At 32.9% G+C, this 72,089-nt stretch overlaps 2 protein-coding genes across 4 annotated transcripts in view; one reads left to right on the forward strand and one right to left on the reverse strand.

Moving 5' to 3' along the window:
• LOC108472353 (uncharacterized) overlaps positions 1-1,816 on the forward strand; it is a 5,516-nt gene extending 3,700 nt beyond the window's left edge. For both annotated transcript variants that reach the window (XM_053021882.1, XM_017773836.2), the window contains 2 exons: positions 1-1,292; positions 1,440-1,816. The exon at positions 1-1,292 is cut by the window's left edge. In XM_053021882.1, the coding sequence (XP_052877842.1) occupies positions 1-1,292; positions 1,440-1,495 (1,348 nt within the window). In that variant the 3' untranslated portion in view covers positions 1,496-1,816. The remainder of the gene's footprint in view (positions 1,293-1,439) is intronic.
• A 27,157-nt stretch (positions 1,817-28,973) lies between these two features.
• Positions 28,974-39,893, reverse strand: LOC108454223 (suppressor of RPS4-RLD 1). 2 transcript variants are annotated; one of them, XR_001866691.2, is made up of 25 exons: positions 39,553-39,788; positions 39,347-39,456; positions 37,540-38,387; positions 37,380-37,424; positions 37,160-37,261; positions 37,000-37,080; positions 36,109-36,175; positions 35,801-35,901; positions 35,606-35,713; positions 35,148-35,218; positions 34,967-35,023; positions 34,478-34,586; positions 34,293-34,373; positions 33,411-33,497; positions 32,887-33,093; positions 32,438-32,769; positions 31,804-31,890; positions 31,637-31,736; positions 30,913-31,004; positions 30,776-30,814; positions 30,566-30,659; positions 30,030-30,127; positions 29,640-29,951; positions 29,360-29,420; positions 28,974-29,253 (listed from the first exon to the last, which is right to left on the reverse strand). XR_001866691.2 is itself a non-coding variant. In XM_017752612.2 (24 exons), the coding sequence occupies exons 1-23, from the start codon at positions 39,672-39,674 to the stop codon at positions 29,663-29,665; spliced, it is 3,327 nt and encodes a 1,108-aa protein (XP_017608101.1). In that variant the 5' UTR covers positions 39,675-39,893; the 3' UTR covers positions 28,974-29,253; positions 29,640-29,662. The 2 variants fall into 2 exon arrangements, 1 of the variants encoding a protein (XP_017608101.1); XM_017752612.2 differs by lacking the exon at positions 29,360-29,420 and having other exon boundaries at positions 39,553-39,893.
• Between the last annotated feature and the right edge of the window lie 32,196 nt (positions 39,894-72,089).

Genomic DNA, 72,089 nt, shown 5'->3' on the forward strand with positions numbered 1-72,089 from the left:
CCATGAAAAAACCTTTGAAGCTGTTGTTGTACATGAAGTGGAGATCATAAGTCTGGCAATGGAAATAGTTAGCAATTGCCTTGAAGTAGTGTACAAAGAGTTTGTTGGAATAAAAGCTAGGAAGAGACCCAAATACCATTGTGATTTGCTTACAAGAGGAGTTGGAGAGTTGGAGTTGCAGTCAAGGAAAGCTGAGGAATGGGCCAGTCAGCTTCAGTGTTGGTCACTTTATCTGCTGAATTGCTTTGCAAGCAAAGAGAGAGGTCTCACCCTAATCTGCAACACTGAGTTTTTGAACAATTTGTGTGGAATGTGGGGTGGACTAGTCAACCTCACATCTCCTGCAGGGATCGGATTACTTAGAACTCTTTGTTCCTCAAAAACAGGAAGGAAAAATGTAGCAAATTCAAGACAAGTAATGGAGAGCCTTTGCAATGTTTCAAGATCTTCAGATGACTGGCAAAACATGGCCATTGATTGTCTCTTGTTGCTTCTCAAAGACCCAGAGACAAGATATGGTGTTATTGACATTGCAGCATCGTCTCTTGTTGATTTAGTTGAACTTAGAAGCCTTGGAGAAAGCAAAATGGTGGGGGAAACAATAAGTCAGACATTGTTGCAAGATTACTACAAAATCAAATTTGGGTTTTTGAAGCTGAAGAACCAGGAAGCTGAGAAAGCATTAGAAGAATTATGGGAATTGAGAGTTGAGAACATCAAAAGAGACAAACTAATGTCTGAACAAGACATGAAAGAGAGACAAGTACTTGTAGGGAAGTTGAAAAAACAAGGCAACCAAAAGTTTTGGACTGGTAAAATTGAGAAAGCTTGCAAGATTTATTCCAAGGCCTTGGAATTGTGTCCATTAAACTTTAGAAAAGAGAGAATCGTTCTTTACAGTAACAGAGCGCAGTGTTATCTGCTACTGAAAAACCCAGCAGCCGCCATTAGTGACACAACTAGAGCTTTGTGCTTATCAGGTACAGTGAGTCCCCACAGTAAAAGCTTGTGGAGAAGGTCACAAGCCTATGACATGAAAGGATTGGCCAAAGAGAGCTTGATGGACTGCTTAATGTTCATCAACAGCCGCATAAAATCAGAGCATACGAAACGTGTCAGGATCCCCTACTACGCAGCAAGGATGATCAACAAGCAGATGAGCGCCACGTGGCTATTTGCAAATGCCAAGTCAAAACTTTGCATCAAAAAGGAGAAAACTGTAGATGAATATGAATCCAAAGGAGAATACCAGCTGCAGGAAATGATGGATGCTAAAAACATGGGTTTCCCAGGTAAGCCTATGATATGAACCATCAAATAACATGCAATGGGAATTTATTTGATGTTACTATAAATCCTTTTGCTTGACTAAGAAATAAGAATGGATTGTTGATATATATGTTCTTTTTCCTTCCCAAATTCCACTTGTCTTTATTGAGATATGCCAACCATATTAGAAGACCCTAAAGCTGAAAAGAGATGGAAGAAAAGATAGAAAAAGCAGGCGGGAGAAGAAAAGACATAATCAATATCAATATCGAGGCTGGAGTAAGAGATAATCAAATGCAGTCGATCACACAGTAAGAGAGGGAAGGGATACAACATGATCAACATAAACTGACCACTCAGAACTCTAAGCAAAGCATTGATGGTAAGATTGTTAGAAAGGTTGCAACTGATATGCAGCCTAGCTATGGGGAAATTTGGGAGAGGAATGTGATTAGTAGGACGTGTGTAGCTTTCCAAACATTTTAGCTATTACACCAATTGTTTACAGGGTGTATGATTTAATTTTACTTGGAACTTCGAATAATAAGATTTGAGTCGATGTAAATTTATCAACCTATAGAAAAAACAGGTACATGTGAAAAACCCCAAATGGTTAACTTTGCCAATTGTAAAACTTGTATTCTTCTGAATTTATGTGGTTTACAGGCAGCTTTTACAACGGTAGAGAGGAAGCTACAACAAGAAAAACTTGAATTCTGTCCGTTTTTAGGTTTACAGCCATAGGATCCCTCTTTTTAGGAACAACATTTTCATAGGGGCCAGATATAAATCATCAGTAGATAATGCATTTTGAATTATGTTCTCTCTTTATCCATCCATATATTATATTATATTATCTTTCCTTGCCTACCTCCTTTTATGATAAGGATAAATACTATATAGACCCTCTCAATCATTAATTAAGTTTTATATAAATATTGTTATTTTTCTTATTTTTATCAAAACATTGTTGTTTTTAGATTATTTCTTATAATTTGTTTTTATTTCAACCTCCACATTTGTAAGTCTTGAGGCCTTAGATTTTTAATCCATATAAATCACATGCTTCTTCGATGTATGAAGAAGTACACTTTAAAGAAACTTCAACACCCATAAATTTCGAGGTCTATTGACATCAATAATGCTCCTCAACTACCCAAATCAATGTCTTCAATCTGGCTTTACCACCTATAAATATCACAGTCAGGCCAAACAATTTGATTCGATCATTATTGTCCGTAAGCTCAATCGTCCAATTTAATTCAAAGGGACTTTACATCATGGATGTCAAAAGTCCTCCATTTGCGACCCTGAATCTTAAACTTTCCTCCCTAACTAAGCCTTAACTTAGATTTTACCAATGATAAAATGACTTTATGAGACATAAAGATCACATAGCAACGTCTTGCATAAACATAGTGAAATTTTGTTATTTTTTAATTTTATTTAGATTGTAATAAAGTAAATATTAATTTTTCACAATTATAAATAGCTTGAAGATCTAGTTATGCAAGCTTGCAATAATCTAAGTTTTAATGGCTCAAACAATCGAATCGAAGATTACTTAAAGAGGGCTTGTTTGTGTACGATATCTTAAATTACTTACTTCAAAATAGTGCCGGAATTGCTTGCTGCCTTAATTAGAAGATAGAGGACGAAGACACATATTTTCCATTTCTCAAGCGACAAAGAAACAATAAAGCTAGAATATGTAGCTTTGATAATAAGCCTTTCAATCGACAAACAAGCAATAATGAAAGAATGTGCAATCAAGTTGTTACATTACTCTACAATTTCTTGGGTGCAATTCCTAAAGATGAGAAAGATTTCAATGGGTGTTAGCTAAAATTCACATGGTTCTAAAACTAATCGACTTGTGCCCACCTACTAATGCAAGTATCATTTAGATAAACTAGCATGCTAGGGCTTACATACTATGCATTATTGGAAGAATGCTACTACCAAACAAGTATGGCAATAAAGTGCATTACTTATATCTCAATTTATTGGCAAACTTCAATTTGGTCAAGAAATTTAGTTAGGGGTTGGTAGTTTCGACATTCCTTTGCAGAGTGCTCTATAGGGTGAGTTAGCGTTCCATCAACCAAACAAAAGATTGTTGTCTATTGCTACAAACATGGGTGTGTATACGATTGCTATGGTTAGTGACCATCTCTTCTAACACTTTTCCTCTTATTCTAAGGTAAAAATATAATCATACTTAACATATTATATCATATTGAATTATGAATTACGTGCTTTTAGTCAGTGTAGAGGTCATATTGAAATGATGAGATTAGCCTTTTTGTATCGAGAGACAAATATGAGCACGATGAACTATAAAAGGTGCATGCATTAGTTTATGCTTCCACATCGTCTAGTGGTCCAATACTCATAAAAAGCATATTAACCACGAGAATTGTTGGATAAATGTTCTTCAAGAGTATATTCACCATTGAGACAATCATGTTTAACTTGTTGTTGATGGTTAGTTTATTCAAAATAATAATATCTAGTCATTAGAGTTATATTGGAGTAGTTTAGGCTGAAGGACAATTGCATCTATACGAAAGGATAATACCATGTTAAAACTAGGAAATAACGCGTACCAATGAGCCATCAATGGGCACATCAACAAGTGTGTGCCCAATCTACTGAATGTCTTGAGCTTGATCCACCTGTTGAACATGCTGAATCGATTATATTTTTCACACTTGTCGAAATTGCATACGATTGCTTCCTTATATTAGTTTAGTGATGGATTCAAACTATCAAACTTTGCCCATTCCCCAATGAGGACATTATCGCTTGGTAAGAAAAGTATTGAGCTTGAGGTTACGTAACTATTTAAAGTTCCACTATCCTTATGACTAGCTTATGCAAATCTTATCTTTTCTAGCCATTACATTATTATCACCAATGGGCTTCTGTAGTAGTAAGTTTTATTTTATTTTTGTACTAGCTTCTAAAATGAGTAAAGATAGAGGTAAGGAGGAAGATTTGTCTAAGTGCCACAACGATGGAATCCAATCCTAACTAACAACCACTGGCTATGGAATGCATTCATCCCAATGCCACCAATGTTTGTATATATTTTTACATATTTATTTCTTTATTTAGAAAAAAACTTCATGTAATTATTTTTTATTATATTTTTGTGTTTTTTAATTAAATTCTATTTTATTTTATATGCATAATCAAATGTTAGAAAAATGTAACTAAAAATAAAAAATCTATATCAAATAATTTACTTATCAATATTACATTTCAATATCGATTAACTTACATATGTTATATCATTAGAAAAAAGTGACTAATAAGTTTGCAATGTTTTATTACGAACACATTTAAATTACATTACATTTTAAAAACAATAAATTAAGCTAATTGTGGAAGATTATCATCTCAATGGTGCCATATGGGCCTTTGAGCTAATTAAGCACCTTGAAATCTTAATGAAAGTGGTCATCTGCCCAAATGACTTACAAAGAAACGATAAATCCTTCAAAATAAGAACTCACAAGTTATCTGTCTCTGTCACCAAAAAACCCTAATTTGTTTCTCTAAACTCTAATAACTAATGATGATTGCTAAAGTATTCGCTTACATACACCTTATAAGTTCCCTTTCCATGCTTCCATGCTAAATTTTTATAAAATGTTTAACTTGGAATCTAGAGTGGCTTACAGAGAAACAACAAAGCCCTAGGTGGCTTTGGTTGGTTTGGGTAGCAAACATAAAGCACTTGCACTTAGATCATCCATGCCAATAGTATATTGGCTTATCTCAAACTGGGTTGCTTTCATTTTTCCCTACAACAAACATAACCATAAAAAATCTTACCCATATTATTCAAAAAATCACAACTAGGAAATTTTTATTGATCCCCACACTTGAACATAACCCTAAACGCCTAGGTCTTGCATTGAGTAAGTTCTAGTGTCACGAGACTAAAACTTTAGTCTGGCAAATTGAGCAACCTTAGACGATTTCTTAGGTTTAAATTTGCTTAAATCAGTCTTACTTTCAAAGAATGAGAATTTTCACAAAAATTCTTTAAAGCACCAAAATAAAGCAGAAGCAAACTCAAAATAAAAGAGCAACGAAAAACAGAAAAGCCACAAGAAAAATAGTGCACACGAAGTGTTTGAGTAAATGCTCTCAAGAGTATTCTATTACTTTAAATATTTACAACTGAATAATTGCAAATGAGGGGAAGGCCTCTATTTATAGTTGAGCTCCTCCAAATTCAATAACACAGATTGAGTTACATTGATGGTCAAGATTTGTACCTATCTACCAGATAAGAGTCCTAAAGGATTTAAAGCTTATACATTTTTATCCTTTAGGATTTACATTAATTACCCTGGTAACTCTAGTTTTACTAGAGTGTTTAATTAGGGCACCAAGGTTTCAAGTAGATAGACTTCTCCATATGTTCCATGAGTCGGGCCAATTTAAGCAAGTCAAATGAGCCCCATTTAATTAGTTGACCTTCATGGGATGTTCTGTGTGCAATAGTCACGAGCTTTGATCTGTGTCTCGTAACATTCACCCCTACCCATTCTTATGACACCCTCGTCACATCCTCAAGGAGACACTGGTTTGGCTCATCTCGGAATTATCTCAATGCCTCAAGTGATTCCCAACTAATCTCTCTGTCGGGTAGTTTCGCCTCTCGGAACATTTGCCTTGGCTTATATCTCCATCATCGCCTAACTTGAACTATTTCTTTCTTTTGTACATCTTGATCATAAGAGATCACCACTCTTACTTGCCCCCATTGTGACTTACCTTGATCGAGATCCTCTTGATCCGCACAAAAAGACTTGGGCACATTCACATTGAACACTAGGTTAACTTTGAGTCTTGCTGCTAACTATGGTTTGCAAGCCCCTCAGCTTACTCGTTTCAAAACTCTAAACGGGCCTCTGTGTCTTTGCCAAGCCAACAGTAAGTCAAAATGTAAAACATTTAAAAAAGTGTTTGAAATATACCTCGTTCGTTGCATTTACTTCCCTAACTGCTGAGTTTGCATTACTACTTTTCTCCCAAAGTCCAATGCAGAACCCACATTTCCTAGCTGGTAGCCCTACTTTTAATTAAATAAGTTTCATACCAGTATTCTGCCCCACTAGCTTTTTCAAGGGGGTCTTTATAGCACTCTGATCTACCAAGTCAATATTTCCACCACACGAAACATCCTTGGCTAGTTGGATTGCCGGTAATACCTTGGATCCACCTCTCAAGTCTCAACTCACCGCACAACGCATTGTTGTTGTAGAGCATCCAAGATGTATAAATAATTAGCAAAATGAACCAACAGAACATTAATCTTGTTAAGGAAATTCAAGCCAAACAAAAAATCATAATCATCTAAGTGAATTACCTCAAAGTCTTCTTTTCCTTTCCACTAACCGATTTGTAACTCAACTCCTGTGCTACTCCCATAGTTAAGACCTCATTGGAATTTACCGTCTTGATCTTTTTGGTTGATTTGTTATTTAAGAGACCAAGTTTACCCACGAGTTTCTTCAATATGAACAAGTCTGATGCCCTTATATCAAGAAGAACACTACTTCTTTGACCTACGATGCTAATGTCCACATACATCAACCCTTTTCTACTTGCGATCCCTCTTTGCTTTTGCAGAATTGATTATCATTGACGCAATTTTAAAGCCTCACTCTCTGGCTCCACTTCATCTTCTTTAGTGACTGTGGACATCTTATATCATTTTGGAAAGTCTTGTATCATATGTGGACCACAACATAAGAAGCACTTCACTGGCTTCTTCTCATTCACTCAATTCTCTGGGCTTTAATAGAACGCAACATTGAACCAAGCCTCATCGTTGCTTTGTTTGAATCATCGTCCCCTTCAATGTTAGAAAGCACAGATTTCTTTGGACAGTCTTTCACCATATGCGGATCATCACAAAGGAATCATTTTACTGGCCCCTTAGTTTATTGTTGGGTTTCCACTTCCTATTATGTGGTCTCCCATTATCGTCATTTTTACTGCTGCCACCGTTGTCATTTCCATTTTCCTTATGGTTTCTACCACCATTGCTCGTCTCTTTAGGCTTAGAAGACTTGAACTTGTATTTCCTCGGATCAAGCTCAATAAAGGATTTTGCCTCGACCATGGCTATAGTAAGCTTAGTGATACTTTGTAGACGCAACTCTTACTTTGCTTAAGGCTTCAACTCATCTTTAAACTAGTAGAAAGTTTCTTTCTCACTCAAGTTTGATATTTGAAGCATCAAATCACTAAAGTCTCAAATACACTCTTGAACAGTGCCTTGTTGCGTAAGCCGACACAACTTAGCCCAAGCCTTTTTCTTGGCATACTGTGAGTAAAACTAGTTTTACAACTTCTTTTGGAACTCCTCCCAAGGTTTAATAGTAGTCCCACCTCGTTTTTAATTTGTGGACTTACAGCGTCACCATAAGAGAGCGACATCAGTAAAATAAACTACTGTAGTGTCCTTAGTGCCATCATCCTCAACTCTTATTGTGTAAAAGTATTATTCTATCCCCTAGAGAAAATTGTCCACATCTCTTGTGAACCTTATCCCCTTAAAATCTTTTAGTTTGGGAATATCTATGTTACGTTGTTTAGGAGCTGAAGCTAGCATCCCATTATCCAGAGCAACTTTATAGATAGTGAGCTATCATTTCAGCTCTGCAACTTGTTTCTTCAAAACTACTATCATGGTTTCGAGAGCATCATTCTTCTCTGTCAACTTCTTGACTTGATCATCCATGGCAATATTAAAGGTCTCCCTCATCACATCCCTTTTGGAATTGGGAGCCTGTACAACATAGTCTCTGAACTACACTTGTTGGAAAAATCCTAGTTTGAAAACTATTTTCTTGAACAGTGAAAAATTAAAATTTTGAAAACCGACCCAGACTGTGATATTTATGACAATAAACCTTAATCGAATTTGTACCTGTGTTTTTAGTTTAGCAAACATTTGTTGTTCCTGACTTTCAACCAAATGATCTTTTATGATATTATCATACCATAAACTTCGAGTGTGGGCTCGAACCAATTGAACCGAAACATAGAACTAGAAAAAGTTTTCTCCTTTTAGGGTGAAAATGAAAATTCTCTCTTCTTAATAGAAACTAGTAGAATTGTTATTCCAGAAAAATATATGTAATAGTTGAGAATAAGTTCTCTTTTATTTTGACAGAATAACAATATCTCAAAGTTGTGTTAATAGTTGTATCGGTACCATCTATTTATAGGAAGAGAAGGTAAAACCCTTGTTGAGTTGTAGTGGCTTATTTCAAATAAAAAATCAATATCCCAATTAGAATAAGACTAGGGTGGACAGCACACTTTAATATTTCTACTAGGGTTGTCACCCTTTTAATGTCCATGAGGGGTTTTTGGGCCTCTCTTACATTAGGTCCAATTACAAGTACTTCTTGGACATTTTTATATTTCCCCAAATAAAATTTAATATTTATATATAAAACAATTTTCTCATCCCTATTTTACCTCCAACAAAATTTTGACGATTTTATGCTTGGTAAAATTTTAACGATTTTGCCCTTGGAAAAATTTTGAGAAAATATGTTTAATATTTCAGAACTCAACAAGTTCACCATAATTGAATGCTTTATTTTCATTTTCGGGCTTCAAAATAGTCTGAAAATATAAAATCATTCTTCCGATCATTTTTTAAGTAATCCATTAGGATTGCAAATGGATCATTTCCATTTTCATTTCTATTTCCATTTTTGGAAACATACATTCATTTCCAAATGATTTCATTTCTCTGTTTCAGAGAAAACCATAATCATTTCTAAATGTTTCTCATTTATTTTTTCCTATTCATTCCATTCATTTCTATTCAAACACGCAATTCATTTCTGGTTTCAACGAGTTACCAAAGGGACCGATTGGACATATATAGTTGAGGTTCAAATTATTTATAATTAAGTTCCAGATTTTCACCTATTAATTATAAACTCATTTATTCATGAAGTCATTCCACTATAGTAACGTAACTAAGCTTCCCTAATGACATACCATTACGAAAGCAATCACTTAATGCTCGTCCAATGATATTGTCATAAGTGTATAACCCTCATAGGATATCTTTGATCTCTTTGGAATAATATCCATTCTTCCAATATGATCCTATTTTATTTTATGGTAATCATTACATCTTCGTTCATGAAAATTCAATCACTATCAAATAATGATTAAGTCATCCATTATAAAGACGGATGACCCATGACCACGTTTACTTTTCATCAACCATGTAATACCAATGAGAGGATATATTTACTTATATTTTGGGCTATGGATTCCACTGTTGTGAATGACGCTGCATACCACATAAGTCGTACACTCAATGTAACGGCCTAATTTTCAGTGGTGTCGGAAATGGTGATTTGAGATCACTAAATTCGACAAATAAGATTGAACAAGATAGTAATTTAATATTTATGAGTCAAGTAAGAATTTAGAAGAATTTGTGAAATGGTGAAATTAGTGAATTAAAAGAATTTATTAGGTCAAACGGGTCAAAAATGAGGTATCGAGACCTCAAAGTTGAAAATCGAGCTATAAATATTTTTATAAATATTTATGGAGTGTCATTGAGTTAGTATTAAAGTTTAGTTAGAAAATTTTAACGTTTGGATGGCTAATTAATTGAAAAGGATTAAATTGAAAATAGCACAAAATTTGTTAAATTGTGAGTAAATAGCTTAAGTATTTAAAAGATGGATTTAAAGAGCAATTAGACCCAAAGGTTAATGGCTGGACGGTTTGGGTATGAAATAAGCAAGAAAACAATGTGAACAAGGGCAAAATTGGAAATAGATAAAAGTTAATAGTTAAATAATGATGTAATTGAAAAATCTAGACATTTTCTTCATAATTTCTCAGCCAAAACGCCATAGAAGGTCTGGAGAAAGCTGGTTTTCATATTTTTACATCATGTGAGTCTAATTCTTGCTTTTTCTTGATAATTTTTATGTTTTATGACTTTTACAATTAGGTCCACTTGTAGAATTCATTAGTTTTTGATTTTATGGGTGAAATTGGAAGTTACCCTGGATGGATAAGGGAATTTTATGATGAATTATTATGAAATTTAAGTTCTAATTTCATATTAAGGTGGTTTTATTAAGTGATTTTGATAGGAAATGATATTTAGGACCTAATTGTGAAAAAGTTATGAATTGAAGGTTGCTGTTGAAATTAAGAATATAAAAGGTTTTGAAATAGTTTATAATGATAAAATAAAGTGTTAATTGAGAAAAATTAGTTCAATTGATGGGTGAATTGAGTAGGGACTAAATTGTGAAAAGCTGTAAATTTTGGGGTAAAAGTGCAATTTCGAAATTTGAACAGCATAAATTGTGAAGTGAAATAGAAATCAAATAAATGCTAATGAGTAGAAATATTTTATATTATAGATCAAGAATCCAAAGAAGAACGAGGAAAAGAAAAAGTTGCGGAATAGTCCCAAAATTTCAATATCTTCTACAAATTAGCGGGTAAGTTCATATGGTTGAAATTAGATGTTTATTTGTGAATGATTGAAGTATATAATGTGTTATTATATACGAATTTGTTGTGGGATTGTGTAGATTTTGTTAATGAAAGAATAAATGTGGAAATGCAAATTAGGAAAAAGCAGGATTGAGTACGTTCAGTATCGTGACGTGTGATGAATTGATGGATAAGACCATGGTTGTTCCATGGAAAAGTGTGAAATGTAGGTATGGTATCATCCATACTGAGTTGTGAAATGTAGGTATGGTATTATCCATCTTGGTATGTGAAATGTAGGTATGGTATTATCAAATCCATCTTGAGTTAAGAAATGTAGGTATGGCATTTCCCATACCGAGTTAAAAAATGTAGGTATGGTATTTCAATGAGGAAAACCATACTGATTTGTGAATCGTGGCATTGAGCAACGACGTACTCAATTTCGTAAGCCGTTTCCTAATTTGATTATAAGAAATAAAGAGAAGTGATCCAAATGAAAGAGATTGAGTAGTTATTCTTGTTGAGCTCAACTATGTGAATTATTATAACAATGGTTGTGAATCGCAGAAACTTTAGTAAATGTTTTGGTATTGTTTGGAAATATTATGTTTGGTAAGCATTACTTTTAACCTATGAACTTACTAAGCTTCAATAAGCTTACTTGTGTGTGTTTAATATTTTTATGTAGATTGACTTGAAGTGAAGTGGGTAGATCGGATCAACACAACAAAGCACACTATCCAGATCAATTCGGTAGCTTTTGTTTTATGTTTGAAGATTTATATGGCATGTATAGAGTTTGAATGAATTGAAGTAAAGATGTTATAAACTAGTTAACAATATTTGTACTAAAATAGTTTTCGGTAAGTAGCAGTAGTTTGACTTTGAAAAATCACTAAAAATAGTAGAAATGGAATTAAATAATGAATAAATTATGGAATCGAATCTCGATGAGTCTATTTTCATATGAAAGAAGCAAAACAGGTATATGAGCTATATTTTATGAGATGTTTAAATTTTTGTGAAACAGGGCCAGAGCAATTTCTGGATCCCCTATTCTGACTTTGGAAATTCACCATAAATTTTACAAAGATAATTAGAAGTCATACTTTATATGTACAGATTCCTTATTGAGTCTAGTTTTATTAGAGACAAACGGCATAGTCATTGAAACTCTGTACAGAGAGATATCTGATTCGTAATACACAAAGGTCAGAGTAGTCAAACCCTGAAACAGGGGAGATTTTAAATAATAAACTGTACTAATTGGCTTGACCAAAATTCTAGAAAAAATTGGTAAGTAGATATATGAGTATAAATTCATAGAAAATTTACGGATTTGGATTTCGAGTTTTATAACTCGAGATATGAATTATTTAGCAACTATGACACAGTTGGACAGCTTGTCTGGAAAGTGTGATATAAATTGTTTGAATTTGTTTAAGTGCTCAAATAAGTTTAGTAATGCCTCGTGCTCGACTCCGGTGACGGTCTCGGGTAAAGGGGGCGTTACATTTATTGGTATCAGAGCTTCGGTTTAGCCGATTCTCGGAATATGTATGATGTGAAAAGTATCTAGAATTACATGCCATATAAATCTGTGATAGTGTGCTGTGTATGATCCGATCTAATCCTTGTTTTATTATAGATTATCTTCGATTTGAAAAGATGTCAGATAGACCAGAACAAACTGAGCAAGAAGAAGTTAATAGCAGAGTACAAACCTCTGAACAAGGAACAAGTAGTGAAGCTCCAATTTCATTGATGCGAGAACAAGAACTCAAAAATATGATTTATGGATTCATGAATCAGTGGTATAATGAGAATGTGCGAGAAAGAAATCAGACTCCACAACCTCCTCCCCCTATCTCAACATCTGTAGTACCCCCGGTTGCTCCTCCACCTCCTCCGATAACTGAATCTAGCAAAGAACACCAATTGAAAAACTCGAAAGTTTGGAGTGAAGAATTTCGAGGGAGATCGGACGATGATCCGGTTAAAGCGAGTATTGGTTAAAGAGTTTGAGAGAGTTTTTAAGCAGATGATGTGTTCTCCGGAGGATTATTTGGGATGTGCGATTTAGCTATTGAAAGAAGAAGCGTATAATTGGTGGGAAACCATTGAGGCAAGTGGTACTGCAGATAAACTTACAGGAATTCTTCCAAAGCGAATTTAAGAAGAAGTATGTGGGAAAGAGATATTTAGATAAGAAGAAGAGAATTTCTTGATCTTCGACAAGGGAATAAAACAGTGGCGAATATGAAAGAGAATTTGTGTATCTCGGTAGATATGCTCGGGATGTTGTAACCGACAGAGGAAGAAATGTGCATTAGATTTGAAGAAGGGCTTAATGATGAAATCGAATGATGATTGGAGGTACAGAGATTCGGAATTTGTGATTACATCGATCGAGCTCAAAAGATGGAAGAAGTGTATAATGAAAGATGCAAAGAGAAAGAAGAGGTAAAGAGGTATACAAAAGAAGTTTCTCTAGACCAACTTGACTTTTTCGCCAAAAGTTCGAAATGATTCAGTCGACCTGTTATAATCCCGAACGATCGAATAACGATAAAACGACTCAACAAGATGTCGGAGTAACTAAGAAACCAGCAGCTAGTGTTAGTAGTGTGCAAAATATTTGAGACTTAGATGTAAAAATTGTGGTAGATTTCATATTGGTGAGTGTTGGGGAAGAGCCGGAGCTTGCTATAAATGTGGTGGAACTGATCATTTTATTCGGGATTGTCCTCAATTATTAAAAGAAGATAGAGAACAAGGGGAGAAGCAAGCAAATACTCCTCAGAAAGGTAAACGTTCGGGTCAAAGTAGTGCTGCTGGGACTGTTCATTCGGGAACGAGAATCTGCAGCCGATCGAGACAAGAGTACTGCTGCGTACATATGCTATCCAAGCAAGGGAAGAAGCTTACGCTCCGGATGTGATAGTGGTAATTTCTATCTTTTGATGATTACTGTATGCTTTAATTGATCCCGGATCTACACATTCATATATTTACCTTTGCATTAGTGTCAGAAAAGAAAATGACTGTTGAGTCCACTGACCTTGAATTGCAAGTCACTAATCCACTAGGGCAAAGTGTGTTGGTTAATTTAATATGTCGGAATTGTCCACTGAAAATACAAGGCTGTGAATTCTCTGCTGATTTAATGTTGTTACCTTTCCGAGAATTTGATGTTATTCTTGGAATGGATTGGTTGATTGAACATGATGCCATAGTGAATTGTAGAGAAAAACGGATTGATTTAAAATGTCAGACAGGGGAAATAGTTTCAGCTGAGTTTGGGGATAAAAAGAATGATGTCAAGATTATTTCACCTTTCATTTCGAAAATTGATTCGGAAAGGTAATAAAGCATTTCTAGCTTATATTCTTGATACTCGGGTTCGAATTGAAGATAGAACAATTGTCGATTGTTAATGAGTTTCTTGATGTGTTTCGAGGAATTACGGTTTACCCCGGATCGTGAGGTTGAATTCACAATTGATGTAATTTGCATGCAGCTCAATATCAATAACACCGTATAGAATGGCACCAGTGAGTTAAAGAGTTGAAGACACAGTTGCAAGAGTTATTGGATAAAGGGTTCATCGGACCGAATACATCACCTTGGGGCTTTTGTCTTATTTGTGAAAAAGAAAGATGGTTCGTTGCGATTGTGTATTGATTACAGGCAGTTGAATAAGGTAACAATTAAAAATAAATATCCATTACCTCGTATCGATGATTTGTTTGATCAACTGAAAGGTGCTGCAGTGTTCTCAAAAATAGACCTTAGATCTGGGTATTATCGGTGAAGGTTAAAGAGTGTGATGTGCCAAAGAGCATTTTTCGAACTCGGTATGGTCACTACGAATTTTTGGTAATGCCTTTTGGTTTAACGAATGCCCCTGCTGCATTTATGGATTTAATGAATCGAATTTTTCAGTCTTATTTGGATAGATTTGTGGTGGTATTTATTGATGACATATTGGTCTATTCAAAGATAGAATCCGAACATGCACAAGACTTGAGAATTGTACTGAGACTTTGAGAGAAAAAGCAGTTATATGCGAAATTTAGTAAATGTGAGTTTTGGCTTCATGAGGTTGGATTTACGGGTCATATTATATCGGTGAAGGAATTCGTGTGGATCCAAGTAAAGTTTGGCGGTGGTGAATTGGAAAACACCGAATAATGTAAGCTGAAGTCGAAGTTTTACGGGATTAGCGGGATACTATCGCCGTTTTGTAAAGAATTTTTCCATGATTGCTTCACCAATGACTCGTTTATTACGAGAAGAATGTTGAGTTTATGTGGTCGATGAATGTCGTGAGCTTTGATCGATTAAAGAAAATGTTAATGAAGCTCCGGTCTTAACTCAACCGAATCGGTATACCGTATGTTGTGTCTGATGATGCATCTTTAAGTGGTTTGGGTTGTGTGTTAATGCAGTCGGGAAAGGTAGTGGCTTATGCTTCACGGCAATTAAAACCACATGAAAAGAATTACCCTACACATGATCTTGAGTTAGCTGCAATTGTTTTTGCCTTAAAAATTTGGAGACACTATTTATATGGTGAGAAGTGTTATATGTATACGGATCACAAAAGTTTGAAATACTTAATGACTCGAAGGAACCGAACTTAAGACAGAGGCGGTGGTTAGAGTTCTTTGAAAGACTATGATTTGGTTATTGACTATCATCCGAGGAAAGCTAATGTAGTTCTTGATGCCTTGAGTCGAAAGTCATCCTTGTTTGCACTTGGGCAATGAATGCTCATTTGGCTCTTAATGAAGAAGGTGTTGTATTAGTAGAATTGAAGGTAAAACCAATGTTTCTTCAACAAATTGAAGCTGCAGAATGAAGATCCAAAATTGGTCTTGAAACGACAAATGGTTCGGGATAATTTAGATTCGAGTTCAATATTGATGATGAAGGTATATTGCGCTATCATAATAGGATTTGTGTTCCCAATAATTCGATTTAAAGAATGATATTCTTTGAAGCACATAATAGTATGTATTCTATTCATCCGGTAGTACAAAAATGTATGGTGATCTGAAAAAGACATATTGGTGGCTGGTATGAAAAGAGAAATTTGAATTTATTGCAAAATGTTTGATTTGCCGACAAGTTAAAGCAGAGCATCAAGTGCCAACGGGTTTATTACAACCCATTATGATTCACGAATGGAAGTGGGAGCATATTTCAATGGATTTTGTGTCGAGGATTGCTGTGACTCAGAAAGAAAGATTCGATATGGGTGATTGTTGATAGATTGACAAAGTCAGACACTTTATTCGGTCGAATAGATTTTTCACTTAATAAGTTAGCGTAATTGTATGTGTCGAGATTGTGAGACTACATGGAGTTCCAATATCTATCATTTCGCATCGGGATCCGAGGTTTACTTCAAGATTTTGGAATAAATTGCAAGAAGCCTTAGGCACCAGATTGAATTTTAGTACAAACATTTCATCCTCAAACAGATGGACGGATCGAGCGAGTGATTCAAATTTTAGAAGATATGTTAAGATGTTGTATACTCGAGTTTGGTGACAGGTTGGGAAAGGTATTTACTGTTGGTGAGTTTGCTTACAACAATAGCTATCGGTCTAGTATAAAAATGACACCATTTGAGGCTCTTTATGGTAGAAAATGCAAGACTCCATTGTGTTGGTGCGAATTAAGTGAATCAAAAATAGTTGGGGTTGATTTGATTCGAGAAACCAAGAGAAAGTCCGGATTATTCGAGATAGTCTAAAAGCGCTTCAGATCGTCGAAGTCATATGCGGATTTAAAACGAAGAGACATAGAATATGCAGTGGGTGATGGAGTATTTTAAAAGTTTCACCATGGAAAAGGGTGTTACGATTTGGTAAAAGGAAAATTAAGTCCGAGATTCATAGGGCCATATGAAATTGTGGAAAGGGTTGGTCCTGTGGCTTATCGTTTGGCTTTACCTCCGAACTTGAGAAGATTCATAATGTGTTTCATGTGTCTATGCTAAGGCAAGTATAGGTCGAGATCCTTCACACGTAATTCCCATACTGAAATTGAGCTTCAACCAGATATGACTTATTCAGAAGAACCAGTGAAGATTTTGGCTCGTGAAGTTAAGGAATTGCGGAACAAAAGAGTACCATTGGTTAAAGTATTATGGCATCGACATGGTATGGAGGAGGCAACCTGGGAAACAGAGGAGTCAATAAGATCACAGTATCCAAATCTATTTTCAGGTAACAAATTTCGAGGACGAAATTTTTAAAGGGGGGGAGAGTTGTAACGGCCTAATTTTCAGTGGTGTCGGAAATGGTGATTTGAGATCACTAAATTCGACAAATAAGATTGAACAAGATAGTAATTTAATATTTATGAGTCAAGTAAGAATTTAGAAGAATTTGTGAAATGGTGAAATTAGTGAATTAAAAGAATTTATTAGGTCAAACGGGTCAAAATGAGGTATCGAGACCTCAAAGTTGAAAATCGAGCTATAAATATTTTTATAAATATTTATGGAGTGTCATTGAGTTAGTATTAAAGTTTAGTTAGAAAATTTTAACGTTTGGATGGCTAATTAATTGAAAAGGATTAAATTGAAAATAGCACAAAATTTGTTAAATTGTGAGTAAATAGCTTAAGTATTTAAAAGATGGATTTAAAGAGCAATTAGACCCAAAGGTTAATGGCTGGACGGTTTGGGTATGAAATAAGCAAGAAAACAATGTGAACAAGGGCAAAATTGGAAATAGATAAAAGTTAATAGTTAAATAATGATGTAATTGAAAAATCTAGACATTTTCTTCATAATTTCTCAGCCAAAACGCCATAGAAGGTCTGGAGAAAGCTGGTTTTCATATTTTTACATCATGTGAGTCTAATTCTTGCTTTTCTTGATAATTTTATGTTTTTATGACTTTTACAATTAGGTCCACTTGTAGAATTCATTAGTTTTTGATTTTATGGGTGAAATTGGAAGTTACCATGGATGGATAAGGAATTTTATGATGAATTATTATGAAATTTAAGTTCTAATTTCATATTAAGGTGGTTTTATTAAGTGATTTTGATAGGAAATGATATTTAGGACCTAATTGTGAAAAAGTTGTGAATTGAAGGTTGCTGTTGAAATTAAGAATATAAAAGGTTTTGAAATAGTTTATAATGATAAAATAAAGTGTTAATTGAGAAAAATTAGTTCAATTGATGGGTGAATTGAGTACGGACTAAATTGTGAAAAAATGTAAATTTTGGGGTAAAAGTGCAATTTCAAAATTTGAACAGCATAAATTGTGAAGTGAAATAGAAATCAAATAAATGCTAATGAGTAGAAATATTTTATATTATAGATCAAGAATCCAAAGAAGAACGAGGAAAAGAAAAAGTTGCGGAATAGTCCCAAAATTTCAATATCTTCTACAAATTAGCGGGTAAGTTCATATGGTTGAAATTAGATGTTTATTTGTGAATGATTGAAGTATATAATGTGTTATTATATACGAATTTGTTGTGGGATTGTGTAGATTTTGTTAATGAAAGAATAAATGTGGAAATGCAAATTAGGAAAACGCAGGATTGAGTACGTTCAGTATCGTGACGTGTGATGAATTGATTGGATAAGACCATGGTTGTTCCATGGCAAAGTGTGAAATGTAGGTATGGTATCATCCATACTGAGTTGTGAAATGTAGGTATGGTATTATCCATCTTGAGTGTGAAATGTAGGTATGGTATTATCAAATCCATCTTGAGTTAAGAAATGTAGGTATGGCATTTCCCATACCGAAGTTAAAAAATGTAGGTATGGTATTTCAATGAGGAAAACCATACTGATTTGTGAATCGTGGCATTGAGCAACGACGTACTCAATTTCGTAAGCCGTTTCCTAATTTGATTATAAGAAATAAAGAGAAGTGATCCAAATGAAAGAGATTGAGTAGTTGTTTCTTGTTGAGCTCAACTATGTGAATTATTATAACAATGGTTGTGAATCGCAGAAACTTTAGTAAATGTTTTGGTATTGTTTGGAAATATTATGTTTGGTAAGCATTACTTTTAACCTATGAACTTACTAAGCTTCAATAAGCTTACTTGTGTGTGTTTAATATTTTTATGTAGATTGACTTGAAGTGAAGTGGGTAGATCGGATCAACACAACAAAGCACACTATCCAGATCAATTCGGTAGCTTTTGTTTTATGTTTGAAGATTTATATGGCATGTATAGAGTTTGAATGAATTGAAGTAAAGATGTTATAAACTAGTTAACAATATTTGTACTAAAATAGTTTTCGTTAAGTAGCAGTAGTTTGACTTTGAAAAATCACTAAAAATAGTAGAAATGGAATTAAATAATGAATAAATTATGGAATCGAATCTCGATGAGTCTATTTTCATATGGAAGAAGCAAAACAGGTATATGAGCTATATTTTATGAGATGTTTAAATTTTTGTGAAACAGGGCCAGAGCAATTTCTGGATCCCCTGTTCTGACTTTGGAAATTCACCATAAATTTTACAAAGATAATTAGAAGTCATACTTTATATGTACAGATTCCTTATTGAGTCTAGTTTTATTAGAGACAAACGGCATAGTCATTGAAGCTCTGTACAGAGAGATATCTGATTCGTAATACACAAAGGTCAGAGTAGTCAAACCCTGAAACAGGGAGATTTTAAATAATAAACTGTACTAATTGGCTTGACCAAAATTCTAGAAAAAATTGGTAAGTAGATATATGAGTATAAATTCATAGAAAATTTACGGATTTGGATTTCGAGTTTTATAACTCGAGATATGAATTATTTAGCAACTATGACACAGTTGGACAGCTTGTCTGGAAAGTGTGATATAAATTGTTTGAATTTGTTTAAGTGCTCAAATAAGTTTAGTAATGCCTCGTGCTCGACTCCGGCGACGGTCTCGGGTAAAGGGGGCGTTACACTCAATGCAACAGCTTTCGGTTCCTTATCTATTTGAACTTAGGCTTTTACTTACATCCAAGTCACGCATACATAGTCCGCCACCCACTCAGGATTTAGGTATCTGACACTATGAATGTCACAAGTGAATAAGTCCATAAATGGATTCAATATCTAGTACGGTTGCGTCCTGTCTAAGGTATTGTCAGTCCACTCAGTCACATCTATGTCTTTATCTTCTGGGAGTCATCCGCTCTAATGCCTAAGACAAGACATCTTCCAATTAGATTTGATAGATGATATATTAGTCTTTTAATCGATTTGCTCATTTCTAATTAGACTAAGGACATATTTATGTTCATCTACTAATACAAGTTGTCTTTCCTTCCTACGATCCTACCACATAATACCGCTTAGTATTAGTTAAACATTTAGAAAACCAATGAGCAACATTTGCTTCCATTTTGCTTTGTATGCAAAAACCATGTGAGGAAAATTATACAGAGTATATTAATGTAATTAATGAATTTATTTTATTACCCAGTCTGTTCAAAAAATTACAAGTTTGCAAACGAATATACTACACTTAAGGCACCAGATCCAACAACACTCCCATCGAGTCTAACTCATCAGTGCGTCCCTCAACATCCTCAATTGTTTCCTTTACACCACCCATTGATTTTTCGAGATTGGTCACCCAACATTTTAAAGTCAAAAGGTATCCCTTGATCTGCTATTTTTCCTGGACCTCTCACAACTCTCTATTAAGGGCATTTTGTTCATCTCCTTCTTTCGACATCTTAATCGATGCCTTCGAACACTGACTCTGTTACTAACTGTGATGAGGTTAGAACTTTAGTTTTGAAAATGACGTGACTTTAGGCGATTTCTTGAGTTCGAATTTGCTTAAGTCAACCTTACTCTTGAAGAATATAAATTTTCACAGAAATTCTCTAAGGCACCGAAGCAAAGTGGAAGCAAACTTGAAACAAAAGAGATACGAAAAACAGAAAAGCCATAAGAAAAATAACACACACCAAGTGTTTGAATAAATGCTCTCAAAATTATTTTACTACTTTGAAGGTTTACAATTAAGTAATTACATATGAGGGGGAGAGCCTCAATTTTTAGTTGAGCTCCCCCAAATTCAATGGTACATATTAAGTTACATTGACAATCAAGATTTGTGCCTATCTACACAATGAGAGTCCTAAGGGATTTAAACACTATACATCTTTATCCTTTAAGATTTATACTAATTACCCTGGTAACTCTAGTTTTATTAGAGTGTTTCACAAGGCCACAAAGACTTTAAGTAGATGTGCTTCTTCATATGTTCCATGAATCAAGCCAATTCAATCGAGTCAAAGGAGCCTCATTTAATCAGTTGAACTCTATGGGACATTCTGTGTGCAATGGTCACAGGCTTTGATCCGTGGCCCCTAACACTAGACCTTTAAGTGATTTTTGTTTTTTTTGCCCTACTTAGGGGTGAGTTTTGTTCAATTCAATTGGGTTTTTGGGTTCTTGAACCATTCATAATATTTCAATTTACTTTTATTATTTTTATACTGATTTTGTGTTTTGAATTTTGGACTTATTTTGACAAAATGAGTTTTGTTTTAAGCCTTTTGGACATTATCTGATAAAGTTTCAAGGACTTTTTTCATAAATATTTCTCAAAGCAATTGATTTTTCAAGTAAATAAAAACCAATAATACTAGTATAGTACTTTTTTAAAATATAATTCTTATATAAAGAATTTAAGTTATTTTCACTATTTTACATATTAAATATTTAATTTTACATCATAAAAATTTTAAAATTAATTATAACTTCAATAAAATAAAATTTAAATCGGTTCGGATAACTGTAGTTTCTTAACTTGTATTTCAAAAGTTGTTCAAACATCACTTCTTAAATCGAATTTTTATATCTTGGTTTTTTTTTCAACCTTAGTTCTTGATACCCTTTCTTGCAGACAAACCTAAATTCATTTCCCTAAACCTTAAAGGCTAACCATAAACCCTAACACCAAAACTTTAATCCTTGACCCAAACCTTAAATTGAAACATTTGATAAATACCTACTAAATTATTTTCTCCTTTCTTTTCAAGCTTCAATCCCTTGTTAGAACAAGGATTTGATTGAACTTTAAGTTCAAACGAAGGAAACCTTGATTCTCCTAACTCGAATACCTTTTGAGAGTATGACCTCAAGTGTTAGAACATTCATTGAATATGAAAAAAATTGTGCTACCTTAAATAATGTTTAAGGTTTACAATAAGCCTTACTCATGGTTAGTCTCTATGATGTTTTTATAGTTGAATAATAATCCAACACTTAAGGCAAACCATTGTTACAAAAACTATATAAATCATGTGTACCGTATCCGTCGCCGGAACAAAGGGTTACAGAGCATTTTCAGAGTTTACAGAATAATTTCACATGATTCATGTCATTTACTGTTCATATCTGAAACTAATCATATTGTTCCTTGAATGGACCCTCGAGGCCCAATTTAAACATTAGAATGGACTGAATTGAGAACTCAAAACATTTTTTGCAAATTTCAAAAATTTTCTTTAATACAGGGGTCACACGCCCATGTGAGTAGGTCATGTGGCTCATACGGCCAAGTGACATGCCCATGTCTCAGGCCGTGTAGGCATTCGATATGAGGCACACGACCGTGTCCCAACCTGTGTCCTTACCCGTGTAACTTCCTTGTGCCACACAGCCAGCCACACGCCCGTGTGCTAGACCATGTGGTTAATTTAATTTTCCAAAAATTAGGTGCAGTTTTACGTGGCCAAAACACACGCTCGTGTTCTAAGCCATGTGTCACACACGGTTGCGACACACGCTCGTGTCTTTGCCCGTGTGCCCAATTCTGAACATTTTGTTTCTCAAATTTAAGATGCAAGGGACACACGGCCAAACCACATGCCCATGTTCCAGACCGTGTGTCATACACGGTCAAGACACACGCCCGTGTGTCTACCTGTGTGGACAAAATAATGCCATTTCTTAGCCTTATTTCTTACCCAAATTTAACCTTCAACCTAGAATAACATTTGCATACATTTGCTAACCAATTCAAGTCATTAAATCAAGCAAACAACATTAATATGTATGACATAACATCAACTATATTCATATAACCAAACTTACTTTTGTGTTAAGGCATATAGTTACCTTAATTTAATCTAACCATACCATACACATATGTATATTAACATGATATAACTTGGTAGGAATATATCAAATCAAGCATCACTAGTAATACCAACTACTAGATTACAAACATCCATTTACAAGCCATCATTTGGTCAAGTTAACCTATACATGCCATTATACCAAAATGAGTTTACTATTTATACCAAAACGATGCTAGTGGATAGTGTGATAATGCTCCGATCGATCTCCAACCTTTGTGAACTCTCGAGCACTATAAAATATAAAAAATAAAACCTAATAAGCATTTAATGCTTAGTAAGTTCGTATAACAGGAATTAAACTTACCAATCATACTTATTTAAATAAGCATAACAATATCATGCTTCCGAACAAATTAGCAAATTTGTCTAATTACACATGTTCAAATAAACAAGTTAGTTACATAATTCACATGCACATCAAGTAAACATAGATGAGCTCATCATGTTACAAACTTTCAGGAGTTTTAGGAACATTTGAGATATAGTTCATTTAATTTCATAGATTCTTATTTCGGGAAATTTATCCGTTGAATCATTAAAATGTCGATGGATACTCATGTAGTACACACAAGGTGTACAAAACTATAAACTGTCAACTCATAATCAGGGGTACCCATTAGGGCACTTAATCAGGGAGCACACTCTCGAGCCACATATCAGGATGCTCAGATGAGCTATGTAACATGACACCCATTCGGGCTAAATAGGAAACTCATATGGGTTTTATTCAGAGAGCTCATAGAGCTTAACATGTAATTTCGAAGAGTTATTATCAGGAAGCACAGGATAAGGTAACAGGGAGTTCAAGCGAGCCATGTCAGGAAGCTCATAAGAGCTTATGTCAGGACACTCACATAGAACTGTGTTTGTGTCCGCTCTCTATACTGGATCACAACCGATCAAATCATGTAATAGGACGCTCACAAAGAGCTATGGTAATGTGCAACACATGCAAAATCACTACCAATCAAATGCTCGCAGGAACTATATAACAGAATGCTCGAGAGGGCTTTTATCAGGATTGCTCGTCCAAGCTATATTTCGTCCGCAACATATGCAGGACCACATGTAATATGGGAAATCACATATATCTATCGGATTTTATTATTCAAACGGAACTTAATATTTTCCAAATATGTTTGAACATATGATTATTTCATTTATTTTTAACATTTATATAATTCATACAATCACATACCACATTCAATTCAAGCATATAAATAAACACAATTGGGTTACACGAACTTACCTCGACACTCGTTTGTATATAAAAATATACTAACCCAAAACTTTTTATTTTTCTCGATCTAGGTTTGAATTTGAGTTATTTAGATCTATATAAATGAATTTAATCATCAATTTAATCCATTTCATACTCAATTGAATTCAATTTACACCCTAGGAAAATTACCATTTTGCCCCTAAACTTTTCATAAATGACAATTTCATCCCTAGGCTCGGAAAATGAAATTCATGCAATTTAATCCTTATTCCAAGCCTAATCAAATTTTGCATGTTACAATAATAGCCCATGAATTTTACAAAATCAGAAATTTCCATGGGTTTTACCACTTTTCAATTTAGTCCCTAAATCAAAATTTCATCAAAATTCTCTTTGTAAAAATTGTTTATCTATCAACAACCTTTCATTTCCTACCATAAATTTCAAAATTTCAGCATATTCATCCATGGAAAAATTTCTATACTTTGATATCTTTACAAATTAATCCCAAAATAGATAGATTAGACTATCCCGGTCTCAAAAATATAAAAATTACTAAAAACAGGACAAGAAAACATACCTAATTAAGCTTGATTAGTTTCCTTTCTCTCTCCTAGGGTTTCCATTAAATTTGGGGATGAATATGATGAAAATAAGATGATATTTTCTATTTAATTAGTTATCATATTTTAATTTTTCTCATTTCCAATTTAGTCCCTAGCCTTTTCTAATTTTTCCATGGATGAATCACCAAAAATATCTACTAATTTTTCTTTAATGGTTTAATTACCATAGAAGGACCTAAATTTTTGAATTCCATTGCTATTTGATCCTTTTAACTACTAGAATTCAACTTTTGCATTTTATGCAATTTGGTCATTTTCGTAATTTAACACATAATCGGTAAATTTTTTATTATAAGAATTTCCATATAACATTCCTATCATAATGCAAACCATGCAATAATATTACAATAAATTTTCTTTCCAGCTTGGATTTGTGGTCTTGAAACCACTGTTCCGATTTCACAGAAAATGGGCTGTTACAATGTGAGTTAGGGTTCCTTCGTTTGAAGTTAAGGTTTGGTCGAATACCTTAATTTAATAAGGGATTGTAACTTGAACAAGTAGAAGGAAAATAATCTGACATGTGCTTACCAAAATTTCAATTTAAAATTTATGGTTCAAGAAAATGGGTTAATGTTTCTATTCAGCTCATATTGATAGCCAAACTGACTAGGACCTTGACACCAATGGTAGTTGAGGTCCAACCAAAAACCCTAAACCTAAACTAAGGAACCTTAAACCTATCTCGACACCCATTAGTCTTGTGGCTACTAAAGGAAACCTAAACCACAACATTTTTAAAGTTTAGTGTAATTGATTAATGTGTCTACTAAAGGAAACTAAACCGCAACAATTTTAAAGTCTAGTGTAATTTATTAATGTGTTGGACAATTTTTTCAATGTTTGATACAACATATTATATAAATAATATAAAACATCTAAGTTAATTCGAACTGATATTTTAATTCTTCAAGTTTACAAAAATTTTAATGTCATTTCTTAATTCTTAAAATCAAATAAAATTAAACGTAAAATGAATTATATAATAAGTGATTTTTTAAAATTTGAGTGAATTGATCAAGTACTATATCATATAAAATAAAAGTTAATTGAATTAAATAAAACACATAAAATCTAATTAAAATTAGTTGCATAGAGTTTTTCTAAATAAATAGATAAAAAAATAAAAAATCTATACAATTATTAGTATTGTTAAGCTGAATATGTTCTAGTGGTTGTCAATTACATGCTTGATTCTTTCGTAGTAGGGCCTAGATCGGACCTTGCTCCTCACTTAGATTTTCATTCCTTTTAGACGTTAGTGGAAAAATAATAATACTCACCACCCGATGAATATTATTGCACTAGATGGAAGGGATAAGGTAATGACTCATTGAGTCGAATAGTGAAACTTTTAACACCTACGTAAACTTAGGCCTAGCACTTGACATTCTATAATTGGCATCCTCATCGAGGAACGAGCTAAGTGTGATGAACTAGATCCATTGCCTAATTAATATAATGTTGAGTTAGTAGGTAGATTCATCGAGTTTGGAAAATTCGATCAATTTAGCAAGTCTGATAGATGGGTTAGGCTAAACAAGTTCAACAGCTTGGGAACATGCTCACTAATGTAACCATCAATGGCTCGTTGGAAGATCTAGTTGCATAATGTTAGGATATTATCTTTTCTCATTTAAAGGTGATTAACCATTGCACCTAAACCACTCAACATATATCTATGATGCTTCAAGATTATTATACTAGATGAACTCACTATCAGTGACATGCTCACCATGCCTATCCAAAGCAGAACATATTTTTTGCGAGTATTAAGTTAAAGCTTGTCCTGACACCCTCTCAAATCAATCATACGGAGCCAATTGAGGTTCTCCTTCTCCTTTGAAAATTCTTGAACCAAGCCGAACTTTCATGTCATCAATTAAAGTGCTACCACCTTGATAATGTGGAAGCATATTAGCGGCACACATGCCCTCCTCATATTAGTGCGCTCGTAAACTTATGTTGGTACTACAATAACAATATTATTATCTCAACACGATGTCTACACATACTACAAACAATTATAATAGAAAAATATTTTCATTTACAATAATAGTTATATTAATTAAATAAGAAAATACTAGTAAATTATATTTTTGGATGTACATAGATTAATTTCCTGTTGAATCAAGTAAGGTTCTTGTAATAAATGGTATGATCCAAGGCAAGTCTATTCAGATATTCAATGTAAGGGACATTATAAATATTTACAATTTAAATGCTTTAATATCTTAAATTTGATTTTAGTTTTACCCTTTCACCAATAAGAAACTATATGATTGGGAAGAGATAGACACTAAAAACAACATCCACACCCAAGTTTGAAACACTAGACAATAGTCATATATTTCTTCGAGCTCTATTTGTGATGCCCTATAAAATGCTAATAGAGAAAAACCAAAACTACAAACCTAATTGAATATCCTGCCTAAATGAAGTTTGTCAGTAGATGGAGTTACATCCCATGCATAAAATAGCTAGACTTGCTAGACATCAACATTTCTTTGATCATGTAGAGTATGTAAGCTCTAACATGTTGACCCAGATCTTTAGCATTTCCATTAGTAGCCAGTAACTCCTCGATTAGTGTTCTCAACCATGTCAACTTCATTTGACACCCTTTAACATCTTTCTCATTATCAAGAATTCTACCAATGATGTTATAAAATTGGCCACAGATCAAATGTAGATTTTCATTACCGCTTTTTCTTCTACTAGAGGGCCCTTAAGTATAACTACATTTTTTAGCATTATAATCGCTTTGTTGTAAGGAAAACAAAAAGTATGCATCTTTGGCCTCCCTCTTACAACTAAGGTAATAAGCAATGGTAGTTGGCATTTGAGATGACACATATAAATTAGTTGTTTTTACACATTCTATAATTCGATTGTGTTATGGGGGACTTTGAAACTCATTATGTTGAGCACAAACAATTTTATATTTATCCTACTAATAAATTGTGAAAGGAACTAATATTTACTTTTTAACAATATTATACTAAAATTTAATAATAATAAAATACCATGTTTATATAACATGTCAAGTGATCTTGTAGCCTCAATAGTGCCATTTTACTGTCGATAGAATTTTGGGTCTAGTGCTTAGTAATAAGGTAGAAGAGTTTGAGGTTTGGGATATTTAAGGGAGGAGAGAAATTAGGATTAGGTTTTAGTGTAAATGTTTTGTAGAATGTTTAGGTTTAAACTACTAAAGTTAATTTTGGGTATAAAACTCCTTTTAATTAAATTCAAGTGGTTAGACTTATAGATTATCAAATATCGAATTAATATTTTTGTCTAACCTTGATATCCACGGATGTCAAGGTCAGCCAAGTGTACCTTCGAGACATATATTTCATATGAGAATTAAAAATATAAAGATCTCGACATCCATAAATATCGTATACCCATAAGAAAATATATTTAGATCTTTTTGGGGAAAAAATCACAATATTTATATAAAATTTCAAAGATAAACTATAAATAATTGATACATGTGTAAAGACAAGGAAAAAGATAGAAAAGTGAAAGCGTTGGATGATAAATTGGCTAAGCCATAGCTTTATATTGTATTTCTCTTTAGAGATTGTCAATTAATCCAGCTATTACCCACCGTAAAAGAATAATATGCAAAAGAGGGATTTGACATGGCAGATTAAGACCGGGTAAGTCTTATTAATACAAAATATATATATATTTAAAATCTTTGGCATTGACAAATCTTACTTTAAAGAAAACTTGAGAAAAATCTTTGGTATTAACAAATCTAGATTCGATGAGTGAGATATCCTACCTACCCACTAATCTAATTTATGATATTTAATTAACTAATCGCAAGTAAAATATTGCTGAAATTCAAGGACACCTACCAAAAAGTAGAACATGGTTTGTAAACCACATTAGCAAGGATCTAAAACAAATTCGGGGTTGACAAAACAGCAGAACCACTATCCCGTGGAGAATCACCTAGAAACAATGACCAGCGGCCAATAATTATTTACCTTTTCAAAGCATTGAAATTATTGTTTATTAGGTACTAAATCTATTTAGAGTCAGAGAAGATGAAACGAACAAGAAGACCTAATCATAGGGAATTTTAGACGTATAAGCTCGGAAAATAATAATAATAATAATCTGTTTGTTTTCTGAGTAAGAGTTGGTAAGGAACTAGAAAATTAAATAATTTGTTTCGAACCAATTTTTGTTTCATAAATATGCCTATCCAACATGTAAGAAAAGCCAAGTTTGTTCGATCAAAAGAACTGGATAATTGCATTATTATATAATGCTGTACAACACATCAAATATACAACACATAGTTGCGTTTACAACAGCTCAAGACAGTGTAGAAAACAAAGAAATCTGGCCTTCGAACCGATCACAGCCGGCCACGACATGCAGGGAAAAAAATCCACTCCAATAAAATAGCAACTGCAGATATTACATTTGCGCTGGCAGTAATTCTGTAACCAAGTTTATATTGGAAAAGTTAGTTTACGATTGAATAGAGCTGGTAAGAACAATGCGTACAATTATACAGCATAAGGAAAAAATGAAAAAAATATATACCAACATGAGATGAATTTATATACATATAACAGGACAATGGTAGCCATGGTGTGTCACCTACCTGTCAAATCAAAGTTTATTTCAAGTGCACAATTATAGAATCATATTCACTCCAAATTATTGAACTACACTTGTCTAAGCTCATGATTCCACACTAAATAAAACAATCAAGGCTTTTTAAATCTGCCATTGAAGAAGATAAAGATTTAGGGGATGCCAAAATGACGAGAGAACAGGGCAAAAATTATATATTTTCAACTACTTGAGAGATGTGACCCACCTGTTTACGTTAAGAAGAATAATTCAATCATCATATGAACTCAGAGCGGCGACAACCGATCCCGTCGTTGCAAAAGTTGAGGTTACATCGGGAAAATCTTTCCACGATGACGAAATCTTTAGGGATGGATACAGCCAACTCTTAACTGAATCCATGAAGGAGTTAGGATCGAAGTTGAGAATGGCTTCCCAATCAACCTGCACACCTTTCGGAATGTTGCCCGTGAACTCCATATTAGCAGCTAGAAACAATCCAATCAAAACAACAAAGCCAACCACTGCAGTGCCCCTTGTGAGTGGCATAAAATTGTACCTGAAAAGCAATCAAGTATTATTTGCACTGAAAATCTTGAATTCGTTCAAACATGTGCAGTCTGATACCACGTCATACCAGTAATATGTCATTCTTAAAATAGCTTCTCTCACACTTTCAAGGGCATTGAAATCAGTGGACCCATAAGTTTCTCCACAATAAGCATTGCAAATGGCCTGCAAATCCATAAGTTAGTAAATTCAAATGTCACAATCAATCAGAAAACAGAAGATAGAGAAAATATAATAGTTAAAAAGTATATAATAAGACAGGTAAGGGCTGTTGATAAAAAAAGGTGTCAGAAGCTAATTACAATTTGCTGGTTCCAGCATTTTATCTAAATTTCACAGCATTAAGAAAAAAGATCAATCTAAACAGCAAATAAGAACCCAGAAGATACTGCAACTCATTTTCATGCAATTCAACAGCGGTCATAGTTATATTCAGGTGCATTTATATATATGCTAAAATTGAAAGCCAGAAAGAAATTATCTCAGATAGTCAAAGCAAACATGGAAGAGGAACGGCATTTTAGGCAAAGAAGGGCATTGATAGACTAAGCCTGGCAAATAATTGTTGACAATTGACTCATGTTTGAAATAAGAGCAACTTACTTCCCATGCCATTGTCATTTCAGCATCAAATTCCTCCCATCTGGAAGGTGTGCAAGGTGTTCTGATTGCAAAGTCATATCCAGGCTGTTGTGCCCTGTCAGAATAATTGAATGTTTTTCAACCACAATAGTCACTTGGAAAAGAAAAAGAAGCTCTAATTAATATTTGTTTTTCTTTTTAGAAAGAAGAGAGAATTTGACTCAAACTTACATTTTCACCAAGGTAATTCTAGTCCCTTCAAGCTGCTTCCTGAAATAAGGAATAAGCCAGCATTATGTCAAAACTAGGTCAAGAAAAGAAACATTAGATTCAAAGAGATCATCCTTCTTAGTTCTTGGAAGTTGTACCCCTCAAAAGCTGTGCTGTTGCACCAGGTAGCCAACCAGAAATCCTCACCCACAAGTTCGTAAAGATCATCACAAGATTTGGCATGCTCAATCTGAAAATTGCAGGTTAATATTTCATAAACTATTTCCACTTCAAAATCAGACACAACATGACTTCAGGTTTTGATTGGTATGACTAAGGATAGAACTAGACAAGGATGGAAAAAAGACATCAAATCTAACAATGGATACTTTTCATAACCACTTCCCTATTTGTAAGCTTAATCATGAGATTAGAACACCTTTTCACCCTAAGCTTTTTCAATCCTCCATACCAAGCAAAGCCTAAAACTCAATACTGTGCAAAACATTGGACTCCATCAGAAAAAAAAAATGTCAAAAGAATTTCGAAGAATTCTTAGGCTTCGAATTCTTAGGCGTCAATTGGTTTACTCAAAATTTGAGGAACAGGACAACTAAAATACCTGAAATACAGAACACTGAGACTTATTCTAATGTCTAAATAAGATTACTACTGAGAATATCATTAATCACAAGTATACATTTTTATTTCTTTAATTTTTGCTTCTTTATCCACCGTCAAGGACTGAACATTACTCCTTTCGTATTAAAATTTAGATTGTTCCAGGTAAAACAGATCATTACTGAAATTGCATGAAATGTTATGTACTGCAAAAGTTGAAGGCAAAATGTTATACAAGGTCTAAGCACTCATAGAACTTACATTTTCCAACTTCCCCTCTTTGGATAGATCAATAGGTTCATCAGACTTATTGTGCACAAAAAGTTTATCCCTCATGATCATCTTTGCTATATCTAATGTTCTGCAATATCACAAAATAATGTGAATTTGAAGAAGTCCTGTTGTTAACAAATCAAATAGGTATTTACCTTTCATAATTTGGAAAATAGCGGACAACTTTTGCTTGCCCAAGGACCATTGGTGTGTGAGAACCAAACCCAGAGTTGAACTCTTCACTGAACAAAAAAATAAAGGAACAGAAGTTCAGTGAACAATCATATATATTAGTGTTAAAGTCCTCGGGAAAAATTGAAACTATTCAAAATGCTGATCTGATTCATCCTAGATGTCCCAGGGTCTCCAACATCACATAGTAGCCTTAGAAGGTTTATATAGAGAATTTGAAATCTATAATCCTATGAGTAGATCTATGACATTTTCTCCAAATTGAATCGAACCTATTCAGCAATAAATGAAGAATTCAGTTACACTTACAATAATTGTATGACCTAGTGAGACTTATTGTACTCAGTTGGGATGAAAACCGACATAAAATAATGGAACAATAAAAAAAACACACTTGAAGCACCAATATAAAGCAGACCTTAAGATTTTATCCAAAAATAAAAGAAACCTAAACGGGATAGTTGAGAAATTTGTAGATGTTAGGTTCAAATCCATATAGATAGATAATACAAGACATGTCAACAAATAATAAGGTAACCATTAAATGTTTAAAACATCTTGGTAATAGTGTAGATAATAAGGTTAAAGATAGCAGACCTCAACTTGTTAACCCACACAACTGGATCACAAGGCTCAGAAATTTGTCTCCATTTGACAGCCAAAGAATAAACATCTTGCCATGACATCATAGGGCGACTAGAAGATCTGTCTTCCCCACTGCCATATGAAGCTGATGTTTCTGAGGAACTGCTTGTACTACAACCAGCACCACCTCTGTTCTGGCTAGCCAAACTGATTCTTTCCTTTCTTCGGTGCCTCTTACCACTTTTTGAGCTTCTATTAGAATGCTTCCAATCCACTTGCAAAGAACGCCATGTTTTTGACACCTTCTGTGCAATTTCAATGGCCGCTAATCCAGCCATACGGTGCTGGCACATAACACGTGATGAAAAGAAGATTGATAAACAAAGATGCAGGGAGAAAAAAAGAGGATTTAACAAAGGGCAATCATTGAAAATGGTCTAATTATTCTCAAGAATAAGCACCTGGCGCCTATTGGGTAAGAAACCAGGACAGTCATATTGGATTTTCTTGCCAATTAGGTCAGCAGCTAGTAGAAGAGCAGTCTTATGCTTTGTAATAGCAATATCTTGTTTTCTAAGCTTTCCCTTCTTCAGAGAATCACGCAATGGAGGCTGTCTGAAAACCTTCTCACATACATTCTTGGGGTGCGATCTTTTGCACCAGTACTCCTACATAAGAATGAATATAAGAAACAAAAAGGCCAAAAGACGAAAAAATGCACCAAGAAAGCAATTTGCTTTATTATATCTTTAGCATGGAAAACTAATTTGTTTCACAAAACTACCATAAAATCTCAAATGATGGGAAACTAAAGGCACTGAAGAGAAAAATATAAATTTTACTTGCATGTTAAAACGAAAAAGAAAAAACACAATCTTGCAGCAAAAGAGATCCACCTGTAAAACCAAAAGAGAACACAAACAACAAATGCACACACGCAATAGGAAGCTTCAACTTTAATATGATTATAACTAGGAATTATTACCTTGAACAGTGGATCTATATCTCCATCAATATCAAACCAAGAAAACTCACTGTTGACTTTGGAAGCTGTATATAAAGCAATCTCTTTCTGCAAATGAAGAATTTTGAATTCAGAGACCCTATCAGATGACTATTGCCTGACAAGATGATCAATAAGACAGCCCAAGAAACTATGAACTATGCTTTGTTGAGCATATTCAAAATAATATGTATCACAAGCCCAAACCACAAGAAGAACAAGATTTCCAAAAGCACATTTTAAGAGATGTAATTCCTTTTTTGAATATTATCAAACACAAAATGGTAATATCATGAAATAATTTCACTCAAAACAAATGTAAAAAGTAGCATGCATATGGAATGACAGTTTGTAAAATGAAACGAAAACCTGCGTATGCCTTAAATTGAAGGACATGTAACCGTGGAATGCACTTGGGAGCAAAAGGCGTACACCCTAATCTAGCCACCTCAAATTGAGAGGCAGACAGTATCTTTTTCTGCATTACACCAAAATCTGAGGGCCTAGACACACACCACAAGCATAAAAACTAAAACATCCAAAAAGTCTAGAGAGGAAAAGAACTTCGGACAATAAAAGCCATCTACAAAATATATAGAGAAAATCAATCCCAAAAAATCTATGCAAATGCCACATTTTTTTAACCTTCAAGTAACAAGACATCCAGGTTCAACAGAGATCTAGGATCAAGTTTGAGGTGAAACCATATTAGCTGAAAGATAGTACCAGTGACAAGTGAACAAATGAAAGAAACGGATATGAGAGTAACATGCTAACAATTGCGTCACTGAAAACAAATATATGGATAAAAATACCCAAGATGCGACTTTCATGCAAAAATCATTAATCTGCACAAATGGAAACCTGATAGAAGGCCAAACATTGAAGCACAAACTTTTCCATCGAGTCAAGTTCAACATCTAGGGCAGCATCATAGTCCTTGACCTGTGAAAGTTAAATTTTAGCACAGAAAAGTAATGCAGAAGTGCTATCAATGCAGTGTTATATATTAACCAAATGAAGTGTCTTAATTTATAATTCTTAGTTACCGCATCTGCATATTCTCCAATAGCATGATAGCATGAAGCTCGTAAGTACAAGCACTCAATATTTGAGTTTTCAATGCTCAATCCAACTGATAAATCCTTAATAGCCTTCCTGCAATATCCAAGTTGGTTTACTTAAGCCCATACGAGAAAAATAGGTGCTAGTAAAGAATAAAATCAAGTTAACAGATCAAGTAATAAAAGATAAAAAATTAAAGTTGGGTCACTTATGCACAGACAAGAAAATAATAGTGCTAATGAAAAACCTGAACTAAGCAAATCAAGTAATAAAAGATTAGGATAAAAAGTAATATTGATGGTTGACCTTGACAACCACAACTGTACATATTAAATAGAAAGTGCTTCAGTTATGGTTGCACTTCAGATAAAAATTAATTACAGATGGCCCATATCATCACTTGAAAGATTAAGTACATGATACTAAACCAGAGAAAAGTAACCATTCAGAAAAACAAAGCTGATCAAACACACCTGTGCTCCCCCATCCCATGAAGTAGTAACCCACGTAAGTGATATGCTTTAGCATACCTATCATAAAGAACATTAGTAACATCAAGTTTAGAAAGAAGGTAAATTAAATAATTTATGAAGTCGGGAAACTAATCATACTATTTAAGGAGGGATTCTATAGATAAGACAAAGACGAATTTACCTTGGATCAATTTGTATAACTTGTTGAAGGCAATCAAAAGCCTTTTTAGAGTTTGCTAGATCTTGATAGAACTGCCAGGAAATCACATAAGTTATGCCACAAGAAATTTAAATCAGCTTAGCACAGAACACTAGTTTATAGCAAAATAACATTTTTCTCAAGATGCACACACACATTATCACTCACTACCATACCCTGTCATCCACTTCAAAACTGCCAAGGATATCACTTAGTCATGTAGCAATACGTTTTAAGTAGACTGGTGGAGAATACTAGTTTTACTGGACAAAATAATAGTTTCTAACAAAGGCACAACCAAGGTAGACTTGTAAAAAAATGGCATTTTGGATATTTTGACACATCTTTTTATGAACAACCATGGAAGTTTAACATTGAGAACAAAATAATGTGCTAATAAAATTTCAGTCAATAAAGCACAATAATCAGATATAGTTTACCTGGGTAAGATGAGCCCAGGCCTCAACAAAACTTCGGTCAAGTTGGATTGATTTCAAATGTGCATCCTCTGCCCTTTTATATTCACCGATTGAAGATAATGCCATTCCCTACAAGAGAACACCAGCTATTAATACAAAAGTCCGAAAATATCAGGTTCCTCCAGAATCAGCAACATAGATATGTTTAATGCTAACCAAATATGTATATGCAGACTTGTTAGTCTTATCAAGCTTCACACAAGCAGACAGATCTTCAACAGCAGCATCAAAATCCTTGAACTTGAAATTCACTATTCCTGTACAAACTCCATATATATCACTTCCTAGCCACATAGTGTTTATCATTTTCAAGAAATAACAGTCTTTTGTGATAAAACTGAAGTATATGAACGATCCTAGAAACATTCCCAATGATGAACAGTGTTTCAATGGGTATATGAAGGATTATAACTGAAATTACTGGACAGATGGAGAGAGCATATTTGAATAATTAAGCAAGCTACCTCTTTCATGTAATATATCAGCTGAATCCGGATCGAACTCCAATGCTTTGGTCAGGTCTTCAATTGCCTGGCATATAGGTGTAATTGCAGATGTCAAATTTCAGTTATGACAAGAACTAAGCTATATTATTTGCTTCACAAATTATATACCAGAAATATAGTGTAGCAATAGGCACTGAGAGTGTGCTTGGTTGAGTGGAAAAGTGGAAGGATACAAAGAGGGAGTGAAAAAGTGGAAAGAAGATAAATTTTGAAAGTGATTGGAAAGAAAGAAAAAGGAGAGGAAAGAAAATAATAGAGATGACTATCTTAATGCGTAAAAAGCAATTTTTATAAATTGGAATGATAAGAGGAGAGAAAATGAGAGAGGGATGAAAGATTGAAAGCTAGTTCAAAATTATGCATTTTCAAAATGTTCATTTTCTTTCCTCTCATTTTTCAACACTACCAAGCAATGGATGAAAAGAAAATTACTTTTTCTTTCAATTTTTCCATCTTGCCTACCAAGCACACCCATGGAAAAAAAATTACATTTTCTATCTTTCTATTTTCTACCCTTTCAATTTTCCATCTTTCCAATTTTCTTTCCACTCTACCAAGCAAAGCCTAAAACTTTCCATCATTCAGGTCATAAATAACACTCAGAAAGTGAAATTTTTCATCTGTCGCTTCTCTTCGCAAAATCTAATTTTGAGAAGACAAATAACGCGCACAGGAATGGAAACCAGCCTGTAACTTAAAGGTTTTAAGTGAACCTTAATGTCCTGGTTAACCAATGCAATGTACCCAAGCTAAAGATCACATACGAATGCAATTATGGAAAGAGACTGGGAAGAAGTTCTCGTTTGGCAACAAAGACAGTATGAGAATGAAATTGTAAAAGACACTAACCTCAATAGATTCTCCTAAGGCAGCCCGAGCTTGACCTCTCCTTTTCCAAGCCTCACCAGCCGATGGTTTTGATTGAATAGCCTAAATCAAATTGATCAAATGAAGCATAGAAAATGGCTGTCACTTTGTTTAGACAGCTGAATAATGAGGATTTATGTACCTTAGTAAAATCATCAATAGCAGCTTCAAGCTCTCGTTGGAATGCATATGCAGTTCCTCTTCCTATTAGTGCCTCAGGATACGTTGGATCCTCTTTCAGTATCTGCACATATTTTTAAAATTTTTATATGATAAAGAAAACAGGGGGCAAACCCACAAAAGCCAGAATGACACAAGAGAAAACTACTATGACAAGAAAAGGTTTTTTTATAAAAAAATACCTGGTCAAATATAGATATGGCATAAGCATAATTTCCTTCATTAACCTACAAAAAGAAGAAAAAAATGCAAGTCAAAAAATCATGGTTCAAGGTTTTCACATTACAATTGGTAATTGCACCAAGCTCAAAACCAAAAAATGAGTTAAAAATTAAAACATACCTGAGCAATGCCCCTTGATAAGCGAAAATCTACACTGATTGACTTGGTCTTTGAAATCTTAGCAACACAGAACTTCTTACTCCTCTTGGCTTCATCACTGATTTCATTATTTGTGTCAGAGGAGTTATTTGGCAAGCAGTGACCTTCAGTTATATCACTTGAGTTACTGGAAATGGCAATGGATTTACTGCACGGTTCTGATTTCTCACTTAGAGCAGTACCTGAATCAGAAGAATTACTTGGTGTGTCAAAATTATTATGGGTTCCATTTGTAAGGCCATGAGGCATCTGATTTGTACTGGTCAGATCACTAAATCCTCCATAACAATTATCACCACAGATGCTGCTGTTCTCAGAAGCATCAGCAGATTCCACACTTAACTTAGATCCATCACTTAACACAGTGAGATTTTTGAAACTTTCACATGATTTTTCATTGGTGTCAGATGCTAACTCAGATGAAGACAATGACAACTGACTCCTCTCTTCATCATTAGTTCCATTGCGTGGGTCAAATTTGTCATTAGACATGTTGCAGAACTTCGATACATCCCTACGCTCTTGGAATAATCTAGAGGTATTGTATTCGTTTTGGTACTTGAGAGTTTCATTTAATTTCCCATCAACATAAGGTGTTGATATGGATACAGGGGTAGATAACTTAGAGTCAGCCACATGGTTGTCACTAATGAAACTTATGTCTTGTTTGCCTGGTTTCGCTGCTGTCAAAAGCTCTTCCAGTTCCAGCAATTGCTTCAGATCAGCAGACTTTCGTAAAGCATGTTCATACCCTCTCTCCCAAACAGCAATAGCATCCTCTTTCCTTCCCAGTGCAGAAAATGCACGGCCTACATAAGGAAAATAAAAACATTGAGTTTGAGCAGCCTGCCCCAAGCACAGGACAATAGACTTTGCTGTCTACAGTCAAATAAACAGTGATGGTTTAAAAAAGCATCAAGGATGTACCAAAGAGATACATAACAACACATCATCCAGTTGCACAAAGCACACGTGAAATTGTCCAGAAAAACTGAAGACATGTGAAACATCACTTTGATTACAAATTCTAAATTAAATCAGTTAATTTTATCATTACAATATTATCTTAACAGTTTTGAAGTCCAAACTGATGATGGAAAACCACAATTGACATTTAAAATTTGAGCGAGGGAGCTTGATCTATGTTCTTGACTATATTATCACTCGTAAATTGCACCTTCCGTTAATTAGTACTTTAACTACTATCAAGCTACAGCTAAGATTCTACGATACATAGCATACCATCTAAAGCTTGATCTATGTTTTTGACTATATTTATCACTCGTAAATTGCCGTTAATTAGTACTTTAACTACCATCAAGCTACAGCTAAGATTCTACGGATACATAGCATACCATTTAACTGATGGCAGAGAGAATATATTACCATATTCACTCCGCTCTATGATAGCATACTAAATTTCAAGAGTCACATGCATCACTTCGTTATGCTGTTCGATAAAAATGTGCATTGTGTGAGTCGGAAGCAAATATAAACTTAAATTAATAGAACTCAAATTCTCTAACTTAGAAAAAAATCAACAGTTTTGAAGGATTACGTCAGTAAAATAAAATCACAGCCCTAAAACTCGAATCTTAGACCGAAAAGGTATGCAGAATCATGAAAATAATCTCCGATTAATCTAAATTCAATTAACAAACTATATTGATTAAAAAATGCATAAAATCAAGTTCCAAACGATGCAATTAACAAGTAAAATGAAAGAAAACACTTAGATATAGGAGGATCAAAGAAAACCAAAAGATGCCTTTAAGGATATAAGCTTCAAGAACCGTAGGGTCAAGCTGAAGCGCCTTATCACAGTCTTTAACCACGTGCTTGTGAAGCTCCAATTGACTATAACAAAACGCTCTATTGCTGTAATCAGAAAAAACATCGATCAGCAAAATGAAAAAGGGTAAAAAAAATTTGAAGATCGAACGGAATACAAATCGGGAAAGAGTTTTAAAGGACCAGATGTCTTGGATTGCGCAAGACTGAGAGAGGAGCGAGTCCAGGACTCGTATTGCCTTGGACCAGTCACGAGAGCTGCAGAGTTTGGCGAGTTCGACTCGCTCGGAGATAGCTGAGTTCATGGTGAACGACTCAGGAGAGCCGAGTTGGGGGAAAAGAAATGAAAATGGGTAGCGGCGAGGAAAGAAAGAAGAGTTGGGGGAGTAACGGTAGTGAAGAAATCAAGGACGGTGATGTGGGGAAGGTTATGCGGCACGTGCGACTGACACGTGTGGAACTGGGGTTGACCCAATTTCAATTTTGGCCTTTCAACTAAGAGCGCACCAGGACTCGCCTTGGGTGCGTGGGTAGCAATTTAGAGGCTAGGGATTTAAACCGGATCCCGAGCAGGTGGGTTTGAAGGTCACATTTCGAGTAAGAGATTTTTAAATTTTAGGTTTTAAATTATTCACTAATAAATAAAATATTTAATTAAAATATATGTCGAAATGTTATATTTAAAATTCATTATTTAAATTTTTTGGTAAACTAAATATTGATTTTTAAGATTAAATTCAATAATTATTGAAGTAGAATTATAAAACTGATTGTTATTTACTAAAAATTTAAGTTTTGGATATGATATAGTGTTTGATAAATGTACATTTTAAATTTTTTAAATTAAATATGATATACTTTTAACAATATTCAAACTAATAATAAAGTAATTAATTTAAATATTATGATTTAATTTCTAGTTTAAAGGATAAAATAGGGTTGAGATAGACAAAATAAACCAATTGATTACTTTTTAATATATTCTCTTGGCAAGTTTTCACTGATTCTTTAAAAAAATTAAATTAAATGGTTTATAATACTCAAAATTTTAATTTTCCAACCAGCCCTTATTCATAGTCTAACCTGCCTATTGAAATCAGAAAGTTTATCACAAATTTGATAAAAATAAATAAATAATAGAAATGAGACTTGTTTAGAAAACATATCCAACAATTACGAGCTAAGCTATTTTTCCTTTTTTTTCAATTATATTACTTTTATTATGTAATTTTTAATATAAACAATAAATATTTTAGAAAATATAAACTTATCTATATTTAAAAGTTAATAAAAGAAACTTAAATGCAATTTTCTTCCATTTAAAGATTAAAGATTACAGATAAAAGTATATATTGTATTAAAAAAATTAACAAAAAAATTAAAATTTGAATCTAAAATATCCAACAAAACTTAAACATATAAATAAAATATTGATACTGTAACCATAATGCCTCACTTGGTTTAGAAGGCCATACTTACTCTTGAATAAGAGTTTTTAATAAAATCAGTAGTAACTTTACATTATAACTATTTCAATAGAATTAATTATTATAAATATTAAATTAAATAATTAAATTGAATAAACATCAAGATCTCACACATCTATAAAACTCGAATCTAAAATTTTAAATTTATCTATAAAACTCGAATCTAAAATTTTAAATTTATCAAGATTTTATCATTTTCGTACTACCCAACTTTCTTTTGGTACATAAATAATTTCTTTGTTTAAGTCTAATATTAAATAACCAAAAATAACCATAGTAACTTGTTTCTCCAAACTTCTTTAGACAGCTTAAAGGCCACATGCATAACTTTAGGTGGCAAGCACATACAATAAAAAAATCAGCGTTGGAAATTTTAGAGTGATTTTATTGGGGAAAAGCAAATGACCTCCACAGATGACACGATTAACTATTATCCCTTTTGTCACGTTTATGTGGCGTGCACTTTGGTGCATACAAAGGATCCTTCCTCCCATTGCAAGTAAAGTTCACCACCAAATATTCTTTCTTCCCCTTTTTTTTCGAGAGTATAAAACATTTGGCTAAAGGTGGCTATGATATAAATGTATGTCAAATCTTTCACCAATCTATGTTAAAAGTATATATATGTTTTGCTTAGCTATGTATATCCTAAGGATTAAGAGTTACTAATTTTTTTAAAAAAAATTATATTTAATATATTTGCCAAAAAGGTCTGACTATTTCGAGAGAAGTCCCCAAAGTGTCATCTGTCGGGCAGTCGATTAGATCCTCAACAATCGTAGGTATTGCCCTAGGACTCGAGTTTTGTCTCTCGACTCCACAGAGTGCCCCAAAGATTCACCGAGTAAGAGTGCCTCAATTGGTGGAAAGAGTACAAACCTAAAGGATGCATAGATAATTAATCGATGAAATCACACACCATGTAGATCGAATCACCAACCAAGACATAACTAGCTTTTTCAATGAGACATGGTTTAGTTATGTCTTGGTTGGTGTTTGATCTACATCACACACGACTTTATCAATTAATTATCTACGATTCCTTCAAGTACGTACTCTATCCACCAACCGAAGAGCTCCCACTCCACAAACCCAAGTGATACCATGTCTCCATGAAAAAGTTAGATATGACTTAGTTGGTGGTTCGATCCACATCGCGTACAACTTCATTGATTAATTATATATGCATCTTTTAGGTATATACTCTCTTCACCAATCGAGGCATTCCCACTCTGTGAACCCTTGGGGCTCTCCATGTAGTCAGGAGATAAAACCTAGGTCCCAAGACAATTGTTCAACAGATGACAGTTTGAGTAAAAAAATCGACCCACTCAACAATATTATTAATACTCAATTAAAAAATAATACATTAATTCAATGAGGTTATTTATAAATATAGATAACATGGTTTTATTTTTTAATACTCCATATATATATAATTTACATTATCATTTTTGTTAACTCACCAAAATCGGAATATAAGAAAGCAACTTATGTATCATTAAACTTTCAAATTTAAACATAGTCGAAGTCGTTCGCTTCTTATTTTTTGTTTTATTCAGTGGCAGTGTCAGCCTCCGGGGGTTGATTATCACCCGCCTTTTTTCTCTCCCATCAACTCTTTCTTTCTTTCTTCTTCTCATTCACTACACATGTTTTCTCTCTTATCAGTTTGCAGATATATTTTGTGGGTATCTTTATTGTCTTCGCAAGTTGTGATGGATAGATGACGATGTCTGCCATTCGTTAAAACTCCACTAGCCACCAGTAGTTTTTCTTGAAAAGTGGGTGCCTCTTCGTCAACTTTTTAATATGTTTCTGTTTTGAGACTGTTTTAGAATAATAAATGATTTCACGTGTCGATTTGGACCCATATTGTCTTAAATTTTATATTTTTTGTTTGTTTTGCCATTGTTTTATAATTAGAATTTTTTGTCTACTATTGTAGCATATTTTTTAGTTTGCTTATGCATATAATTTTAGTTTTACAAGCGATTTTAGGGATGATTTTGTTGTCATCCTCTCTAGTTTGGTGAATGTTCAATTCTTTTGTCGATTTTTCCTTGCCGCTTTGGATCATCCAAGGCTAATTTCCTTATCGTATTAAGTGCTTGCAATTAGTCCAGATATATCGTGCTTGAGTTATGACAAAGCCAATTGTCAACTTGTCATAATATTCTATTAATGCTGAGGCTAAAGTTTTTGTTATGTTAATGGAGCTTGTCCTTCACCATCTACGACAAATATTTACGTTTTTTTTTGAATTGTATGGTTCCATTCATTAAATGAATTAATAAATTTATCTTTAAAAAATTTTCAAATTTAATCAAATTTGACAATATGGTACATTTGAATTGAATTTAACATTTTGAATGTAGTACTTTTATTATCAGTATTACTAACGTTAAATATGAGTTATGGTGTGGTCTAGATTATTCTAGTGTTGACAGTGGCTTCTAATTTATCTAGAAGTTAATATAAAATTTCCTATTAATTTTTAAAATATAAGATATTTTTAAAAAGTAAAAAAATATTTTATTTAGAACGGTTAAATATTTTTAAAGTAAAAGCATTGTATTAAACAAATTTGGTAAACTTTTAAGGATCGACTTTATTGAAATAAACGACAAGGAAGAGTAAGAGAATTTTTAATAATTTTAATTAATATTTAATTATGTTTAAATAATTTATTAATATTTGTCTTTAATTTTCTGATCAGTTTAATTTTATTCGTAGGAAAATGCATTACTTAAAAATATCATTTTATACAAGATGAAGTTTAAAAAATATGTATAAACAAATTAAAAATTATCAAATATTATATTATTTTTTAATTTATTGTAAATGAAATACATGTAAATTGATAGAAAATAAAACAGTTAGGTACATTAAGCATCATTGGACTGTAAAGAAGTTAAAAAGAAAAGATGGAATTTGCTACATACACTCCTAAATTTTCTAGTTTACTTTTTTCTACTTCCAATAATTGCTGCTTCTTTTTTATAAAAGAAGTTAAAGAACAATCCCTCCAACAATGGGAGATTACCGTGGTTGGTATGATTTTTAGTATCATATTTTTAGTATACTTTGAAGTTTCACTCTCTTATATTAATAATAATATTGATATTAATAAAATTAATACTCAATTGATCGTTTTACCAATTTTCAAATATAAATAATTCAAACAACTGCATAACATATACACACTATTATTGCAATCAACTATCATTTTCATTTAACTTGAATTAATCCATTTTGACAATATTTTATTTGATAATACTATTGTTTAACAATATAATGTGACACCTCTTATCAAGACTTTCATTGATTTCGTAAGAAGCGTATATCGATACTCAAAAACATTAATAATTTTAAACATGATTTAATTTTTAATACAAAATAATTCTAATTCATAATTAAAATAATTCTCAAATTCAATTAAATGAAATGTCGATAACCCAATGTATCTTATAATAAAACAATAACTCCATACCAATATCCATACATACATAATCTTTACATAATAAACATATACAAGATTATAACTAAAGTCTAAAGTACCATAATTACTAATTCATCTCATGTTTATAGAACTAAATTAAAACTTAAAAAGTCCACCTAAGAATAACAAATATGTAACATATATACACATATATATCCATTACTAACTTCACATATAAACATAACATGTGTAATTCATAGACATAGGCAAGGGTAAATTCAACATTTTATGTGATTAATGATTTCCTTTTAAATTATGTAGAATTTGGTTATTAATGAAATCACAATTATTCTTAAAAAACAAAATAAAACATTTATGCTTTATTTGGTTATTAGTAAAATAATATGGAGAAAAGCATCCTAAAAAAGAAGGAAAATGTTTATTTATTACATATGTATTATAATATGTTGGGACTAACCCAATTAAGCAACAAGTAAAAAAATAGCGGAATAAATTGAGAAATTTAACAAACAAATTTAACGTGGAAAAATCCCTCCAAAGAGGATAAAAAACCACAGGCAAAGATAATTTTACTATAATTGCAAAAGATAGAGATAAAAATTAAACCTCGAAAACCCGAAAACAAAAAACCTTCAAAATATAAACATAAAATTCTCTAAATGTGTTATTAGTTCTAATCTCTAATGGGTGTTTTTTTCCTAAGGTTGTAAAAGAGCCTATTTATAGGCTAAATTCATAATTCAAATAATAATAAAAAAATCTAGACTAATCAGAGTTTGATTGAAACAAATAAATAGAGTTTAACAGAAATATTATTTCTCAAATTTGACTGAAATAGGAGTCATACTCAACAAGTCTCCACCTTGACTAATATTTCCACAATGCCATCTTTGCCAAAGCCCGCCACAGGCCATCTTGAACTATGCAAGGAATTAATTGAGTCGAATCTGTGCTTAGAAACTAGAAGACTTCTAGCCTTCGACTTGTACACTGCCAAATTAAAACTAACTCGAGTCTGATTTTCACGAACACAATGCCCTAACTTTTCGAAACCTGCATCTAGAAGAGAACATCTCTTTAACAAAACAGTCATACTTTTTTCCCTCCTATAACCAACTTGCCTCTATTGCAAACGAGTTAACTTCGACTCCGCAATAGACGAGGGACGTCCGATTTCACTAGTCACTGTAAAACCTTCCAGAATATAAAAACTACTGGTTCTTTTAATTTTAACAAAATGGAAGCTCCACGAGATACTTTAATGTAGCTCGAGTCGATGTTGATTATGCATCCTTTCAAGTCCAAAATACTCAAAGAGATAAGATTCTTTCGTAAATTAGGTATATACCTGACATCTGAGAGTGTCTTAATTTCTTATCGTGTATCCTAATTTTAACAGTACCAATATCAATTACCTTACTAGATGAATTGTTTCCCATACATACAACTTCACCTTCAACAAACTGTATGTTGAGAACCATTCTCTATTGGGACACATGTGAAAAGAACATCCCGAATCTAAGATCCACTCGGACTTGAGCTTGGGGTTATCGCTCGTTGACACTAACAAGAAATCATTATCGCTTTCATCGGCCAAATTAGCACCAGCTACATCTTCCTCGTTACTCTCAGCAGTTCTTTTATTTCACAGTTTATAACAATCTGCTTTGACGTGACCTAACTTTTTAAAATAGCAACACATTTTGTCTCGTTTCTTTGATGCTACCAAAATGGAAGCTAGCCTATTTGCCTTGCTATCCAAACCAAACTCATTGTCGAGTTTGTCTCTACTCAACAAATGACCCTTCATATATTCAAACGAGAGTTTGTCTCTTCAATAAATAAGGGTCTCCCTGAAAGACTTGTATAAATGGGGTAAGGAGCACAACAATAGCATAGCCTGATCTTCATTATCAATATGAACATCAACGTTCTTTAAATCATTGAAAAGAGTGATGAATTGACTGATGCGATCTCTAAGAAACTCACATTTGTTCATGCGAAATGTAAATAGACGTTGTTTCAACACTAAACGGCTAGCTAGAGACTTAGTCGCATAAAAAGTTTCTAACTTTTTGCACAAGGCGGATGAGGTCTCTCCATCAATACCTCTTGAAATACCGTATTCGAGAGGCACAACTGGATTGCAGACAAGGCCTTTTAATCAAGCTCTTCCCATTCTGCTTGATTTAGATTCTCAGGCTTTTTCCCAGTAACAATCTTTTTCAAGTTGGTTTGAACTAGAATTGTCATCATCCGAACTTGCCACAGATTGAAATTTGTCTCACCATCGAACTTCTCAATTTCAAACCTTGCTGCTGCCATTTCTGAATGGACTGATCTATGAAAATTGAACTAGCACTGATACCACTTCTTGGGATCGACTTGATTAAGCAATAAGTAAAAAATAACGAAATAAATTGAGAAATTGAACAAACAAATTTAACGTGGAAAAACCCCTCCAAAGTAGATAAAAAACCACAGGTAAAGATAATTTTACTATAATGGAAAAAGAACGAAGAGTACAAAATATGGAAATAAAAACTAAACCTTGAAAACTCGAAAACAAAGAACCCTCAAAACGTAAACAAAAAATTCTCTAAATGTGTTATGAGTTCTAATCTCTAATGGATGTTTTTTTCTAAGGTTGTAAAAGAGCCTATTTATATTCATAGGTCAAATAATAATAAAATAATCTAGACTAATCAGAGTTTGATTGAAACAAATAAACAGAATTTAACTGAAAGATTATTTCTCAAATTTGACTGAAATAAGAATCATACCCAATATAATAGTTAGACATAAAAAAAAGAATAGTTGGTACAAATTTGAATTGAAACTAAAAAGATGGGGAAAAACTCTTATAAAAAACAAGACCTCCTCCAAATAAGCAAAAGTTTCCTTTTCTTTTATCAAAACAAGTCATGAGAGTAGCTAAAAATTAACAATTGAAATTAGTTTTTTACTAACTCATATACCAATTAAAAAGATTAATTGGTGATGGCTGAAACAATTTTTTGGTTACCATAGGAAGGTTTTGGATGCCTTTATTCCAAATAAGGGGAATGCTGTAGGCAAAAGGTTTGGTTTTATAAAGTGTGGATATTTGGCAAAAGCAAGTAGAGCTATAGAGAGAATGAGCGACTTTTAGATGTATAAGCATCAGCGACTTTTAGATGTATAAGCATCGATTGGGTGTTAATTTGGCAACATTTAAAGGTTGATTATCTTTTCGAAAGAGAAAACATGTAGATAAAAAAGAATACATGATTCACGATAGATATAAACCAAAAGAAATGAGGGTTTGTGTGGAGTTAAGTGTTAGAAGAAAAAGTTTGGTTGTTAGGAGTGAGAAGATGATGGACTAGAAAGTCATCAAAGGTGTGATAGACAATGAGAAATTGCACATCCTACAGAGAAGCATGGTTAGGTGGTGTAGAAGTTTCCATATGATTGAAAGTTTAGTAAAAGAAATAAGTAAAGATAGTTAAGAGGGAGTGACAATTATGACGTTATATAGTTCGATGGTTCTTTTGGTTTTTGAAAGTGTGAAGAAGATGGAGATTGTCAGGTTGAATAAATGGGATAGACTAGATAGATGGTTTTCAAATATACAGAAATGGTCAGAAGCAATTAAGGTGGAGAGCTATAAAGCTTGGTTAACCTGTATGATTATTTCCATTCATGCTTGGAATTCAATTACATTCCAAAACATTGTAAAAATATGGAGTGAATTCGTCTTTGTGGAAGAGGGAACTCTACGACATAGTTCTTTTATGAGAGGAAATGTTCAAGTTATTATAAAATGTCTTGAAGATATCAATGATGTTATTCAAATTCAAGTTGGTGAAGAACTTTATTTTGTCTATGTTAATGAATTTTATCCAAATATGTTTAAACAATATTGTGGTAGCGATAAGGATATGAGCAATTCCTTGGAAATGCTTAGTGATTATGGTAATGGTATGGAAAAAGGTACAATCTATAAAAGAAATCAAGTCTCTTAAAAGGAAGATGAGGAGTTGTTGTTGGCAAGCCAAGACGAAGGTGAAAAAGATGGTGATGATTGTACACTGATTGATCTTGATAATATGGTTTTGGAAAGTGGGTCAATAGTTGTCATGAGGAGAGATAAGAAGCTAGCAAGAATAAATGAGAGGGGACAGGGTAATGTTGAAACTTTAAATCACTTTAAATAAATTACTAACAGGCTTGATGATATTAGTAAGGGGAATAGCATTCCAAATGAGGCTCCAATTGGGCTAAAAGTAAAAAGTGTAGAAGATGTAACATTGCATATAGATAGGTTAGCTCATGCTAAGTGTCACAAGGCTAAAACTTTAGTTTCGCAATCCATGCGGCCTTGGCGATTTCTTAGTTTCAAATTCACCTAAGTCAGCCTAGCTCTCAATAAGTGAGAATTCACAATAGAAATTCTCCGAGGCACCGAAAATAAAGTAGAAGCAATTCAATGAGAAAGAAGCACCAAGAGAACAAAAGAGCCACAAAAAAGAAAAAGCTCAACAAGTATTCAAGTAAATGCTCTCAAAGTATTTTGTAACTCTAAATGGGATGATTACAAATGATGGGGAAGGCCTCTATTTATAGTTAAACTCCCTTAGATCAAACTGTACAATTTACTTTATATCGACAGTCGAGATTAAAGTCTATCTACAATTGAGATTCTTTAGGGATTTACACAATCCTCTAATATTACAAAATCAAATCTTATAAGATTACAAATCTTCTAAGATTAGTTTCCATTTTTACTATGGTAGCCTTAATTTTCCTTAAGTGCTTCACTTGGTCACTAAAGCTTTAAGCAAATGGGCTTCTCCATATAGTCCACAAATCGGGCTAGTTCAAGTGTGTCAAATGATCCCCATTTCATCAAGTAACCTCTAGATTACGTTCTTTATGCATTAGTCATGAGCTTTGATTCGCTATTCGTTACATAAAGGGGTGTTGGTGGATAGTTGTACGGGTTATGTTATGGATCATAATCAAATAAGTAAGATGGGTTTAATGAGGATGTTAAGTCGAGTGGGTCTCTTAGGATTCGAGAGGATCTCTTAACATCTTCTTCCCAAACTATATGGAGACAAACAAAGGCAAATGCAAGTTCAGAAAGGTGAAGCTCTTGAAGGAATTGGAAGGGTAGGATATTAATCATAAATAGAAGAAAAAAACTCCGTAAAGGTCGCAAGTCGAAAGCTAATAAAAGTGAAGAACATAATAAGGCTAAGAGTTATTTCGTAGTTAATACGTCATTTTCAGATAATGACTTTAGAAATTGGAAAAAAAAACAATCTTAAAAGAGGCAATAAAAAGTTTACAGTTTGAGAAGTTGTTGGGCTTACAAAATAATGGTAATGATGAACTGATTGTGAAGGATCTAGCTAGCATATTAAAAGCCAGGAAATTTGATGAGTGAGTTCATGTAACGTCCCCCTACCCGAGACTGTTGCCGGAGTCAAGCAGGAGACATTACAAAACTTATCTTAGCACTTAAACAGTTTTCGTAGTAAACTATTCATCTGTGTCATGGTCGCTAAAAAAATCATATCTTGAGTTACGAAACTCGAAATCCAATTCCGTAAATTTTCCATGAAACTAGACTCATATATCTAGTTACTAATTTTTTTCTAGAATTTTTGGTTAGGCCAATTAGTACAGTTTATTAGAAAAAGTCTCCCCTGTTTTAGGGTTCAACTACTCTAACCCTTGTGCACTACGAATCAAATTTCTTCCTGTACAGAAATCCAATGACTATTCCATTTGTTTCAATTAAAAATAAACTCAATAAGGAATCCATACATATAAATTTTGAGTCCTAATTCTTAATACACAATTTATGGTGAATTTCTAAAATCAAAACAGGGAATCCAGAAATTGCTCTAACCCTGTTTCACCAAAACATAAATATCTCATAAAATAAAACTCTTTTACCTATTTTGTTTCTTCCATATAAAAATAGATTCATTAAGCTTCAATTACATATTTTATTCATCATCTAATTCACTTTATACTATTTTTGGTATATTTTCAAAGTTGGACTACTGTTACTGTCCAAATCTGTTTTAGTATAAAATGTTGATAACTAAGTTTATAACATCATCATTTCTTCTCTCTACAACATTTACCAACAATTCCTCTTATTACTCTTGTAATAGCCTAAATTTTCAGTGGTGTCGGAATAGTGATTCGAGATCACTAAATCCGACAAATGAGTAGAAAATATTAATAATTTAGTGAATATAAGTTAAGTGTGAAGTTAGGAAAATTTTTGAAATAGCGAATAGTGTACTAGAAATAAAAAAATTAAATTAGAATCGGAAACGAGATATCGAGAGTTTGAAAATTTTTAAAACGAGCCATAAATATTTTTATAAATATTTATGGAGTGTTAATAAGTTAGTATTAAAGTTTCGTCAAGAAATTTTAAAGTTTCGATAGTTAATTGAATAAAAAGGATTAAATTGTAACAAATGTAAAATTATGGGAAATGATTAAATAGCTTAAATGATAAAAGAAAGAGGGTTTAAAAGGCAAATAGACCCTAGGTCTATTTGGGCTGGACGGCAAGGTGCATGAAATCAGCAGGAAAATTGATGAATTAAGGGCAAAATTGGAATATTGCAAAAATTTACTTAATAAACTAGGACTAAAGTGGAATTATCTAGAATTCTCATTATTTTTCTGCATTCTCATCAGCAAAAACACCATAGAAGGGTTTTCTTAAGCTGGTTTTTCATATTTTTACTGCAAGTAAGTTCAATTCTTGATTATTTCTTGAAATTTTTGTGTTTTTATGACTTTTACAACTAGGTCCACTTGTTGAATTTATTAGTTTTTGATTCTATGAAAGAAATTGAAAGTTGATATGAATATGTGCTGGAATTATATGATGATTTAGCATGGAATTAGAGTTTTAAATTGTTTATATGCTGATTTTATTGAAAGAATTGAATAGAAAGTGAATGTTTGGGATCTAAAGGTGAAAAAGTTTGAAGTTAGGGTTTTATGTGGAAATTCTGAATTTAAATAATTGTGAAATAACTTATAATGTTAAGGTAAAGCATTAATTGGGAAGAATTAGCTTCATTGAGGGATTAATTGAGCAAGGACTGAATTGTATGAACTGTGAAATTTGGGGCAAAAATCGAAATCAACATTTGCACTAAAACAGTTTTGGACAGTAGCAGCAGTCTAACTTTGAAAAATCACCATAAATTGTAGAAATCGAATTAGAAAATAAAAAAAAATGAAATTAAAGCTTATTGAGTCTAGTTTCTCATAGAAGAAACAGTGTAAGTAACGGAATTGTAGATCATGAGATATAATAGATTTTGTGAGACAATGTCAGAATGATTTCGGGATCCCCTGTTCTGACTTTGAAAAATCATCAAAAATTGGAGAAAAATAATTAGGGGCTTAAATTTATATTTTTAAAATCCTTAATGAGTCTATTTTCAATAGAAACAAACATGGAAATCATCCTAATTCTGTACGAAGAGATAATTAATTTTTAGTGAAGAAGGGTCGGAATTGTCAGACAGCAGAACAGGGGTGACTTTAAAGAATAAACTGTACTTATTGGCTAAACCAAAAATTCTAAAAATTTTATGATAAGAAGATATATGAGTCTAGTTTCAGATAAAATTAGCGGATCCTAATTTGGAGTTCTGTAGCTAAAGAAAAAAATAATATAGTGACTATGACACCGATGGACAACATTGGAAAATACATAAGTAAACAATTAAATTATAGATAATATTACTTATAAGCGGGTTGAAGATGAAGTCAATACTGATAAATGAATGATTTTACAATGATAGATCGAGAACCCGAAGCAAGTCGAGGAAAAGAAAAAGTAGCTAATTAGTCCCTGAATTTTCACAAATTTTACAAATCAACCCCGGTAAGTTCATAGGGTTGAAGTTTAATGATTATATGTTAATTTTATGAATTATATAATGTATGATGAAATATATTTATTGATGAATAGAAAATAAAATAACAACTTGAAAATCGAATAAATGATCAAATTGAGTGGAATGTCGGATTTGAGTACTTCTGATCAGTGACAAGTGATAAGTGGTAGCCTCAGCTACACTTATCGATCATTGATAAGTGACAAATGATAAGTGGTAGCTTAGCTACTCTTATCGATCAATGACAAGTGATAAGTGATAAGTGGTAGCTTTAATGCACTTATCGATCGATGACAAGTGATAAATGTGATCAGTGTAAGACCGTGACAGGACTATGATTTTAAAAAGTGATAAGTGATCATATGCAAGCCCATAGTTATACTATGGCAAAGTGAAAGTGAAGTACTCAATTTTCCTTTACCATTCCCTAATTTGGTTAAAGAATGATATATGACAAATGGGCCCAAAAGAATTAATGGAAATGGATAAGTGGTAGTGAGTTTATACAGGAACTCACCAATGACCGTGATTGACAGTGAACTTAATAATTGTGTATATAGTATAAGTGTATAAATATTTGGTAAGATTTATGTTTTATGCCTATGAACTTACTAAGCTTTTATAAGCTTATTTGAATGTATTCAATGTCTCTTGTAGATTGACGTGGAAGTATACGGAGGATCGGATCAACACAGAGGATCACACTATCCGATTATCTCCAGTAGCTTTTGTAAATTTCCTTTTGATTTATATGGCATGTATAAGGCTTGGTGATTATATAAATATTAAGACTTGTTTAATGAATATACATTAAAGTAAAAATGATGAGTAAGTTAAATAGTATAATTATAATAGAAGTATAATTTTGTATTAAATTGATTGAAATGAATTGGTTGGTTGGATTGGTCTCGGTTTTAAAAATTGCAGGGAAGGTTAGATATTTATAAATGGGTTATATTGAGCAAAAAAAAAAAAACTTTGGGATTTTGCGAAAAATCCCTATGGTTTCGATTTAATTCTAGTCTAGTCTCGAAGTATGTTTTGGGCTTTAGAGGCCCATCTAAAGGACACCATGACATGTTTTAGTAAATAAATAGTATTTAACTAGTATTAACGGAAAATTAATTCGGTAAACTCCGGTAATGCCTCCTACCCTATTCTGGCGATGAATACGGGTAAGGGGTGTTACAACTCTTCACTAACATATCAAAACATACCATACTTAAGGTTTTGGTAACATTTACAAAACATACCAAAATATCACTTAACAACTTAGATACTTTCAAAATGACCAAAAGACATCCTAGGTACAATGCCATTTTCCAAAAAGATAGAAACTTCACCAATTTGAGTTCGGGGATCGGCTTGTATGCTGAGTCCTTATACTTTTGTATCTAGCCTGTGCACGGAAACAAACCGTACGCTGAGAATACTCTCAGTGGTATTTCTATAAACAATAGCTTAATCAACTTTAAAACATGGTAATTCAAACACATTATTGCTATTATTCAATATCAATCAGTACTTTAATAATCTTTACTTTATTTACCCTTATTAATATAACTCGGATACTAATGGATACACGGATCCAACCCACACTCCGGGATAAGCACATAGTGCTTCATCGGAACAAATTCAGAACTTTAACATTATAGTACACAAAGTACTTCATCGGAACAAATCCGGAACTTTAACAGTAGTCGACACATAGTGTCTCATTGACTCAATGTCGAATATCCCAATACTTCCAATTCCTATGACATGTCAACTATATCCGACTAGCCCGACATTGTTAATAGGGTATTCAAAATCACATTCATTTCAATATGGTAAAAATACTTACCTCATTCACATTTTCATACAATATCAATATCAAATATAGCAATAACGATTAAGCTCGGTTTATAGAAATACAAACCACTATTTATCGAATTTAATCGATATCTTCGTTCACTTTCTCTTTTCCTTCTTTGATGACGATCCGGTGCTATGTTTGCTACTAACAATCATACAATTAAAATCATCAACATACTAATTCATAAAACACATTTTCACTTTCTATCAAACTTTTACAAAAATTCCAATTTCGTCCTTTTCCATTACTAATCTTTTTTTCTTTAACTTAAGCTTCATATTCTCTTTTAATCAACTCATTAACAATTTCTAACTCATAAAATTCATTATAAAACATAAATTTTGAGCTCTATTCAACTTAATCCCTATTTAAACCTAACTTAGAATTCTTTTAATAAATCACTCAATTTTCACTTCTAACTTCAATTCCTATCAATTTAACCCATAAAACCTCAATTTATTCAACTAAATCAATATCTAAAAATTTTCTATTTTTCTTCATTTTAACCTCATACATGTAGAACTTTGAATTAGGCATCCATAAACATAAAAATCATAAGAAAATGAGCTAAAACAACTTACCAATTAAACTTTAGGGCCTTAATCCTCAAATTTCCCTTTCTATTTCTTTCTTTCTTTCCTTCTTTCTTTCTCACGTTTGCTCTCTGTAACTTTTCTATCTTTCTTTCTTTCTCTTTTTTTTTTAACTTACTCATAAATCTATATTCAATATAATAATATTAATAATATAATATTATTCTTATAAAATAACTTAATCTATAAGAAAACTACTTTAACACATTTAATATCTTTACCAACTATTACTCATGTTATTCAATATTAACACACACATGTCACTTAGGGTCTAATTGTTAGATTAGTCCCTTTATTAATCTTTAATCTATAATTAAACTTTTATACCGTATGCAATTTAGTCATTATTCTAAATTCAAGCTACTTAACTTAATCAAACATTAAATAACCATTCAACTATAATTCATAAATATTTCTAATAAATATTCATGAATAAATTTCACTGAAACAAGACTCAAGACTCAATTTCCGATACCGTAACTTTCGGTTCATTACAATTCTCTCCCTTAATAAATTTCGTCCTCGAAATTTACCTGAAAAGAGATGGGGGTATTGAGATCTCATCGTTTCTTCCGGTTCCCACGTAGCTTCTTCAACACTGTGACTTCGCCATAGCACTTTTACTAAAGGAATACGTTTATTACATAATTCTTTTACCTCTCGTGCTAGAATCTCAACTAGTTCTTCTTCATACGATAAGTCAGGTTGAATCTCTACATTCTCGATTCGTAATAACATGTGAAGGATCCGATCGATATCTTCTTAGCATAAAAACATGGAAGACATCGTGCATTTTCGTAGTTCAGAGGTAAGGCCAATCGATACGCCATCGGTCCAATTCTCTCAATAACTTCGTAAGGCCCAATAAAACGAGGACTTAATTTTCCTTTTGACCAAATCTTAGAATTTTCTTCCAAGGTGAAACCTTTAAAATACTTTTTCCCCGATCGAGTATTCAATATCCCGTCGCTTCAAATCGCATACGATTTCGTCTATCAAAAGCGCTTTTCAATCTTTCTCGAATTTTCTTAATCAGATTTTTCTTTCTTGAACCAATTCAGTCCAATCATCTTTTTCTCATTCGATTCATCCAACATACGGTGATCGGCATCTTGACCATACAAAGCCTCATACGGTGCCATCAGATACTTGATCGAAACTATTATTATACACAAATTCGGCTAATGACAAATAATATTCCCGTTAGACTCAAAATCAATCATACTGAGCTCAAGCATATCTTCTAAAATTTGTGTTACCCGCTCATATTGACCATCGATGCGTGGATGAAAAGTCGTACTAAAATAAAGTCGAGTACCGAAGATTCATGTAATTGCTTCCAAAACCTTGACGTAAACCTTGGATCTCTGTCAGAAATTATTGATTTTGGAATACCATGTAATCTAATGATTTCCCGAACGTAAACCTCAGCAAGTTTCTTTAATGACCAATCGGTTCTCACAGCTAAGAAATTAGCAGACTTCGTAAGTCGATCAACTATTACCCAAATAACATTCTTTTTACTTGTAGACATCGGTAATCCCGTCACAAAGTCCATGGTTATTCGGTTCCATTTCCATTCAGGAATATTGATGGGTTGAAGTAATCTCGATGGAACTTGATGTTCTGCCTTCACTCGTTGACAAGTCAAACACTTTGCCACATATTTAGTTATATCCTTTTTCATTCCCGACCACCAATACAATTCACGCAAATCACGATACATTTTCATACCTTTAGGATGAAATGCAAATGGACTATTATGAGCTTCTCGAAGAATTAACTCTTTCAACTCAAAATTATCCGTAATGCAAAGTCGATTCGAAATCTTAGATGACCATTTCCATCAATGCTAAAATTTTCTATTGTACCATTCGAATCATCTCTTTTCTTTAACAACTTATCATCTTCTAACTGTGCTGATCCGATTCGATCAAACATTATCGGCTTTATTCTTAATTCACCAAAAGGCTTCCATCTTCAATGATACTAAGTTGTACAAACATTGCTTGTAATTCAATCGCAGCTTTTTCTATTTCAAAGTCGTCGGCTACTACATTAGCCTTCCTCGGATGATAGTCTATGACACAATCATAGTCTTTTAGAAGTTCTATCCAACGCCTTTGTCTCGATTCAATTCTTTTTGAAAGCGAATACTTCATACTTTTATGATCCAGATAAACATAGCACTTTTCACCATAAAGATAGTGCCTCCAAATCTTCAAGGCAAAAATTACAGCTGCTAATTCTAAATCATGAGTTGGATAGTTGCATTCATACGGTTTCAGTTGCCGTGAAGCATAAGCAATGACGTTCCCGTTCTGCATCAGTACACATCCCAATCCACTCAATGAAGCATCACTGTACACTACAAAATCTCTTTCTGATTCTGGTAAAGTCAACACCGGTGCCTCTGTTAACATTTGTTTTAATGCTTCAAAACTTTTCTGACATTGCTCATTCCAGACAAATGGAATATTCTTCTGTAGTAGCTTGGTCATCGGTAAAGCTATCTTTGAAAATCCGTTGACAAATTTTCGATAGTAACCAAAGAAATCGAGAAAACTTCGTACCTCGATACATTCTTAGGAACTTTCCTTTGAATAACCGCTTCAATCTTCTTTGGATCCACTCTAATTCCATCCGCCGATACGACATGACCAAGAAACACAACTTCGATAACGAATCGCGACTTGCTCAATTTTCCGTACAATTGCTTTTCTCGTAGTATTTGTAAAACAACTGAGATGTTGCTCATGATCTTTTTCGACTTGGAATACACCAAAATATCGTCAATAAAAACTACTACGAACCGATCCAAGTATGGCTGAAAAATCCGATTCATAAGATCCATAAAGCGGCAGGGCATTTGTCGGTCAAATGGCATCACTAAAATACATAATGGCCATACCTGCATGCGAATGCCGTCTTCAATATGTCGCACTCTTTTACTTTCAACCGATAGTATCCTAACCTCGGATCAATCTTTGAAAATACTAAGCTCCTTTCAGTTGATCAAACAAATCATCTATTCGGGAAGTGGATACTTGTTCTTGACAAATAATTTGTTGAGTTGTCGATAATCAATGCACAACCGCATCGACCCATCTTTCTTCTTAACAAATAACATTGGAGCTCCCCATGGTGATGTACTAGGTCGTATAAAACCTCTCATCTAATAAGTCTTGCAACTGTACTTTTAATTCCTTTAGCTCAAGAGGGTGCTATACTGATGCGGAAGTATCGATATCGGATCAGACTGGTAGACTTCAATCACAAATTCTACCTCTCGATCGGGGGTAATCCGTAATTCCTCGGGAATACATCGAAAATTCACATACGATTCAATTTTACTACATCGACTTTCAACTGAATTCGAATTAATCACATATGCTTAGAAAGCATTACAACCTTGATGAAGAAGCTTGCTAGCTTTAATGGCCGAAACAATACGAATTGATCCACTAGTCCGAATACCATTTACTTCAATTCTATCTTCACTTTCATTCTGAACAATAAACTTCTTCTTATAACAGTCTAAAATCACTCCATGTTCTAATAACCAGTCCATTCCCAAAATAACATCAAAGTCGCCAAATGGCATAATCAATAGATCAACAGGGAATATTCTATCTTGAATCATTAACGAACATCTTCGACATATATGGTTCACTAAAGTAGTTTGTCCTAGTGGACTAGACACTTCTATCATAACTTTAGACAATTAGGACTCTAATTTTTTGTCTCAACTACTTTCAGATTAACATATGAATGTGATGACCCGTGGTCTATTAAAGCATAAACGGTGTTGAATTCAATAAGAATATACTGTCACCACATCGTGAGCATCTTTCTCTTCTCGAGTCCTCACAACATACGCCGATTTGGAGCTCTAGCTTGATTGTTGTGTAGCACTCTCACTAGTTCTTCTAGTACCACCTCTAGCAAACGAACTACTTGGCCGATCCACGACCTTTGGAAGCAAATTCAGATCTTTGCACTCATCGTCCGTGTTGTTCCGGATATCTTTGGGCAATCTTTAATAAAGTGATCGGTAGCTCCACAACGGAAACAACCTCCATCAACTTTCTACACTCCTCTTTGTGCCGGTTTCCACAATGCTCACATATTGGAATTTCAGATTCGAATCGGACTTGGATATCGCCAGAGACACGATGAGTCTGTCTTTTCCGACCTCGGTCACTCCTTTCCGATCGAGAACTAAATCTCCAATTACCTCGTGATTCCTTTGACCGCTTAGGTCGGACTTGAACTAACCATTCGGGACGTTTTCGGTCAAATGAGCAACTTCGGACTTTTTATCCTTCCGAGAATTTGTTCAATCATCTTAGCTCTTTCCATTAAATCCACAAACTCAGTGATTCTAAGAGGCATCAACTGTAGTCTAAATTCATCACGTAATCCTCTTAAAAATCTTTTACATCGGTCGGCTTCAGTCGGTACAAACTCAGTGGCATATCTGCTCAATCTCAGAAATTCTCGTTCATAATCCGCTATAAGCATCTCACCTTGTTTCAGTGTTAAGAACTCTTGTCTTTTGTCCTCTATGTACATTTCTCCCAAATACTTATTTTGAAACTCTTTTTGAAAGAAGTCCCAACTTATCTGTTCCTCAAGTACATTCTGAATCACTGATTCCCACCATACTAAAGCTTCCTCTTGCAGTAATGAGACAACACACACTAAGCTTTCTTGTGGTGTACATTCAAGTTGCTTCAGAATTCTCTTTGTAGTCTTTAACCAATTTTCAGCAATAGTCGAATCAATTCCCTTTGCACCCAAAAATTCTGTAGCTCCATATTTTCTCAATTTTTTAATTAGAGCTCTTCGGGTAGTAGGGATAGAGGACGTAGCAAGCATAGTTCCTACCACTTTTTGAAGGGCATCGGCGATTATTCTAAAGACTTCAGTATTATCACTTCCAACATTCGGTTGATTTCCTACTGGATTCACACTTGGAGTTGCAGACTTCGATTCATTCACATTATAAGGTTCATCATCTTCACTATACATCTCTTGATCAGTATCCTCAATGCTTTTATCAGACATTCTTCATACTATAAAACAAAAATATTCAACAAATATATCAGCATCCAATCCCAAATCAAATTTGACTCAGTAATGGCATGTACCTCTAGATTCACATTGACATTCGATTTAGTCCTAGAACTGACTAAACCTAATTAGCTCTGATACCAATAAATATTGTAACGTCCCCCTACCTGAGACCGTTGCTGGAGTCAAGCAGGAGACATTACAAAACTTATCTCAGCACTTAAACAGTTTTCGTAGTAAACGATCCATCTGTGTCACGGTCGCTAAAAAAATCATATCTCGAGTTACGAAACTCGAAATCCAATTCCATAAATTTTCCATGAAACTAGACTCATATATCTACTTACTAATTTTTTTCTAGAATTTTTGGTCAGGCCAATTAATACAGTTTATTAGAAAAAGTCTCCCCTATTTTAGGGTTTGGCTACTCTGACCCTTGTGCACTACGAATCAAATTTATTCCTGTACAGAAATCCAATGACTATTCCATTTGTTTCAATTAAAAATAAACTCAATAAGGAATCCATACATATAAAGTTTGAGTCCTAATTCTTAATACACAATTTATGGTGAATTTCTAAAGTCAAAATAGGGAATCCATAAATTGCTCTAACCCTGTTTCACCAAAACATAAATATCTCATAAAATACAATTCTTTTACCTATTTTGTTTCTTCCATATAAAAATAGATTCATTAAGCTTCAATTACATATTTTATTCATCATCTAATTCACTTCATACTATTTTTGGTATATTTTCAAACTTGGACTACTGTTACTGTCCAAATCTATTTTAGTATAAAATGTTGATAACTAAGTTTATAACATCATCATTTCTTCTCTCTACAACATTTACGAACAATTCCTCTTATTACTCTTCACTAACATATCAAAACATACCATACTTAAGGTTTTGGTAACATTTACAAAACATACCAAAATATCATTTAACAACTTAGATACTTTCAAAATGACCAAAAGACACCCTAGGTACAATGCCATTTTCCAAAAAGATAGAAACTTCACCAATTTGAGTTCGGGGATCGGCTTGTATGCTGAGTCCTTATACTTTCGTACCTAGCCTGCGCACGGAAACAAACCGTACGCTGAGAATACTCTCAGTGGTATTTCTATAAACAATAGCTTAATCAATTTTAAAACATGGTAATTCAAACACATTATTGCTATTATTCAATATCAATCAGTACTTTAATAATCTTTACTTTATTTACCCTTATTAATATAACTCGGATACTAACGGATACACGGATCCAACCCACACTCCGGGATAAGCACATAATGCTTCATCGGAACAAATCCGAACTTTAACATTATAGTACACAAAGTACTTCATCGAACAAATCCGAACTTTAAATGAGTCGACACATAGTGTCTCATCGACTCAATGTCGGAATATCCCAATACTTCCAATTCCTATGACATGTCAACTATATCCGACTAGCCCGACATCGTTAATAGGGTATTCAAAATCACATTCATTTCAATATGGTAAAAATACTTACCTCATTCACATTTTCATACAATATCAATATCAAATATAGCAATAACGATTAAGCTCGGTTTATAGAAATACAAACCACTATTTATCGAATTTAATCGATATCTTCGTTCACTTTCTCTTTTCCTTCTTTGATGACGATCCGTGCTACGTTTGCTACTAACAATCATACAATTAAAAATCATCAATATACTAATTCATAAAACATATTTTCACTTTCTATCAAAATTTTACAAAATTCCAATTTCGTCCTTTTTCCATTACTAATCTTTTTTCTTTAACTTAAGCTTCATATTCTCTTTTAATCAACTCATTAACAATTTCTAACTCATAAAATTCATTATAAAACATAAATTTTGAGCTCTATTCAACTTAATCCCTATTTAAACCTAACTTAGAATTCTTTTAATAAATCACTCAATTTTCACTTCTAACTTCAATTCCTATCAATTTAACCCATAAAACCTCAATTTATTCAACTAAATCAATATCTAAAATTTTCTATTTTTCTTCATTTTAACCTCATACATGTAGAACTTTGAATTAGGCATCCATAAACATAAAAATCATAAGAAAATGAGCTAAAACAACTTACCAATTAAACTTTAGGGCCTTAATCCTCAAATTTCTCTTTTCTATTTCTTTCTTTCTTTCCTTCTTTCTTTCTCACGCTTGCTCTCTGTAACTTTTCTATCTTTATTTCTTTCTCTTTTATTTTTAACTTACTCATAAATCTATATTCAATATAATAATATTAATAATATAATATTATTCTTATAAAATAACTTAATTTATAAGAAAAACTACTTTAACACATTTAATATCTTTACCAACTATTACTCATGTTATTCAATATTAACACACACATGTCACTTAGGGTCTAATTGTTAGATTAGTCCCTTTATTAATCTTTAATCTATAATTAAACTTTTATACCGTATGCAATTTAGTCATTATTCTAAATTCAAGCTACTTAACTTAATCAAACATTAAATAACCATTCAACTATAATTCATAAATATTTCTAATAAATATTCATGAATAAATTTCACGGAAACAGTACTCAAGACTCAATTTCCGATACCGTAACTTTCGGTTCATTACAATTCTCTCCCCCTTAATAAATTTCGTCCTCGAAATTTTCCTGAAAAGAGATGGGGGTATTGAGATCTCATCGTTTCTTCCGGTTCCCACGTAGCTTCTTCAACACTGTGACTTCGCCATAGCACTTTTACTAAAGGAATACGTTTATTACGTAATTCTTTTACCTCTCGTGCTAGAATCTCAACTGGTTCTTCTTCATACGTTAAGTCAGGTTGAATCTCTACATTCTCGGTCGTAATAACATGTGAAGGATCCGATCGATATCTTCTTAGCATAGAAACATGGAAGACATCGTGCATTTTCTGTAGTTCAGGAGGTAAGGCCAATCGATACGCCATCTTGGTCCAATTCTCTCAATAACTTCGTAAGGCCTAATAAAACGAGGACTTAATTTTCCTTTTGACCAAATCTTAGAATTTTCTTCCAAGGTGAAACCTTTAAAATACTTTATCCCCGATCGAGTATTCAATATCCCGTCGTTTCAAATCGCATACGATTTCGTCTATCAAAAGCGCTTTCAATCTTTCCGAATTTTCTTAATCGTATTTTTCTTTCTTGAACCAATTCAGTCCAATCATCTTCTTCTCATTCGATTCATCCAACATACGGGTGATCGGCATCTTTGGCCATACAAAGCCTCATACGGTGCCATCTGTATACTTGACTAGAAACTATTATTATACACAAATTCGCTAATGACAAATAATATTCCCAGTTAGACTCAAAATCAATCATAGAGGCTCAAGCATATCTTCTAAAATTTGTATTACCCGTTAAGATTGACCATCATCGTGGATGAAAAGTCGTACTAAAATGAAGTCGAAAATCGAAAGATTCATGTAATTGCTTCCAAAACCTTGACGTAAACCTTGGATCTCGCCGAAATTATTGATTTTGGAATACCATGTAATCTAATGATTTCCGAACATAAACCTCAAGAAGTTTCTTTAACGACCAATCGGTTCTCATGACTAAGAAATGAGTGACTTCGTAAGTCGATCAACTATTACCCAAATAGCATTCTTTTTACTTGTAGACATCAGTAATCCCGTCACAAAGTCCATGGTTATTCGGTCCCATTTCCATTCAGGAATATTGATGGGTTGAAGTAATCTCGATGGAACTTGATGTTCTGCCTTCACTCGTTGACAAGTCAAACACTTTGCCACATATTTAGTTATATCCTTTTTCATTCCCGACCACCAATACAATTTACGCAAATCATGATACATTTTCATACCTTCAGGATGAAATGCAAATGGACTATTATGAGCTTCTCGAAGAATTAACTCTTTCAACTCAAAATTATCCGGAATGCAAAGTCGATTCTGAAATCTTAGACAGCCATTTCCATCAATGCTAAAATTTTCTATTGTACCATTCCGAATCATCTCTCTTTTCTTTAACAACTTATCATCTTCTAACTGTCTTGATCGATTCGATCAAACATTATCGGCTTTATTCTTAATTCACCAAAAGGCTTCCATCTTCAGTGATACTAAGTTGTACAAACATTGCTCGTAATTCAATCGCACTTTTCTACTCAAAGTCGCTTCTATTGCTACATTAGCCTTCCTCGGATGATAGTCTATGACACAATCATAGTCTTTTAGAAGTTCTATCCAACGCCTTTGTCTCAGATTCAATTCTTTTTGCGAAAGCAGATACTTCAAACTTTTATGATCCGTATAAACATAGCACTTTTCACCATAAAGATAGTGCCTCCAAATCTTCAAGGCAAAAATTACAGCTGCTAATTCTAAATCATGAGTTGGATAGTTGCGTTCATGCGGTTTCAGTTGCCGTGAAGCATAAGCATAAGCAATGCTAATTCTTTTGTATACCTCTTTACCTCTTCTTTCTCTTTGCATCTTTTTGTTATACACTTTTTCCATCTTTTCAGCTCGATCAGACAAAACCACAAATTCTCGAATCTCTGTACCTTCAATCATCATTCTGATTTCATCATTAAGCCCTTCTTCAAATCTAATGCACATTTCTTCCTCTGTCGGTACAACATCCCGAGCATATCTATTGAGATATACAAATTCTCTTTCATATTCGACCACTGTTTTATTCCCTTGTCGAAGATCAAGAAATGCTCTCTTCTTCTTATCTAAATATCTCTTTCTGACATACTTCATCTTAAATTCGTTTTGTAAGAATTCCCAGGTAAGTTTATCTGCAGGTACCACTACCTCAATGGTTTCCCACCAATTATACGCTTCTTCTTTCAATAGCGAAATTGTACATCTCAAATAGTCCTCCGGAGAACACATCATCTGTTTAAAAACTCTCTCTAAACTCTTTAACCAATATTCTGCTTTAACCAGATCATCGTCCGATCTCCCTCGAAATTCTTCAGCTCCAAACTTTCTGAGTTTTTCAATCGGTGTTCTTTTGCCAGATTCATCTGTTAAAGGAGGAGCAACCGGGGTTGTAACTGGTGGTACAGTAGGGGGAGGAGGAGGTTGTTGTGCTTGACTTCTTCCTTGTATTGTTTCATGATACCACTGATTCATTAATCCGTAAATCATATTTTTAAGTTCCTCCTCTCTCATCAAAGAAATCGGGACATTACCACTTGTTCCCTGCTCAGAAGTCTGTATTCTACTATTAACTTCCTCTTCCTGTCTAGCACCATCGGGTCTATCAGACATCTTTACAATCTATAACAAAAATTAGTAATTAGATCGGATCATTCACATCACACTATCACAAATTTATATGGCATGTATTTTTAAACACTTTACACATCAAATTTGTTCCGAGAATCAACTAAACCAAAGCTCTGATACCAATAAATGTAATGCCCCCTTTACTCGAGACCGTCTCCGGAGTCGAGCACGAGGCATTACTAAACTTATTTGAGCAATTAAACAAATTCAAACAATTTATATCATACTTTCCAGACAAGCTGTCCAACTGCGTTACAGACGCAAAAAAAAAATCATATCTCGAGTTAAAAAACTCAAAATCCAAATCTGTAAATTTTTCCTAAATCTAGGCTCACATATCTACTTGCTAATATTTTTCTAGAATTTTTGGTTGGGCCAATTAGTACAGTTTATTAGTTGAAGTCTCCCCTGTTTCAAGGTTCGGCTGCTCTGACCCCTGTGCACTACAAACCAAATTTCTCCATGTACAGAATTCAAATAACCAAGACGTTTGTTTCTTTTAGAAATAGACTCAATAAGGAATCCATACATATATAGTATGACTCCTAATTAATTTTTTTACAATTTTTAATGATTTTTATAAATCAGAATAGGGGAGTTCAAAATCACTCTGACCTTGTCTCACAAAAATTCAAATATCTCCTTATATGAAAGCTTTTTGCTTACACCGTTTCTTCTATGTGAAACTAGATTCAATAAAATTTAATTTCATATTTTATTCAACCTCTAATTAGATTTTCATGATTTATGGTAAATTTTCAAACTCAAACTACTGCTACTAACCAAAAACTGTTTTAGTACAAAATGTTGTTAACTAGTTTATAACATCTTTACATCATTTCATTTAAACTCTATACATGCCATATAAATCTTAAAACATAAAACAAAAGCTACTGGAATTGATCTGGATAGTGTGCTTTGTTGTGTTGATCCGATCTACCCACTTCACTTCAAGTCAATCTACATAAAAATATTAAACACGCACAAGTAAGCTTATTGAAGCTTAGTAAGTTCATAGGTTTAAAAGTAATGCTTACCAAACATAATATTTCCAAACAATACCGAAACATTTACTAAAGTTTCCTGTGATTCACAACCATTGTTATAATAATTCACATAGTTGAGCTCAACAGTAACAACTACTCAATCTCTTTCATTTGGATCACTTCTCTTTTATTTCTTATAATCAAATTAGGAAACAGCTTATGAAATCGAGTACGTCGTTGCTCAATGCCACGATTCACAACTCAGTATGGTTTTCCTCATTGAAATACCATACCTACATTTTTCAACTCGGTAAGGGAAATGCCATACCCACATTTCTTAACTCAAGTATGGATTTGATAATACCATACCTACATTTCATACTCAAGATGGATAATACCATACCTACATTTCACAACTCAAGTATGGATGATACCATACCTACATTTCAGACTTTGCCATGGAACAACCATGGTCTTATCCAATCAATTCATCACACATCACAATACTGAACGTACTCAATCCTGCGTTTTTCCTAATTTGCATTTCCACATTTATTCTTTTATTAACAAAATCTACACAATCCCACAACAAATTCGTATATAATAACATATTATATACTTCAATCATTCACAAATAAACATCTAAATTCAACCATATGAACTTACGCTAATTTGTAGAAGATATTGAAATTTAGGGACTATTCGCAACTTTTTCTTTTCCTCGTTCTTCTTGGATTCTTGATCTATAATATAAAATATTTCTACTCATTAGCATTTATTTGATTTCTATTTCACTTCACAATTTATGCTGTTCAAATTTTGAAATTGCACTTTACCCCAAAATTTACAGTTTTCACAATTTAGTCCCTGCTCAATTCACCCATCAATTGAACTAAGTTTTCTCAATTAACACTTTATTTTATCATTATAAACTATTTCAAAACCTTTTATATTCTGAATTTCAACAGCAACCTTCAATTCACAACTTTTTCACAATTAGGTCCTAAATATCATTTCCTATCAAAATCACTTAATAAAAACACCTTAATATGAAATTAGAACTTAATTTTCATAATAATTCATCATAAAATTCCCTTATCCATCCAGTATAACTTCCAATTTCACCCATAAAATAAAAAATTAATGAATTCTATAAGTGGGCCTAATTGTAAAAGTCATAAAAACATAAAAATTATCAAGAAAAAGCAAGAATTAAACTCACATGATGTAAAAATATGAAAAACCAGCTTTCTCCAGACCTTCTATGGCGTTTTGGCTGAGAAAATATGAAGAAATATCTAGATTTTTCAATTACATCATTATTTAACTATTAACTTTTATGCTATTTCCAATTTTGCCCCTTGTTCACATTGTTTTCTTGCTTATTTCATACCCAAACCGTCCAGCCATTAACCTTTGGGTCTAATTGCTCTTTAAATCCATATTTTTAAATACTTAAGCTATTTACTCACAATTTAACAAATTTTGTGCTATTTTCAATTTAGTCATTTTTAATTAATTAGCCATCCAAACGTTAAAATTTTCTAACGAAACTTTAATACTAACTCAATGACACTCCATAAATATTTATAAAAATATTTATAGCTCGATTTTCAATTTTGAGGTCTCGATACCTCTTTTTTGACCCGTTTGACCTAATAAATTCTTTTAATTCACTAATTTCACCATTTCACAAATTTTTCTAAATTCTTACTTGACTCATAAATATTAAATTACTATCTTGTTCAATCTTATTTGTCGAATTTAGTGATCTCAAATCACCATTTCCGACACCACTTGAAAATTAGGCCATTACATAATGTGTTTAATATTTAACTATCAAATCAAATTAATTTAATAATTAATTTAATCCATGTGGCAACTAAATATAATACCAAATGTATTTGGATTATGTTCGCTTCAACTATTTATATTAGTAATTTCGATAAATTTTATACAATTAATATTTTGTATGAATCAAATGCATATATTAATTTTATCTATATTCTCTATTTGTGTACAACAAGTTTGTACATATAATGTATTTAATATTTAACTATCAAATCAAATTAATTTAATAATTAATTTAATCCATGTGGCAACTAAATATAATACCAAATGTATTTGGATTATGTTCGCTTCAACTATAGGGTGTGACCCTGTAGGTTCTTATAACGTTAGTAGTAATACTAGAAAGTTTCTAATATTACAAGCAATGAGTGGCATCTAGCAATGCATCATTGCTACCCAAGTTACAAGAAGTCGTGATTCGACATAACCTTTCTGTGATAATCTTTTCATGTATTATATCATTTTATCCTTAATATTTAGATTGGACACAAGTAATGGAATAGTCACACTTGTATGGTCCAATCTCATATTTCTTAATATTCTGAGTAGACTACTATAAACAAATAAGTGTGATATTTCATATCAACTTATTTAAGCATGGCCATGCATTTCTATTCTCACCCCATTAAGAGGCCTAAGATATTGCTCCCATTATGTAGGAGGGACAAATCCCATCTTGATCAACCATATCCCTCTACATAGATTGCGACATACCCAACATCAGTCTTTATAGTATAACCTGTTATGGTAGACGTTTGACTGTGTCAAAATATACAAATCACTATGTTGGGACAATGATGATCTTAAGTCTGAGGATCATATACATAGTTATCACTATGAGTAATATTGTGACTATTACATAATAATCCAATAACCATACTCATAGCGGGTCAGTCTAGTATGTTGTTCTCTAACACATACTCGTGTATCGATTTTGATATCTTTATGTCAATGACAACACTTTGTCATTAATCAACTACACATTAGTCTTAATGCATTATCATTATCAAATCCCACAATAATACTTGACTAAGGACCTTTTAAGAATAATCATATTATTCTTGGGACTTTATTATTAATCAGTTTATTTGTACACACAAAAAAATTTGAAATAACAATGGCAATGTCTTATATTAACAAACAAGGTAAAATGAGTATGTGATTACAATCATTTCATGATTGGTCTTTGGGTATACTCTAACATAATGGTGTTCAATCTGTTTAATCAAAACTTTGTTTGTTGGATGCTTTTCGATAGGTAAATTTGGTTAGTGCCAGATTTGTTGTAAAAGCTTATTTGAGCTTTTTTAACTCGCCAAAGTGATTGAAAAATGATTGACTTAATTTCAAAACTTGGTGAAAGATCTTGCTAGCATATTGGAAGCCAAGAAATTTGATGAGTGTATTCAAGGGTTGAAGTTTCAATTGGTTTGAGGGGGGAGATGCAACTTGTTTCCTCGAATCTTTTGAGGCATCTTTTAATAGTAAAGTTAAAAGTTCTATAGGAGAAATGATGCTAGGAGTAATACAAGGTCCTTCAAACCTATTTGCTCTTTTGTTATCAGTACTAAAAAATATTGTAGAGTATAAGTGTGGAGGATGCTTCCATGAGGTGTACTGGCCAATATTAAATATAACTAATTGGGAGAAGTGAACAACTATGATGAGAAGAGGGGTACTCCTTAGCAAAACTAATAGATTTGTATTTTGGTTGTTAATGGACTTTGTCATGTACCAATGATCTTTTTGTTATTTCATTTAATTATTAGGTGTTATAGTAAGAGTGTCTTTTATGCCTAGCTTTTGGGATTGGTTCTAAGGCTGTAGTGGGAGTGGCAAGGTGCTTTTACATCTTATGATGTATACTTTTAATCTTATTAATAAAATATTATGTTAATGAGAAAAAAAATGTTCCTACCAAATATAGCAATGTACAAATACTATTATTCTCTCTTAAACAAAGATTTGTTCTATAACCCTTAATAAACCTTCATAGAATATCTGAGTCAGACACTATCCAATAAATAAGTAAATCCACCCAACTTTCAGTTGCATAATATGCATATAATATCTATTCAAACTCTCCCAAATATCATGTAATTATACCACCCAACCCTCTAGAATATTGTGTAATCTCCTAACTCTCGATTATCTCGGTCAGATTTATGTTGTATCCTTAATTTGTTATCAATTTCTATTGGCATACTAATTATATCTATTCTCTATTATTACCAAGTTTACTAAGGCATTTGACATTATAATTTAACATGTTCGCTTCATTGGAATGTAATAGAGCAGTATTGTAATATCTATGTAGTGGAAATTGAATAGAGAAGTGATATGTATTACATAGTTTGATCATTGAGTTTAATAAACATGTAATGGTATTACATTGTTTAGTTAGGTAAAATGATTTGTGGAATATGTAAGGAATATATTGAAAATGGTGATTTTACTTTTCAATAAAAAATATATTTTACTTAAAACTAATCTTATAAAAATTAAATAAATTATATTCATCAAAATATACTTTTATAATAAATTATATTAAAATATATTAATCTATTTTTTAAAAATATTTTTATAATTATTGTAGAGGGAGTAATTTTGGACTAATCAAAGTTCATCATTTGTCGACATTATTGTTTATCTCTAATTAAATCAAATTTAATTAATAAATAAATTAAATCCTTTTAGAATTCTTTTATAAAGAAATCATTCTGTAAGGATTATTTTATCTCTAATTATTTAAATTAATAAGAGATAAATAATAAATAAAAAAGTTCAAATGAAGAGGTTAAGTTCTATAAGAACTCTCCTTTATTCAGGTGATTGGCACTATAAAAAGGGGTCATCCCTAGTCATTCTAGACATTCACAAGTTCAAGAAGTCCAGATATTCTCTGCAAAAACTTCAATTTATTGAAGAACTTGAAGAAATTCTAGAGAACGCCATACCCATCCTAAAGAAGAGTCACCTTTCAATCCAGTTCAATCGAGAAGAGGAAGTTAAAAATCGTTTATGAAGAAAGCCACCGTTCAATCCAGTTCAACTAAAGAAAAGAGCTTTAAATTCATTTTCAAGATCAAGTCTCGACAACCCTTGAAATGGACATCATTAATTTAAGATCAAGTCTCGAAGACCGTTGAATCCCAATCAAATCAAATTCTCAAGTAAGCATCTTACCTTCAAGATCAGGTCTCAAAGACCCTTAAAGCAAATTATATCCTTCCAAGATCAAGTCGAGACAACCCTTAGGTTGAAGCCCAATCAAAGAGAAGAATCAAATGCATTTCTTTGTAGAAAATCCAAAGATCATAATCTCTTTTCAAGTTAACAATCAAAAATTGACTCAAAATTTTCAAGTTAATACATTACTCGAAATTTGTGTGTACAATCATATTAAAATAAGACTACCGAAATAATAATTATAATGATTTAAAATTAATTATTTAATATTCATTTTTAATTTTTAAATATAATGAAATATTTAATATTTAATAATAGATATAAAAATTAATAATATTGCATTTTCATGAAAAATAAATTTTATAATATATATATATATATATATATATATATATAAGTAGACATGTCCATGGGCTAGATGGTTCACTCAATCTAGTAGGCTCAACTAGATTTAGGTCGAGTTTGGACAAAGATTTTCATGTCCTAGGCTAGCTCAACCTAACTCGAGTTGCACAAAGATAAAATAATTAATATAAAAGTATATTTTTATTATTTTATTAATATTTGAATAGTAAAACAGGATAACAGGCTGGATTGGGCCGACCCAAAAATAAACATCAATTTGAATAATTTTGAAACCTGGTCGTTGCCTTGCTCGACCTTTATATATAAGTGATAAAAGATTATTATTAAAATTATGAAAATATGTTTTATTCTTTACATAATTATATTTAATATTATATAAAATGTTATTTCATCATATAAATACTTTCATGGACACATTTAGACAATAATTTTTTTCTATTACAAGAGGAAAGATAATACAAAAGAATATCCATTCCATTAAATGAACTATTCTTATAACCAAACTGTTGAATTACTATTTATCACTAAATATGGGGAAAGTTTGTCTACTGAATCTTTAACTCTATTGGCATGAGTATTATTACTAATGCAGGAGGACATAAATTTGAGTGTATATGATC

Source organism: Gossypium arboreum, chromosome 11 (genome assembly GCF_025698485.1).
Source record: "Gossypium arboreum isolate Shixiya-1 chromosome 11, ASM2569848v2, whole genome shotgun sequence".
NCBI classification, from domain to species: Eukaryota; Viridiplantae; Streptophyta; class Magnoliopsida; order Malvales; family Malvaceae; genus Gossypium; species Gossypium arboreum.

Excerpts from the sequence above, each read along its gene's own strand:
- LOC108454223 (XM_017752612.2), bottom strand. The coding sequence starts at position 39,674 with ATGAACTCAGCTATCTCCGAGCGAGTCGAACTCGCCAAACTCTGCAGC. Across the intron at positions 35,219-35,605 it reads CCTGGGCTCATCTTACCCAG|TTCTATCAAGATCTAGCAAA; the intron begins GTAAACTATATC and ends ATTTCCTGGCAG. Across the intron at positions 29,952-30,029 it reads TTAAGAATGACATATTACTG|GTACAATTTTATGCCACTCA; the intron begins GTATGACGTGGT and ends ATTGCTTTTCAG.